At 40.3% G+C, this 72089-nt stretch overlaps 3 protein-coding genes across 3 annotated transcripts; 1 reads left to right on the forward strand and 2 right to left on the reverse strand.

Moving 5' to 3' along the window:
• Positions 1-3939: 3939 nt before the first annotated feature.
• Positions 3940-4347, reverse strand: LOC138873608 (uncharacterized). The gene has a single exon (XM_070152082.1). The coding sequence runs from the start codon at positions 4345-4347 to the stop codon at positions 3940-3942; it is 408 nt and encodes a 135-aa protein (XP_070008183.1).
• Positions 4348-9253: 4906 nt separating this feature from the next.
• LOC138873612 (uncharacterized mitochondrial protein AtMg00810-like) lies at positions 9254-9586 on the reverse strand. The gene has a single exon (XM_070152085.1). It carries the CDS (start codon positions 9584-9586, stop codon positions 9254-9256), a length of 333 nt encoding a protein of 110 aa, XP_070008186.1.
• Positions 9587-21565: 11979 nt separating this feature from the next.
• Positions 21566-47877, forward strand: LOC104234639 (uncharacterized). Its single transcript, XM_009788235.2, has 4 exons — positions 21566-21973; positions 38135-38199; positions 42490-42559; positions 47808-47877. The coding sequence occupies exons 1-3, from the start codon at positions 21659-21661 to the stop codon at positions 42512-42514; spliced, it is 405 nt and encodes a 134-aa protein (XP_009786537.2). The 5' UTR covers positions 21566-21658; the 3' UTR covers positions 42515-42559; positions 47808-47877.
• The last annotated feature ends 24212 nt before the right edge of the window (positions 47878-72089 follow it).

Genomic DNA, 72089 nt, shown 5'->3' on the forward strand with positions numbered 1-72089 from the left:
TTCATAATTGCACATAATGTTAGGCAAGTGTATTATGCTCCTTATCCATTGCGGCGGAATAAGTTCGATTGGTGGGTTGTAATCAAAACTAAGCCTGTAGGTTGGGTGGAAGTGGAGAATGTGTTAGATGTTGCATATCAAAACGATATCTCCAGTGTTCACCAAATAGTGGACGAACTTTTAGAAAATGATTTGGAACATCCTGAACACATATTGGAAGAAGTTGATATAAATGAAGTAAGAATTATAGAAAACGAGGAAGAAGAATCAATTGATGAAGCTCAAACTAGTGAGGAAGAAGAATTCCCGGACGAGGAATAATACGTCGATGAGCTTTAAAAAGTTGGTTTCTTTAATAAATCTCGTTTATAGCTAGTTTCTTTATATGTTTCAATCTAATTATGTATCATATTATGCAGATGACAGGAAAGTGTTGAGGTAACAATGACCCTACTGGTTCCCGGGGTCGAGAAAAGGCTAGGAAACCAAAGAGGAGGGTAGAAGATAATACTCACTCTTTTCCACCCTCTTTAGAGATGCCTATGCCTATGCCTATGTTTTTTCCTCCACCCTAGGGCTATTCTAAGATGTCACAGCATCACGAGCCCTACACCTTCGTGCAGACACCAGGTCTTTCGTCACAAGGCCATAGGACTATACATCTGACATACAGTCCACCTGCCTCACGACCACATGGATCGCAGCCATCTGCATCGCATGGATCAAATCGATCCATGTCACATCCACATGGATTACAGCCATCAGTGTCACAGCCACTCGGGTCACAACAATCAGTATCACAGCCACTTGCGGTCTATCCAGCTATGTCGTAGTCACAGGGGTCGCAGCCATCTTCATCAAGGACTCCATCTATTTTAGGCTTTTGCCTTCGATATACTAGCTCTGACCCCCCCCCTCACCTTCCACACATGCCTCTGATATATATGCTTCGGATGGTGATGTTGATGATGACGGGGAGGTGCATTATGATCAATATGGCAGGATCATCATAGTCACTGAGGGTGATGGGTAAGAGTTATTTGTTATTTTTACGTTTATTGTTTTGTACAGTTTTTGCTAAGATATTAATGTGTTTTTTTTATTTAATTGCAGGTTCATCCCGAGTAATATTACTACGAGGATAATCACCAAAGCAACTAGAAAGCTTTATGATTGCCCTTATGCGACTTGGAGTGAATTCCCATTCTCGCTGAAAGAGTAAATTTTCAATCAATTTAAGGTATAAATGTTCTTTTAAGCAGTATAATTATTTATATTTATGATATTTCCATATAATATTTAACTTTTGAAATACAGAGCAAGTGTGTATGGGAACACTGCTATAGCGCGAAAGTGGCTGCAAATTTTCATCTCAAAGCTTGCAAGCGGTTGTCGCATAGTTTCTCCAAAGCTAGAAAGTTGAACCAGAAGCCTGACTGGTTGCTTCAGAATTTATGGGAGGATTTGCAAAGGCAATGGCTTACCGCAAAGTTCTTAGAGAAGAGCGAAAAAGGAAAGAAAGCTCGTGCATCTGAGAAGGGAGTATCCTTGCACACTGGAGGTGCGATCAGCCTAGGGACAATAAAAAGAAGAATGGTACGTAATTGCTTAATTTATTTTAATTTTCAAAGTATATCTATTCTGTTTATTAACTAAAATTTATGAGTTTTCAGGAAAAGAAGTTGGGGCATCCGATGAACCAAGATGAGCTATTCAAGGAGACTCATATTTTAAAGAAGAAGAAAGAGACGGATCAAGAAAGGTGGGCCAAGGGCCGAGCCTCGACTGTACGTGTAAGTTTTCACTTTTCATTAAGTATTTTGATTTACTTTTATACAAATTTTGAAATACTAATTCAATGTAATTTTTCTTATAGGGTCGCTTCACAGCTGAAGTGGAGGAATTCATACGCAGTCGGTTACCTAATGAGTCGGGCAAGCCAATCTAACCTTCAGGCGAGGATACTGAAAGAATGTGGATGGAGGCTGCAGGCGGTCCAAAAAGGGGGAAGGTATACGGGCTTCCTACTAAGAAATTCCCTCGCTATAAGTGTGGAATGCAAGGAATAGGGACTTCCTCGCAAGGCGAGCAACATAATGGGGAGAGCCTCTCTGCTATGCGGGAGACTGTGACAAAGCTCACATCCGAGCTAGAAGCGGCCAATGAAAGACAAAAGCTTAGAGATGCTCAGTACATTGGCATGTAAGCACAGTGCTAGGGCATGCAAGAGCAGCTCAAATCTCTCCTAGCTTCTGGAGGTTTTCCGATTCCCCGGTCTAGTGAGTCATCGCCAGAGGCTCGACTTCCCCGTGCTCGTTCCTCCCATCCTCCAAGTGCTCGTTCCTCATGTTCTCCCCGTGATCGTTCTTCCCGTCCTCGAAAAGTAGACCCTTCCGTATACCGTCTTGGTGATGAAAGTTCATCAGACGGTGATGATAATGATGTACAAAACACTCCTTGACTTTTATACACTTTGAACTAGACAAATAGAATCAGTTTTCGAATGGGCTTGTCATAAGAATTAACTTAGTTTGGTTAGCTTAATGTGTTAGTTCTATTGAACTTTGTACTTTGTTGGTTTTAATGTTGTTGTTAGTTGTTGTTGTGTTGTTGTTGTTGTTGTTGTGTTGTTGTTTGTTTTGTTGCTGGTATTATTGTTGTTGTTGCTTGTAATAGGGATTTGGTATGCTAGCAGGTGGTGTAGCTGCCAAAACAGGCAGTTTCTGCTAAAATTATACCCAAAAAATGACCAACTTTGGTCGCTTGTTGGTCACTTTTCTATTTAAAAACAATATTTTCAGGGCAATAGCGACCAAGATTGGTCGCTAATTAACCCAAATTTCTTAAAAAGCGACCAACTTTGGTCGCTATTCTATTAAAAAAAATAATATTTGGAAAATAGTGACCAATTTTGGTCTATTATGTTTAAAAAATAATTAAATTCTTGAAATTAGCGACCAATTTTGGTCGCTTATGTTTAAAAAGAATTTAAATTTTTTTTTTAAAAAAAAGCGACCAACTTTGGTCGCTATTTTCTAGATTTTAAAATATAATATTTGGTTTACAGACCAAAGTTGGTCGCTATATTTTGATTAATAATAAATAAATAAATAACGTAATTTAAATATAGAGACCAACTTTGGTCGCTAAATTTATATTATTAAAATATTAAAGCAACCAAAGTTAGTCGGTATATTGATTACCCGGAATATTTGGTCCTTTTACCTTAGAGATCAAAGTTGTTCGCTAATTAGCGACCAACTTTGGTCCCTAATGTAAAGGGACCGGCAAGATAGCGATCAAGCCTGTTTGGATGCTTTTTGGTCGTTTTTTGACCTGTAAGCGACCAACTTTGGTCACTTTTTGTGGTCTCTTTTTTTCGGACTTCTAGTAGTGATATAAAGGCAAAGAAAAACAGCTGCCGATTAATAAGAAAAATTTATCTTCTTAACTATTCCAAAAGTTTTAACGAAGCACTCGACTAATTTTAGACTCAACCAGTAATTTGAAATTTCATCTTTAAGGTTAGTGAAGCACTTCTGTTAAGAATCCTCAACTTCAGCCAATTTGAAGGATAAAAGGACTAGTCACTGTTAAACCCAACTTATTAAAATTCACATTGATTTAGCCTGTATCAGCATAACTCAGGATAGTGGATGGAATTGCTGCAACTATATTTCAATCTCTTCCTCATCATCTTCTACAGTGATTTTAAAAAAAAATTTAAATCCCTACCTTATATTATTATTGAACAAGATTACATAGGAGGGGGACCAAAAACCATACCTCCGAGAATACAAGCAAAAAAAGGAATACAAGGGCGGGGGTGTGAACAAACAGGGGGTTGCCTTTCAAACAAATTAGCTCTCACAGAAAAGGTACCCTGATCAAATAAGGACTCTATTCCCCAAGAATCCTTATATATTCAAAAACCTTAGCCTATACCCTTTTATGGGATCTGATTCTTAAATTTGGTAAACCAGTCTTATCCATAATATAACTTCCTCTAGTAGCTCGAGGAAGTTCATTAGTATTTGTGAAGATTATAGAGGAATCTTCAATAGCACCAAATTTTGACAAGGCATCAGCAGTCATGTTAGCTTTCCTGAAACAGTGAGAAACTTCAGCATTAAGATGCGCCATCTTGTCCCGAATACTAGTGATCCAGTATAGCAACTTCCAGGAAGGTTTACTAGACCCTTTGATCATCTCAACCACTATCTTAGAGTCCAATTCTAATATGATATTGTTGAAATTATTATTCATGCACCATTGCAATCCAAAGTTTGCTGCTTGAATCTCAGCCATATTAGTAGAGCAAAAGATCATGGAGACAGAGAAAGCCATAACCAAAGAACCATCTGATCTCTAAGTACTCCTCCTGCTCCAGCTTATTTAATGGGCAAGTTGAGCTGAATGTCAAAATGAATTGAATTAATAAATGGATGAGTTAATGATCCGCATGAACTAAACTGAAATGAACGGAGTGAAAATAAACGAACCAATGCATGATAACCTAATTTGCCCGACTCTTATTTGATTTCAATTTCGTTATTTGTTTTCTTATAATTTACTTAAATCCAAGCAAAACTAAGAGAGAAAAATTCTTCATTGTTACTTATATGTAATATTCAAACAGAACTTTTTAAACACCAAACAAAATTCTAATATTCATGCAGCTACTCACTTATGGCATTTAAATTGATATGTGGCCTTGCTTTGATAATTTTTTTGGTCATATGACCAGTTTTAGTAACATGTCTTGTTTTGGTAATCTGTTTTGGTGGCCAATGAAACTTGTGAAATTTCCCTATAAAAGGGCAGCACTTCTCACGTCAGAAATGCGCCAGCAAGATTTGAGAATTCATCTCATGTATCTTTTTCTCTTCCTTTATTAATTAAGAGTATTTTGTGAGAGAGTGCGATTGGGGAATACTTGTGTGAATCCTTTTTTAGAGTGTCCTGTAAGGTTATTCTTTCAGGATATTTCTGGTTGATTAGAGTAGTATTTCTAATTTGTACTTTCATTGGCATTCTTGTTGGTATAGTAAAATTATTTCTTTCCGCTTGTGGACACAGGTTACTCGAGGCGGAGATAGATTTAAACTTTATGGGTTTAGAATCTTAGAATGATGATTTCAAGTGCTAATTACTAGTTTTTGAATTTAATATTTGTACGTAACTAATTACTTTCATAACGCAAATATTTTGTTGGAGCAAAAACTACTGAATTTGATGGAACCTCCCGACCGGCATTAAATTTATGCCTCATTTTATTTGCTTTTATTACTGTCATTATCGACTTGCATTGTCGTTACTATTATCACTATATAACGCTACTACTCTGTTTAATTCTATTCTGTTATCCTCTCTTTCTTACTACTATTTTATTCATCGTTAAAAGATCTAACAATAGCTACAACTTCATAGGAAGCCCCCACTTTTGGTAATAAGTAAAAACTTTAAGTTGTAAAAAGAAAGAACAATATTTAGGTGTTGAAGGAAGTATTAAAGTGGTATCTAGTGAACTCTTTCGTTTCATTAGGCTATGCAAGTTTTAGTACTGAAGCTATTAATACATAGAATAAAAATAAAAAGGTAAGGAAACTACTAATTTGATGTCGCATCCGGCCAAATATTGGACTTTTTCTCTTTTTCTTGTGGCTGTTGATTTGTGCTGATAAGCTTTTTAGCCGCAAAAGCAATGTGATCCTCGTTTCTGTTTAGTTAGTTCCCCGTTTGAATACAAATTCTTTGTAATTAAGTCCATATATTAAGAGGAAACAAATCAGTGATTTCCATTAACAATACAAATCAGTGATTTCTAACAACTCCAATTTATTTTTACAGCTGTGGCATGTTAATTTAACAATGTGAATAGCTCTGTCTAGACAGTTTGGAGATTCTTTACCTTTCGTGTTCTTGTTTTTTTATTCTGCATATTCTACTGGCTGTTCTTACAAATACGATGCCCCCTAATGGCAAAAAGCAAAGTTTACCTCCCAATGTACTTGCCAATCTTCCTGAGAATGTAATCGATGACATTCTTTTGCGCTTGCCTTTATGAGATGCTGTAAGGACAAGTATCTTATCGAGGAATTGAAAATATAAATGGTGCAGACATCCACATCTGAAACTTGATCAAACGCTTTGGGAAACAACAAATTACTTAATACTCCCTACTATTAAAATTACTGCCATTATCTATCAACTTTTGACCCTTCATGTAGGACATATTTCTAAGTTTATCCTCTCCATCGTTGATCTTATCAACTGCCCTAAGATTGACAACTTGATATATTTCCTCTCTCGGAATGGTATTCATCATCTTGTTCTTCAATTCCCGATAGATAAACTACACAAATTGCAGTTAAGGCATGTGACTAGGATCGTTCAAAATCGAACTGAAACGTTAAGCGAATCGAGTCGATGGTTTATTGGTTTATTGGTATTAGATTATCGGGGTATTGGATGGTGAATGGATTGAGATTTTATAATTAATGGCTTAACAGTTTGGGGACGTATTACTCGGGTAAACCGTTAACCCGTTAAGAATTTTTATTTTACACTTTTCCCCCTATGTATATAAACTTGTTACTATATTGTTGCATAAGTAGGTGTACATAAAATAATAGAACTGTCTGTAACTAATGGAGTCATCTCTAGCTTCTCATGAATTATGAGTGGACATGAATTGAATTCCTCTCTGGGACATTTTACTTAAGCGGGGGTTTGTTTCATTACTTCACTTACAATTAGAGTTTGAAGTTTGTGTGTAAGTGGGGTTTTCTAATTGTTTTGTGGATAATAATGCTAATGATATTTATTGTTCAAAAACTAACGGAGACAGTTTGAACTGTGCATTTGGCCGTTTGGTATTGATTGTTCCAAATAATTTTATTTGGTTTGGCGATAACCGCCCGATAATCGTTAATCTGATATCAATCCGCCCGTTATCTTATTGGATGGCTAGCAGATTACTATATTTATAATCCGATTACCGATAAGCCAAATCGTTAAGCGTAATTATTCGCCGATAAGCACCCCTACATGTGGCTCTCCATAGATGTTTAGTACGTACCCCACCAATCTTTAAGATATTTGATAGGTTACTTAAGGTGTGTTTGGTACGATGGAAATCATATGTTATCCCATTTTTCACTGTTATAGTTTGGAAAATATTTTCCTAGATATCACATTTTCCTGAAATTGGAGGAAAATAACTTCCCTAGAAAAAGTTAGGAAAATATTTTTCAAAAACTCCACCTACCCTCACATCTAATCCCAACCCCCTCCAACTTTAATTTTCTGTTTTTATCGTTTTTCTGCGCCACTCACCTACTCCAACCACCACCCACCCCCGCAAAAAAATTAAAAAATTATTATTATTATTTTCTATTTTTTTCGTTTTTTTGAACTACCCACCCACCTCCCTCCCCCCCCTGCAATTTTTTTTATACATTTTTTTTTGTATTTTTAAGTTTTTGTTTCTGTTTTTTTGTGCCATCCCAACGCTCAACCCCTCCCTCCCTCCCTCGAAAAAAAATATTTTTTTATATATTATCAGTTCTGGGTTTTTTCATTTTTCACGAGTTCCAAAGATATGAGTTCTGAGGTTTATGTGTTTGGAAGTTTGCGAATTTAAAAATTATAGATTTTACGGGTTCGAAAGTTTAGTGGTTCAAAAGTTTATCAAATTTGTAGGTTCGAAAGGTTATTGTTCGAAAGTTTATAGTTTCATATTTATTGTATCTAAATTATTTATGAATATTCTTAAAAAGTTATTTTCCTTAATTTGCATACCTAACACCGAAAAATGAGTAAGATTACTACTTGTTTTCCAAGAAAACATTTTCTTGAAAAATATTTTCCACGAAAAATATTTTCCGTTTTACCAAACACACCCTTAGTTTAGAGCTAAGTCAAGTCACAATTTATTCTGAATTTCTTGGACATTTTATCTCCCGTTGCCAGTTGCTTGAGCATTTGGTGCTGGAATACGTAGATAATGCAAACCACATTGAGATTAACGCTCCCAAGCTGAGATCATTTGACTTCACAGGCAATATACATTTTTTACATCTAAAACGTGTCCCGCTTCTTGCAAAAGTTTCACATGAGTCTACACCATTTGTAAAAGCAGGAAAAAATGATCTTGTCAATTTTTTTAAGTCCATTCCTGTACTAGAGCATCTCCACTGGAATTACAGTAGTTTCCGGGTAATCACGACTTCATTTTAATGTGTGTTCATAGATGTACCATCTTTTCGGCTTTAACACATCCCTTTTTTGACATTTTTTCGTAGTTTATGATTACAAGACCAGGTGAAGTACCAACAAGGCTTCCCTCTGCACTCAACTGCCTTAAATATCTTTACCTATCTAAAATTTGCCTGGAAGAACGAGTCGAGTTTTTTGATGAAATCAGCTAACCATAGAGCTCGGCCATGGATGTGGAGCTGAAGTTCTCTGTTAGCTTTAGAGAGGAAGAGTGCTAGAGTGAATCTGACGAAATATTCTAGAAGAGGATGAAATGAAATGTAATGCTTCCATTCAATCTAACAAGTGTAGCTGTACATGTATATATAGAAGAAGAGAATAAAACTAACTCTACTCATCAACTGCAGTTAAGGCTAGTGCTAACTCTAGTCACACTAACTCTATTCTAATGTAAGTTAATTATAACTAACTAATGGAACATAACTACCTAACAGTAAGGAAGGAAAGTTAACCACAACTAGCACTATTAATCTCAACACTCCCCCTCAAGCTGACGGGTAAGAACATGTTTTCAACCCCCAGCTTGCTAAGCAAAGAGTAGTGCTGGACCTTTCCTAGTCCTTTCGTGAGTATATCTGCCAATTGAGCCTTCGTGTTAATACACTACTAAAAATTAGGTTTTAGCGACGGACAAATTTTGTATCTAAATAGAAAAATCTGTCGTTAATCTAATTTAGCGACGGATTAGCAACAGATTATCAAGAAATTCTGCTAGCTACGAGCGTTTTAGTGACAGATTAGCGACGACGTTCGTAGCTAATTCCATTTTTTTCGTAGTAATATGGTGAGTTTGAATAAGACCCTGCTGCAGTTTCTCCCTTACGAAATGGTAATCAATGTCAATGTATTTTGTCCGCTCATAAAAAATAGGATTTGCAGCTATTTAAATGGCTGCTTTACTATCACAATGTAAGGCAATGTGTAGTTGAATTTGGACTCCCAACTCTTTGAATAACCCTACTAACCATGAAACCTATGCCACTGTAGAAGCCATACTTCTGAACTCTGCTTCAACTGAGCTTCTGGAGACTGTGGTTTGCTTCTTAGATTTCCATGATGTTAATGAGTTTCCAATCTTAACTAGATAGTCTGTAACAAACTTCCTGGATTGAGGGCAAAAAGCCCAGTCTGAGTCACAGAAGGCTACCAAGTTATCAGATTGATGTGAAGACATTAATAGGCCTAATCCTGGTGTATTTTTGACATACTTAATCACCCTCAGAGCTGCATTCATATAAGTCCTTTTTGGTTTATGCATGAATTGACTTAGAACTTGAACAACATAAGCTATATCAGGCCTAGTCATAGTTAGATATAGTAGCCTGCCCACTAACCTTTGTTAAGATTCAGGATCAAGTAACACAGAGTCATTGACAGTTGCACCTATGGCATCATTAGTGCACAAGATATCCTCTTCAAAATCTGTCGTGGTCAGCCTTTGATTGCACTCTAATGGGGTAAATACTGGCTTAGCTCCCCCTAGCCCAGGGTTAGCAATCAAATCAAGGGCATATTTCCTCTGATTCATTAAAATGCCAGCCTTGCTGCGAACAAATTCTATGCCCAAAAAGAATCTGAGTTTCCCCAAATCTTTCATCTTGAACTTCTTCTGTAGGTTGTCTCTAGCAAACTAAATTAGCTGAAAATCATTATCTGTAAGTAGGAAGTCATCTACATAGACCAAAATTACAACCAAGGCTGAACCTCTCTATTGTGTAAACAAAGAGTAATCAAAATGACTTTGAACAAATCCCAAATCTTTAAGAGCTTCTGTCAATTTCAAGTTCCATTGTTTGCAGGCTTGCTTTAAACCATAAAATGATTTCCTTAGCTTGCACACTTTGGTCTTGGACTCCTCCTTGATGTTGTACCCTTGTGGGAGTTGCATATACACTTTTTCAAATATGTCACCTTGCAAAAAAGCATTGTGCACATCCATTTGGTAAATGTGCCAATGCTTAGAAGCTGCTACTGCTGTGACTGATCTACCAGTGACCATCTTGGCTACTAGGAAAAATGTTTCCTTGCAGTCCAACCCTCCTTTTGACTGAAAACTTTGGCTACCAATCTAGCTTTAAATCTCTACACCTCCCCATTAGCTTTGTATTTCACTTTGTACATCTATTGTCACCCTATGAAAGCCTTAACAACAGGCAAATCAACAATATCCTATGTGTTATTTTCCTTTAATACTGTAACTTCCTATTGCATGGTTAGTTAATTTCATCATGGTATCAGAGTTGAAGTTCTCTATTAGCTTTAGAGAGGAAGAGTGCTAGAGTGAATCTGACGAAATATTCTAGAAGAGGAGGAAATGAAATGTAATGCTTTAATTGAATCTGACAAGTGTAGCTGTTCATGTATATATAGAATAAAAGAATAAAACTAACTCTACTCCTCAACTGTAGTTAAGGCTAATGCTAAACCTAGTCACACTAACTCTACTCTAATGTAAGTTAGTTATAACTAACAAATAGAACTTAACTACCTAACAATAAAGAAAGAAAGTTAACCACCACTACCACTACTAATCTCAACACTTTCATGTGTTCTTTGCTCGATTAGAAGCTCCCGAATTTAGAGGAACCTGAAATTAAGGTTCATAATGATGTTTGTTCTTTATATGTGTGTGTTGTGACTTTATTATTTTCATACTCATTAAATCTTCAGTTTCAAGTTCAGAGTGATGAGTTTCCCATGATCTTTCTTAGAGGCCTTTTGATCTTATGGGAAAATTACTTGCTCTTGTGCTCGGAAGCGCTGTTGATGAAATTCCTGCAAGCTTCTCAGATGTGACATATAATCATCTGAGGGCAGTTAAGATTAATGGTGTAGCAGGAGCATAATGTGAAATGCAACTTATCAAGGTTTTATTGGCCAAGTCTCCCCTGCTGGTGAGAATGGTAATCGACCTCGATGTAGTAGGAGATCAATCTCTCAAATTACTTGTAGAGATAGCCAAATTTCAGAGGGCATCACCTAAAGTTGAAGTGGTATATAACGTTGTTGCTTATCCCGGTTACTATCTTGCTTGATGTTCACGAGTCTTTAATCAGACCATGGTCTTTTCTAAAACGTTTTGGGAGCGAGTGTAAATAGAAAATGAATGTTGATGCAATAGTATAAGCCTATAAGGCTGTGTTTTGCCTTGTCAATTGGTAGTGAGTAGAATATCAGTTAGGGAACATAGTGAATCAAGATGGATGTTTTGGATAATGTATATACTGATACAAAGGAATGAATTAAAGTTAGGGGCTATGCGTAAGATGAGCAGGGGTAGAGCGGCCTGGGCCAGATGAATTTCCGATGGCGTTTTAGAAAAGTGTGGTTAGGGCGGGCTTGTAGTGGCTTACTAGGTTATTTAATATCCTTTTTAGGATGAAAAAGATGTCCGGAGAGTGAAGATGGAGCACAATGGTTCCTGTGTACAAGAATAAGGGTGATATCAAAAATTACAATAACTATCGGGGTATTAAGCTGCTTAGTCATACTGTGAAGGTGTGGGAGAGGGTGGTGGAGCTAAGGGTGAGGAGAAGGGTATCTATATTCGAGAACCTGTTTGGATTTATGCCAGAGCGTTCGACTACGGAAGTCATTGACCTTGTTAGGGGATTGATAGAACAATATAGGGAGAGGAAGAGGGACTTGCATATGATGTTCATCGATTTAGAAAATGCTTACGATAAAGTACCGAGGGAGGTTCTGTGGAGATGCTTAGAGGCTAGAGGGGTACCTGTGGCCTACATTAGGGTGATTAAAGACATGTATGAGGGAGCAAAGACCTGTGTGAGGACAGGGGAGGGGTCTCAGACCATTTTTCGGTCATGATGGGGTTGCATCAGGGGTCGGTCTCAGCCTTTTTTGGTTTGCCCTGGCGATGGACGTACTAACTCGCCACATCCAATGGGAGATGTCGTGGTGCATGTTGTTTGTAGACGGTATTATTTTGATTGACGAGATGTGAGACGGTGTTAACACAAAGTTAAAGGTGTGGAGACAGACCCTAGAGTCTAAAGATTTCAAGCTGAGTAGAACCAAGACAAAATACTTGGAGTGTAAGTTTAGTGGTGCTACTGAGGGAGTGGAAGGGGAGGTGAGGGTGAGTTCACAAGTCATACCTAGGAGGGGGAGTTTTATGTACCTTGGGTCTATTATACAGGGGGGTGGGGAGATTGATAATGTTGTCACACATCATATTGGGGCGGGATAAATGAAATGGACACTTGCTTCCGGTATTTTGTGAGACAAGAAGGTATATATTTTATAGAGCGGTAGTCAGACCGGCTATGTTGTATGGGACTGAGTGTTGTCCAGTTAACAGCTCTCACGTCCAGAAGATGAAGATTGCAGAGATAAGGATAATGAGATGGATGTGGGGGCACACCAGATTAAGATAAGATTCATAATGAAGTTATTCGGGACAAGGTTGGTGTCGCCCTTATTGAGGACAAGATGCATGAAGCACGATTTAGATGGTTTGGACATGTGAGGAGGAAAAGCACAGACACTTCAAAAATGAGGTGTGAGAGGTTGAAATTGGAGGGCCTTATGAGAGGTAGAGGTATGCCAAAAAAGATTTGGGGTGAGGTGATTAGGCATGACATGGTGCAGCTACAACTGACCGAGGACATGAATCGTGATAGAAATGTGTGGAGGTCGAAGATTAGGATGGTAGGTTAGGTAGTCTAGTTTATTCATACCGGTAGTATTAGTACGTACTCCCGTATTTGGTTGGTAGTAGGATTATTTGAATACCTATTTTCTTTTTATTTTTTAATTACTATCTTGTTGTGTATGCTGCTTTTACATGGTTTTTTTGGTGTTGTCCCGTCTTGTTTATTGTTATTACTATAGTACCTATTCTTGCCTGAGCCGAAGGCCTACTGGAAACAGCTTCTCTACCTCCACAAAGGTATGGGTAAGGTATGCATGCACACTACCCTAGCCAGACCCCATTATGTGGATTATACTAGGTATGTTGTTGTTGTTCTGTTATAACTGCCTGCTTCTTCACAGTAAGCATTTGAGAAGCTGGATGCAATACCCAACCCTGTTGCAGCGCATCTGATCAGTGAAAACTCATGAACACATTATGACAAAGATCTTTTTTTGGCGAGTATAATTGAGACTTGCACATAATATCGCAACAATAACAAATTAGGCAAGAGCTTATGAACACCTAAGATGTAAAGATAAATGGATAAGCAGTCGAAAGACTTCATTCGATGTGCTTCTTTAACATTTGATGCCCACTTATGAACCAACATAAACTATTAAGTTCGAAGTTCCGTTTTTCATAGAAAATTCTCCCATCCCCCTTCTTCCCCCCCCCCCAACCATTCATGGACCAGCCTACTCCTAACTAAAAGGAAAAAACGATATTTTGTAGAAGCCTAACTTAGCTTTTGAGGCTCTTAAATTTGTCATGTTCAAGTAAACACTTCTATCTGGCTCCTATGGTTGTGCTTTAGTCACAACGGAATGGGTGAATAGGATATTAGAATTAAAATTTGAATACAGATAAAAACAATTTCTGCATAAGCCTTGATAAAGTATTCGATATTTGTACTAGTGAGAGATATCATATACTCATAAAATAATCGAGTTTTAGGCGAATTGGTCGAGACATGTACATTATCGGAAAAAAAGAACTTAATATTTACACACTAGTATTCATGTAATGTAAAGTCTAAAACCTATAATTAAGTTGGCGCTACTAATCAAAATCCATCTGTTTATAAAGTTATTTTAAGTGATCTATAGACTCATGAGTTGCCTGAATAGAGTTGTGACATTGTTCATTGCTGCACAGTGGGAACTATTTTATTTGTATCCAACCCTATGTTGGTCTTGGATCGTTCAAACTCTTGTATTTGTTCAAATAGCTTATGCTTTAAAAGTAAATGGATTTGGCAGGCAAAAGTGTGACCAGATGATACACATGTATAGGTTAAAATCTATCTTTAGAATATTTAAGCCAAGATATGCTTGTACTTGCCGCTGATATATCAAAAAAAATTCTCTCACTAAATTCTCTCCGTACCAACGGCTATTTCTCTTATATCAGTAACTTCTCACCTCTTTTAGAGGTGAGTGGTGCACACGTACCTCCGCATGGGGATGCCGACAGGCATCACACCGGCACATCCTATGGAGAATCTGACTCCCCCAGTTGGAGCGACCAACCCGTCGTTCGGAATTCCATCCAAACTAGACTATGCCAACGCAATTGTAACCCCTGCTAAACCTAGCTCCAAAGCTCGACTAGGGGACCCCAATGTCAAAGCTAGGGTTACGACCAACAACGGTATGCCGGTGGTCATCTTCAAAGCTAACGAATATTACGGAATAATGGCGGAGAAATGCAAATTCACAATCATAGGGAAGTTTCTGAAAACTCGCCCCAACATTGAAAGAATTCGCTGTTTTTGTTGAAAAGGTTTCCCTAAAAAGAGACGTCAAAATTGGTGCATACGATTTCCGCACTGTCTTTATTGATGTTAAGAATGAAAAGGATTGCAAAACTGTCTGGTTTAAGTGCTCAATTGAAATCGATGGATTAGTTATGTGGTTACAAAATGGTCGCCGAATTTTAAGCCAGAAGAGGACTCTCCAATTGTTCCGGTCTGGGTTCTATTGCTGAGCCTCCCATTTTATTTCCATACTTGGCACTATGTGAAACAAGTTCTGGGTCCGGTGGGCATCCCCCTATCGATGGATATCACAACTGATTACAGAACCAGGCCGAGCATGGCTAAGGTAAGAGTGGAAGTGGACCTAACCAAACCATTTCTGAATTCTGTTTGGGTGAGAATGGAGGAAGAGTCTAATCCTCTCAAGGGATTTACTCACAAGATTGAGTATGAGGGGGTTCCGAAGTAATGGAAACACAGTAAACTGCTAGGTCACTCCATAGTTTAATGCAGGGCTATTGAAAAGGAAAAGGATAAAGGAAAAGAGAAGGAATGCGAGCAACAGAAGTTAGTGAATCATAATCAACAACAGCCTAAACAAAAAGAGGATGATAACAAAACTGTTGGCAAAATCATAAATCGTGAAGACAAGATAGACAAATCTACAGCTCAATTGGGCAACAAGAATCAGACCAAAGAGGGTACTAGTGCACCTACGACACAAGAAAGCAATGCTCACACCTCCAAAAAAAGGCAATTAGGGCATAAGGGTGATCATAGCATAGACACTAAGATGCTGGCAGAGCTTCACAAGAAAGATGATCCTACACGAAAGAATGACAAAGGAAAAAAAGTCAGTCCTCATCAACTTGATATACCTAAATCTTATGCCCAAGTTCAGGAGGACAAGGCCGCTAACAAGGAACCAAAAAAGAAGAAGAAAAAGAAAAAGTCTACTAACAAGCGCCTTCAAGTTAGGAATAGGTTATAGCCCAAGAAAAAGAATAAGAGGATATATAATGACATTGACAAGGTTATTAAAAGAATTGAAGGGACTCCTGAGAAGCCTGCTCAAAATCAAAATTAAAAGGAAGATCACGATCAAATTAACACTCAAAATCAAAATGAAAAGGCAAACAGAGCTAGCTCTAGCAACAACTCCAACCAAGGAGCTGAGAATACTAGAACAGAATTGAAACAGCGGATGAAGTTCAAGAGATACAAGTCAAGAGTGGTGAACTGGTCGTGGACCTTGGACCTATCAAACTGGTACAAATAAACCCCTCAGACACACAGGGAACATTAGTGGATGTCGACAATGTAGAAGATGTATCTTCTGAAGAGGAGGATATTGGTAAGCAAGCTGGAGCAATTACAGCTTTATCAGAACCTCCAGATCCTATTTCAGAGGAGCTAGACAACATAACTGCTAAACAGGGCCTATCCCCAAGGGGAACAAAGCTAAAAAACAAAAACAAAAAAGGAAGACAAGCCGGGCAGATTAGTCAAGTAGGTCTCCTACACACTAAACATCAAGAAAAAAATACACCACCCCTTAAATCCAATGTTTAAAGCCATCATTTGGAATATTAGGGGTATGAGATCCAAAGGAGCTTTTGACAGGCTATTGAAACTTGTCAGACTCCACAAAGTTAACTTCATCGCATTACAAGAACCTTTTCTAGCACCTTCTCAGATTGAGGAATTTAGAGAACGACTTTGTTTCGACAATGCTATGACAAATAACAATAGCAAAATTTGGTATTTTTGGAATCACACTCTCAACTGCACCTTCATATCTCAACACAAACAACAAATGACATTCAAGGCTAACCAAGTTGGTCACTTAGACTACTTTTGGTTTACTGTTGTCTACGCAAAGACCAATGCTAGCAGAAGGAAAAGACTCTGGAGGCAACTTAGGATAATGCATACTCTGATAGACGGTCCTTGGGCAGTAGGAGGGGATTTCATGTAACTGTATCTCCTGATGAAAAGAAGGGAGGTCGTCCTCACATCCTCTCTAAGAGTATTGATTTTATCAAGTGTATGGGTGATTGTGGTTTATTCGACAATAACTTCACTGGCAACACATTCACATTGTGTAATAATAGAAAGAGAAGGAAAAGGATCAGCAAAAGGATTGACAGGGTCATCACTAACCAGGAGTGGTTTGATAAGTTTACTCTAGAGTCGATCATCTCCCAAAAACAGGATCGGATCACAACATGATTATCTTCCATAATACTTCAGACAACACGAATTTTATTAGGTATTTCAGATGCTTAAATTTCTGGTCTGATCATGAGGGGTACCATGATATTGTGAAGAAGTGCTGGGATGAGGATATTCAGGGAAAAACGATGTGGAGACTTCCGAGCAAACTCAAAAACCTTGCTCATACTCTTAACAAGTGGTCTAGGGATACAATTGGGGATGTCTTTGAAACAGTCAAACATATGGAGGAAACTGTTAATATTAAAGAGGAGGAATATGAAACAGATGACTCAAAACTCAATATAATGGCTCTACACAAAGCTCAAACGGACTATATAAGGTGGCTTAAGACTCAGGACTCCATTTTGAAGCAGAAAGCAAGGGTGAAATAGGTAGAGGAAGGCGACACCAATTCAAAATACTTCTACAATATTATTAAGGGTAGGAGTAGAAGAGCTCAAATTTTCAGAATTAAGGACTCTGAGGGCAATTGGATGGTTGATTCTAATAATATTGCTCAGGATGCCATTGATTACTTCAACAACTTATTCCTTCAACCTGAAGTTAGTAGTGATATGAGTATCCTCAGATACTTGGAAGATAGAGTTAGTGACCAGCACAATGAAATGCTTCAGGAATGTCCCTCTGAAGAAGAAATTAAATTGGCTATATTCTCTATGGATCCTAATAGCTCAGCTAGGCCCGATGGCTTCAATGGGCATTTTTTTCAATCTTCTTGGGAGGTGATCAAAGTTGATTTAATAGCTTTTGTGAGGGACTTTTCACTGGAGCTAATCTCACTAGATACTACACACATGCTTGCTTGGTTCTCATTCCTAAGGTGAAGGCCCCGAGTGATTTAGCCAACTAAGGCCTATAAGCCTTTGCAATTTCACCAATAAAATTCTTTCCAAGATCATTGCCACGAGATTAGCCCCTATTCTCACTAGTATTGTTTCTAAAAACCAAACTGGGTTTGTGAAAGATAGCTCATCACTGAAAATATTCTCCTGGCTCAGAAAATTGTCCATGGTATCAAGGGAGGGAAGGAGGGTGGCAATGTGGTCATGAAACTGAACATGTCTAAAGCCTACAACAAAATGTCATGGACCTTCCTCATATTAGTTCCCAGAAAACTTGGTTTCAAGGAATACTTTATTGAGCTCATTCACAGGCTAATTTAAAACAAATGGTATTATATCATAGTCAATGGAACAATGCATGGTTTTTTAGATCCTTTAAAGGTCTAAAGTAAGGTGATCCTCTTTCCCCTGCCCTCTTCATTCTTGCTGCCGAGGCTCTTTCAAAGTCTTTGAATCATCTCCACTTCAACAACAATTTCAAAGGTTTCAACATGAATGTGAACGGTCCACAAATCAATCATCTATGCTATGCTAATGATGTGGTCCTATTCCACTCCATCAGAAGACAGTCCATCAAGTTAATAATGAAGAAGATTGAAAGCTACCAACATGCCTCTGGGCAGGAAGTGAACAAGGAGAAAAGTTGTTTCATCACACACTACGATCTTGATTCAAAGATTAACAAAAGGATTAAGAAATGGACCGGCTATGAGCAATCTAACTTTTCTTTCACCTACCTGGGCTGTCCTATCTACACAGGCAGGAAAAGAATCAATATTTTCACCGATCTAGCTACTATAGGGGTGTCAAAAGCAGGTGCTTGGCAAAGTAAGAGGCTAACGGCCAGAGGCAAAGCTCTAATCATTAAGCACATTCTCCAGTCACAGACTCTACACCTCTTCGCAACCATGGAACCTCCTATATCCATCCTATTACAGATAGAGAAGTACTTCTCCAACTTTTTCTGGGGAATGAATGAGGGGAGGAGTAAATACCATTGGTGCTCATAATGTGCTACCCTATTGAGGAAGGGGGCCTTGATTTCAAAAGACTCAAAGATATATACAATACCTTCATAGGCAAACGATGGTGGAGACTTAGAACCATCGACAACCTATGGTCTAAGTTCACCAAAGCTAAATATTGCCCAAGAACCAACATGATGGCTAAAGTCATTGCTTAAATAACTCCAATATATGGAGAAACTTACTTCAAATCAGACCTCACGTGGAGCAGTACATTAAATGGGAAATAAATGCTAGTAACATTTCCTTTTGGTGGGACAACTGGACTAGTCAAGACCCAGTTGCTCATAGGCTTCAACTCTCCAGAAAACCAGGGAGTATCATGGTTAAAGACTATATTCTCGACAATCAGTGGGATATCCCCAACCTCAGCACTTTTCTTCCTAACATGATTGTTCAAGATATTGCACAAATAGAAATTGGGGACAAAGAAAAGGCGGACAATGGTATTTGGTCTCTGGAGAACACATGCAATTTCTCATACTTTTCAACCTTTGACAAGTTAAGACAAAGACAAACAAAGGACCCTGTGGCTGATCATATTTGGGGGGGGGGAATATTCCTTTCAAGGTTTCCTTCTTAATGTGGAAACTTCTCAGGAAAAAGTTACCTATGGATGATATTATTCTCAAATTCGGCATTCAAAAAACGTCTAGTTGTACATACTGCAGAAACGCATATCCTGAAACTATGGACCATGTCTTCTCTACTGGCTACATGGACTCCAAAGCTTGGAATCATCTTTCGGGCCCTCTGGGCATCACACACACAGGGACTACAGTTAATGAGGTCTTGGATTGTTGGCGGCAAACAAGACCAAAGAATGCACTTCACAAATTATTACTCAATATTACCCTTTGTTACACCATGTGGGAACTCTGGAAAGCGAGATGTAAAAAAGAAATATAATAACAAGTCTACTACTGTATTTAGGATTGCTAATCATGTTTTCTTCAATGTGCAGGTTAACATTCCTAAATGCTATAGCAGAGTAGACTACAACTAGAGCTGGCAAAATATTTATCACTTAGCAGAAACTTATAAACCCAGGATAACTAGTGTTCTGGTGTGCTGGGAAATGCTTCAAGAGAATACATGAAAGATTAACACTGATGGTAGCTTTGTTGCCATTAGCGGGCAGACATGAATAGGGGGGATTGTTAGAAAGGGAAATAGGGACTTGATTATGGCTTTTGCCAAACCAGTACAATTCTCAACTAACATTCTTTGTGAACTGCAGGCCGCTATCTATGGAATTAATTGGTGCTACCAACAACTACCTCCACAACTCACGATAGAGATGGATTCACAGGTGGTCGTGAAGATGATCCAAGGAATGGTTAAACCACCATGGAAGCTTTGAAGAGTTGTGGAGGAGGTGAAAATTAAAAGAAGATGCTTGAAAGACGCTTCAACACAAAACACAGTTATAAGGAAGCTAATACGGTAGCCGACTCTCTTGCAAAACTAGCAATAACATTGGACAATGAGAGAATCTTTCTCACAGAGGAGGAATTACCATAGAATTCAAGAAGGCCCCTACGAATGAATAAATTACATTTGGCCTCCTTCAGATTCAAAAAGGGCAAACACTCAGGATGGCATTATGATCCTCCCTAAACAACTCTCGAGGGGAGGCCAAATCTGTGAAGACAATCCTCTCCTCCCCCGACCTGTTATTAGTTATAGTATTGTCGTATGCAATTCTGCAATTATAATGTATGGGTCCTTTTGGTGTCCTCCGGAAGTTTTGGTTATATGTCCCCCTCCTTATCAATAAACAAGGTAGGGGTCCTGCCAAACCCCCCATTGAATCAGGAACACAACCTGGTTGGGTGGTTTGAAATAAAAAAAAAAACCAAGATAATATTGGGGAAGTGTTCCTAGGTCGACATTCGTCGAAAAGATCTAAGAAACGGCGAAGTCTTGGATCAAAGAGTTTTTAAGGGCTGAAGTCGAGGAATCAACAAGGACTAAGGCCGAGGTCGAGTACTTTTGACAGAGTTGTAACTACTAGTTTCAAGATAGGACATTAAAGAGAATATTTTAGTGGATATTCTCTGCACTTCTACTGTTAGGGTATTTTTTTAGGAATATGTTTCCTATAAATAAAAAGAGACACAATTATAGGGGACATGCGATATTCATTTCGCAAAAATATACTTTGACTCGAAAAAGTGAATCAGATCTCATTGCTAGTAAAAACAAATATCACTTTTTCTTTAAGATTCTTGTCTACATTTTTTTCACTTGATCCGAGAATAACACAAATATTCAAAGGATTGTCCATCATTCATCATTATCAGAAAGAACATGCACTGATTCCATCATTTCTTGGGTGACCCATTTAGTCTATTTACTTAAATGACATTTATTGTTATTCATTAATATTGAATGCTACATTATTGCCTTTGATTCCTGGAATATTTATTGCACATTGCCGCCATTATTCAAATACACCTACATAATATCTGTTGCATTTTTGAGAAATCCATCTTGAAGATATTATTGTTAGCTAAGATTAACCCTTATTTATATAAATTTGATTAGTTTAACCAAGATCTATGTTTTTTTGGTCAAACATCGTATACAAGAAAGAAAAAGAAAAAGAACCAAGAGAATTGCGTAAATTACATCCTTATCCCTAGAAAGATTTCTGAAACTAACGAGTACTTCATTAGTTAAACAAGCCTTTTTAAAAAATAAAATAAAAAGAGAGATTCAAAGATATTTTCGTCATTCCATCTAGATTACCCCCATGAGGTAATCTAGATACCCCCAAATACCCCCCAAAACAAAATAAAATTCTTTCCCGCAAACCAAACTCCGACTGTAACAATATCTCTATCTCCATAAATAAATGAAGAAATCAGCAATATCAACGGTGAAAAATAGAGGAATCCAAACCGAACCGGAGAAGCTGACGGAGCCGGAGATGAACGCGGCCTTGCAGCTTATTCAGCTCAGCGGCGATTCCGATAGCAGCGCCCGTGACATTGATCATACCGCCGGCGACAGTTGGAGAGTAGTGATTGCAGAAAAGGAGCACGGCGAAGAAGAAAGCGTTGGTAACACGGCGGAGGTATCATCAACAGCCGTCAATATGGAAGAGACTTTTGATGAAGCTTTTCCCTCTACGAAAAGGAAGTTTCGATCCATCTCCGCTCTCTATCAGGTTAGAAAACCTTTGATCCTTAAGAATAAGCATCGTAAGTTTAAATCCAGGAACTAAATGCATTTATTTGCCCCCCAAAAAATAATTAAGGAAAACGAGATGTAAAATATTTTGTGTATACTCTAACAATATCAATATATGCTGACAAGTACTTCTCTTGTAGATATTTTGGTGTAGCATATAGGGTTATTATCCTTTAGGCTTTAACTAACTGAATGTTCATCTGTGCTTTTGTTTCTTTAGTTAGATCGGGGTTCGGGGGGAGGGGTGGGGGTTAGTCAATGGGGGAGATTCTCGTGTGTTCCAGTATATTCTTAAGCTTGCAGGTTGAATAATCGTTCTGGCAAATAAAATCAAACTACTTGAAGGTTAATTTGAATTGCATGTGTTATAAATTAGTTTAGTGATGATTATTATAGTACGCTACATGAATTAAAAGCCAATCTAGAAGGCATATTGAAACGGACGACGTAAAGTTGGTTGAAGAAATTGGTCAAACAACAATTGTATCAAGTTAGTTTCTTCTTTTATTCTGCTTTGGCCTTTTTATCTGTAAATTCTTTCTATTAATTTGTGGTTGGAGTTGGAGTTTGAGTTTGATCAACAATATAATGATCCGTTTCATAGCTCACTTTTTTGTCAACTCATGTCTGTCCGCAACGCACCTTCTAGAACTTTTAAAAGCTAAGAGGTTGTTTGCTAGGAGATATTAGAAAAAATAATGCAAGCATTAGCTCTATGCATTACTAATACCTTGTTTGGTACATTTTTTCAACTTGTGTATAGCTAATACTTGTATTAGTTATACATCATACTTGGTATTATCCTATGTAGATAAGAAATAATATTTGCATAACTAATGCATACATTACTAACCCATGCATTACTAATACGTCTTATTCCGCATTATTATTGTACATCCTACCAAACGACCCCTAAGGCTTATATTTGTAGGTATTACGATCGTTTATTATGATTCAAATTCTAGTTTTGCGACTCGGTCATTCTTGGTTTTCATTCGCTACCTAGCTAGCCAAACATGCATAATACATTTTCAAGTTGGGATCTCAATAGGATGCAATATCTTTCATTCATATTCCAACACCTTAAGTTTAAACTATGACACCCTAAAATATTTTAGTTTCTTATATTTTTTGAATAGTTCTCCAATTATCTCGATGTAGAGAAAATAAGGCATTATGTTCTCATCCTACAATTATTCACCTTAATGGAATAAGCTGGCCAGGACACTAATGTTGTTAAAAAAAGAAGAAGTAATATTCACCTTTTGATAGCAAAATTTCAAGCATAAATCCTGCGTCAAGTTATTTAGCACAACGGGAAAGAGAAGGTAGGAAACCCTTATCCGGATCAATTATTCGCTTCCATGATAGACTTTTAATTCGTGTTTTTTATGATTCCTCGTCACTATTTGGAAGGAGTACATACCGATTTAAGAAGTAAAAGTTTTCTTTATTATAATGTCATCGTATCTTGAAAAGTTATGAAAATAGACCGTTTGAATTTATTTTTCATATGATACTTAATATGTGAGTTGTGGTTCCCACTCCTTGCAGAGAAAGATAGAAGGTATGAAATCACCTAAAGAATGATAACCACCAAAACAAATGACACATTTCTAAATTTGGAAGTAATTCAACTTTAAACTCTTTCATTTTACTCATTTACCCTTAATGAGAAGCTTTTATAGCCACACAAATGTCATGGCCCCACAAATTTTTTACCGCTTAAGATTTTAAGACCACAAGTTTCAAAAGTCTATTTCTTTTTTCTTAAACTTCATGCCGAGTCAAACTATCTCATCTAATATGAACAGAGGGAGTAAGTTTTAGATTCCTAGAAATGACGCACAATCGATCGTTTCTACTTTTGGTTGAGAAAGCAAAGGATCATTGGTAACACCAACTTACCAATATCGAATGTTGTTTGAAGTAGAAAGATGGTACTCAAAACGAAGTACATGTAGTTGCAGTACATGTAACACTTTAATGGAGCCTTATTTGTTATATATAGGCAAGGCGGCATTAGACTTTACGCCCCTCTGGATGATGGATTGGACCGAGTAGATTATTTTTAGTGTTTTTCTTCCTTGGTCCGTGTATTGGTCAAAATCTGATCGCTACGGTCGGCCCATCCGAGATCCCGTCCAAGCAGCGAGACAATGGATGACGATATGGTTTGTTCCAAACCCTGTGTTCACAAAACCCGACAAGTCGAAAAACAACACTCAGGGAACGACAAAGGTGGCGTGGTATGAAAGTGTGTTGACCGAGAACGCGATAAGGATTCCATAACTATATATAGGGACGGAACCTTCCTAGAAAGGGCGAAGGGGGAGGGGGAGGGGGGCTTCTTCTCTTTCTCTTTCCTCTCCTCTGCAATCTTCTTAGCACAAAGAAGACAAAACAATCTCCCATGGAATATGTAAAATAGTAATCTCCACCGATTAATGAGAGGAAAAATGAAAAGCATCAATAGGATTGATCGCCCATATTTCTTCTTATGCATTATTTTCTGATTTGCTTATAGATCTGGAGTTCATTACGTTTGACTAAGATTTACATCATTATCTTCTTTAATTGATTTAATAAAAAAGGTTTCAATATCTTTTGGGTCAAATAATTTGGCGTCATCATGGGGATTTCTTAGTGAAAACTTCCTAGTCTCCTCCAAATCAAAAATTTTGGAAACACGATCACTCATCGAAACGAATGGTAAGTAAACATCACACGCCAACCCAGATCAATTTTCTATACTATACACAAGTTGAAGTTGCAACCAACATCCTCCCTTGCACGTCGGGCAGCCCACGAGCCAGCCAAAACGAGCGTATCCCGCATAAGACGAAGGCACAAAAAAAGGGGGAAGGGAAAGAGAGCTGAATATGGCTACTGAGTTCAGAAAATATCACCCCAATCAACCATTGAAATTCCAAACAAAGCAAGCAATGCCACAGATCCACCTTCTGATGTTTGCTCAAACAAGAACGCAAGCATCGCACGGGCAAGCGAGCAAGGAAACATCCCAACTGAAGAATGGGGAATTGCTACAAAAGACCAAAATATCGTCCGCCAGACAAACCCAACTCCTAGGAAATGACACCCCTTGAGCGATACCCCCTCTCCCTCACCAAGAAGGTTTCCTGAGAAAGCCTCTCGGGGACATAAAGACCGGGACAACGAGGGAGAACTCCCCAAGATCAAAAGGCCGACGAGGGTAAACTCCAATAGGTGCGTGAAACGAGTGTGAGCAAAGCAGCAGAGTTTTCTGCTCTCCAACACCACATTCCCTGACACAAATAAAATCAGGCGAACTGGGACTCCGCCAGAAGATACCCAACTCTCCGGAAAATTGGGACGAACAATGGGTTAATATTTCGACGAAAGTTCGAAATAACACCCTTAAGGCCAAGGGCCTTCACCAAAAAGAAGAGTTCAACCTCGATCGAACAACGATGGGTTAATATTTAGACGAAAGTTCAAAATAACACCCTTAAGGCCAATGACCTTCACCAAAAAAAGAGTTCGACCCCGATCGAACAATGATGGGTTAATATTTCGACGAAATTTTAAATAACACCCTTAAGGCCAAGGGCCTTAGCCAAAAAGAAGAGTTCGACCTCAATCGAACAATGATGGGTTAATATTTTGATGAATATTCGAAATAACACCCTTAAGGCCAAGGGCCTTCTCCAAAAAGAAGAGTTCGACCTCGATCGAACAACGACGAGTTAATATTTCGACGAAAGTTTGAAATAACACCCTTAAGGCCAAGGACCTTCGCCAAAAAGATGAGTACGACCTCGATCGAACAACAATGGGTTAATATTTCGACAAAAGTTCAAAATAACACCCTTAAGTCCAAGGGCCTTCGCCAAAAATAAGAGTTCGAACTCAATCGAACAACGATGGGTTAATATTTCGACGAAAGTTCGAAATAATACCCACAAGGCCAAAGACCTTCGCCAAAAAGAAGAGTTCGACCTCGATCGAACAACGATGGGTTAATATTTCGATGAAAGTTCGAAATAACACCCTTAAAGGCCAAGGGCCTTCTCCAAAAAGAAGTGTTCGACCTCGATCAAACAACGATGGGTTAATATTTCGACGAAAGTTCGAAATAACACCCTTAAGGCCAAGGGCCTTTGCCAAAAAGGAAAATTCGACCTCTATCGAACAACGATGGGTTAATATTTCGACAAATGTTCGAAATAACACCCTTAAGGCCAAGGGCCTTCACAAAAAAGAAGAGTTCGACCTCGATCGAACAACGACAGGTTAATATTTTGATTAAAGTTTGAAATAACACCCTTAAGGCCACAGGCCTTCGCCAAAAATAAGAGTTCGACCTCGATCGAACATCAATAGGTTAATATTTCGACGAAAGTTCGAAATAACACCCTCAAGGCCAAAGGCCTTCACCAAAAAGAAGAGTTCAGCCTCGATTGAATAACGACGGGTTAATATTTCGACGAAAGTTCAAAATAACACCCTCAAGGCCAAATGCCTTGGCCAAAAAGAAGAGTTCGACCTCGATCGAACAATGCTGGGTTAATATTTCGACGAAAGTTCGAAATAACACCCTTAAGGCCAAGGGCCTTTGCCAAAAAGAAGAGTTCGACCTCGATCAAACAACGTCGGGTTAATATTTCGACGAAAGTTCAAATAACACCCTTAAGGACAAGGGCCTTCGCCAAAAAGAAGAGTTCGACCTCGATCGAACAACGATAGGTTAATATTTTGACGAGAGTTCGAAATAATACCCTTGAGGACAAAGACCATCGCCAAAAAAACTGGGAGTCACGACGGGATAATACTTCGGTATAGGCTCGAAAGTAACATCCCTGCTGTCGCGCCCTTTTTTCCCTTCGCGGAGAGTGAAAAGTCCAGGTTCCGATGTTCATGGGGGTAATAACTCATTTCCTTTTGGGAATTGGGTGTTTTAAAGAGTCGACACCTAACGGATTATGGTGCGTTAGGGCACCTAGAGTAATTAACTCTTAGACTAGTTTGTATTACCAGAGATTTAGGGCAAGGGCTTGAAATAGCCTCGAGGGAAAGGTGTTAGGCACCCCTTTTGGTCCACAACGGTAAGTTCCGGCCGAACTTATACTTATGAATTAGTCCATTAACAAATAAATAGTTAAACCCATACTTGCAAATAAGGGCATGTTTTGGACACGGTATGACTCAAAGAATTTGAACAAGTTGCATATAAAAGAGTAGGGTTTAAACATTGGGAATTGGAAAAGAGGGGTCCTAGGTTGGTTAGCCTATATGATCATCCCACACAATGCCCGGTAAACACTCCTCAATGAGGGGCTACACGTGACGTTAGCGCATAGTCATCATATCCTTTTCTACCCATGTCCCTCCCCTTGGTCACAACCTAAAGCGTTCTAGCAACCTTGAAAATGTCCTATGCGTGCACTACCCGTCCCTTCCCTGTGGCCTTGGAGGTATTTTAGGACCTCTACTTTGGACAGTTCTAGACCTTCCTAAGGTTTTAAAGGAAAAAAGTCTAGGCGTCAATCAAGAACAAGTAGGACTGCATTTAAAAAGAACAAATTACAGGCTCACAGTAACCTTCACAAATATAACAAGTAAATGCACATCTTCAAACAACAGTCAAGTATTTAAGAGAAAATCCTAGAGCATGATATCTAGGTGAGCAGGGATTATACAGTATTGAATTAGGACAAAGTGTCAAAATCCTATTTAGCTTGCCTACTGATTTAGACCTATTAAATCTGAACAATTTTAAATAACAAAGCACAGTTTTATAGTTGCAGAATTTAAATCACCCTACAGGCCTGCGTAAATGCAAAACAGTGGTCCTAAGAGCATGATATCTACATTCATACAGTAAAATAGTAACAGTTTTTAAACGGACACTTTAGGATCCTATAGACATGCTTTCTAGCGGTATAGATTTAAGGCAGTGTTTGAAAACTAATTTAAAGAAGCGGACTGCTGATTAAGCCAATTCAGAATGAATAACGTGAATTAAGCTGATTTGTTAACTAAACTGATTTTAAGTTCTATAGGCAGGATTTCTGATTTTAATTCCTATAGGCATGACATCTAATTGTTAAGAGTTGATTTTCGAACTTATAGGCATGATTTCTAGTGAGACGAATGTAAACACATGTTGTAGCAGAAACTGAACTCAAACATTTTACACTCTATAGGCATGATATCTAATTATGAAGTTGATTTTAATCCTATAGACATAATTTCTATTATTGCAAGCCATTTAGATCCTATAGGCATGATTTCTACTATTGAAGCCATTTAGACCCTACAGACATGATTTCTAATATTGTGAAAGTAAAGCAAATATAGCAAGTGCATTAACACAATTCTATAGGCATGGTATCTACCCGAGTTACCCAACAGATATTTAACTACCAACCCCTTTTCACTAATCACCCCAATGTTGTTTACAAAAAATTATTACAGACCAGTTGAATAAATTACATAAACAAATAAAGAAAAGAAGAAGTTATCTATAGGGAGCCTGAAGCAGGCCCAAATGACTTCCAAGCCTCCAATATCCTCAAATGCCAAAGTTCCATTGACAATATCATGTCTAGGTGTGTCAGAGTTCCCTAAGGACCTCAAGGATCCCGGGCAATGCTCACACCTAGACTTTCTCAAATAGTAACTGATTTAGGTGCAGTGTGGAAGGGACGACTTTGACATGCTAGAGTTCAGAGAGATCTCAAGGATCTCAAGGCAATACACAGTCAGGGGGACAAAACCTAATATTCTAGGAGTAATGTGAGAGTGCTTCACATAGTTTTGAAATGGTTTTGATATTAAAAACAATGTTGGAAATGGCTCAATTAAGTGAAGAAGTTTTATGAAAATAGGAGTTGACTAGTAATAAAACAGTTTTAAAGATAGTGAACTTGTGAGAAATCAGCAAACAGTTTAAACAACACCATTCAGACACAGATTTTACTCAGGGAGTATGGGAATTGGGGACACATAGAGCATATTAATGTAACAACAAGAGCACATAAGTTTCTTTTTTCAGAGTTCTTTATAGGATTTATGAGTCAATCAAATATACTAGGCAGAGTTGAACATAGGGTCAGAAGTACTTAGGGAGTAGTAATCAACCTAGCAAAGTATATTACTATTAGGAATTGGGTAAATAAACAGACAGACAATCAAACATACATACATGGAGTAGAGTCAATTTGAGATATGCTAGAGAAAGCAATAAAAAAGTCATCAGACATGTTAATCATACATTGAATAGGTAGTACTCATATATGCTAAGTGAAACCAGGATTTAAGCATGCTAGTTACATATAGAAAAGCCAAGTGATAGACAGGAATCAGTAAACTAATGCAGTAAGAGAGCACATAGAGTTTTGAACTTGTAATTAAATCAGAACGTACCAGTTAAGGAGAGCAAACACAAAGTATATAGCAGTGTAGTGCAATAACTAGCCTTGGCTTACAGCCGACTAGTTTAATGGGAGTAGCAAGTAACAGAAAAGAGCAGAAAGCTTTAAGTATAAGAGAGAGTTTTTTTAACTAGTCTCGTTGTCGTTTAGAATTTAGAATAAGAGGGGGGGGGGATTTATATAGTAGTTAAAAACTAAACAAACAAGGTAAGAGATCAATCAAGTAGCAAAATCAAGGAAATCACATGTAAATCAGCAAGATATTCCCTCAATCAAGGGACAATTAAATCAACGGTAAAACTTGCTAAGTATTTAAGGAAAAGAATCAAGTAAAGTTTAGGTATATAATAGGTAATTAGGGGTGAATGAACATCAGTTTAATTAAAGAAATAATCAGTAATAGTCAACGGAATACAAACAAGGCAGGGAAAACAATTAAGGCAAGCAAATTCAATCAAATTGAGTAAAGAGGTAAGAATCAGACGTTTAAAAGAAAGTGTTCAAATTAAACCAGGAAATAAGGGATTTAGAGAAATCAAGGGTTCAGGAAGTCATGAAAGAGTCAGCATATAAAATAAGGTAGAACATGGATAATCAGTATTTCACATAGCTTTAACAAAACACATAATTAAACGATATTGTTCAAGGAGAAATATACAAGTCTTAACATGAATGGTCAGAACGAGCACAAGCACATAAAATCAATGACAGGTCGAACTAAGAAATTTAGTAGAAGCATATTAGGACAAGAAAATCACGGGAAACCAGAAGAACCCAAAGCAAGAACATAGTCAGATGCACCAGTACTCAGAAACCAAACGAAAAATCCTAGAAAATTAGGGCTTTCGGTATAAACGGGCTAATTAGTCAAAAACATATATGAGAAGCAGGAGTTTAAACACAAAAAATCATCAAACAAATTTTAAGAGAAATTCCGGAAACCCTAGTTTTAGGAAAAGATGAAAATCGCTTGAAAATTACCCGATTCTTGTAAAGAATCCCAAGGTTGTTGTAAGACTAACATGAAAAAAACCTAAATCATCTTAGATTTGTACATATCTAAGAGGTTTAGAAAAGAAATTAGGGTTTCGAAAAGAACCATAGAGAGGTGAAAGAACCTGTTTAGAAAACCATAAATCGAAGTCAATATAGGACGATCTCACTGGTGGGTTGGATAAACGGGTCAGGGGTCGGGTAATTTAAAATTGCAATTTGGTTTAATTGGGGGGTTGATTTGGGCTACAATTGAAATGAAATAGGGCTAGTATTTAAATATTCGCTTTCCCTTTTTCATTTTATAAAAATAGTAAATGATTTCTGAAAATAAATTAAAGGTACCAAGCTAATTTATAATGTATAAATATTAAATAAAAATATTGGAATCAATTTTTTAATAATAAACGCAATTAAATCTTACAATACGCTGAAATTGTAATTATATACAATTTAGCTTTAAAAATACTAAATAAATTTGTAAAAATGTGTAAAAATTACCTTAACTATATTTTGGTATAAATATGAGAATAAAATAAGTTAATCACAATAATGATAATTTGAGGAATATTATTGGTTTTTGTACTGCTAAAATAGGGCAATAAATTGATTTAATAATCTTTAAATAATCAGGAAAAATACTAAAACATTTGGACACACTTATATATACATACATATGCTATTTTGAAAGTATTTTGCATTTATAAAAAAAATATATACAGGGAAAAATTGGGTGTCAACAGTACACCCGAACATGTTATTTAGGGGCTACAGACACCGGAGGCACCACCAGCCCAGCCAGTTGCACCTGCTCAGGATTTTGTGGTTCTAGTTATGACTGATGATGAGCATCGTCGATTGGAGATGTTTGGTAGAATTTGGCCTCCAACTTTCAGTGGCGCAGAGTGCGAAGATGCCTAAGGTTGCTTGGATAAGTATCAAAGGATATTGCATACAACGGGTATTCTGGAGACTAGTGGGGTCTCATTTACTACTTTTCAGTTTTTTGGAGTTGCCTTTACTGGGTGGGAAGCTTATGAGAGGCATAGGCCTGTTGGTGTACCACCCCCTTACCTGGCATCAGTTCTCCATTCTCTTCCTAGAGAAGTATGTACCGCATTCCCGAAGAGAGGAGCTGCACATGCAGTTCGAGCAGCTGCGTTAGGGGGATATGACCGTGTCGCAGTATGAGATAAGATTCTCCGATTTGGCCCCTCATGCTATCTGGCTAGTTCCCAAGGATAAGGAGAGGATCAGGAGGTTTGTTGATGGCCTCAACTATCAACTACGAATTTTTCTGACCAGAGAGAGTGTATCTGGCGCTCCTTTTGAGGAGGTGGTTGACATTGCTAGAGAGATAGAGTTAGTTCGCCACTAGGAGATATATGAGAGGGAGGCCAAGAGGTTTCGGGGATCTAGTAGTTTAGTGGTGTTCCTTTGGGAGGTCAGTCTCAGCACGACAAAGATCATCCATTCAGACATACTCAGCCATCCCGTTCAGGTCACCGTGGTGGGTCATCTGGCCATAGTTCTCACAATTCACATCACGGTCACTCATCTCTCAGTGCCCTTCCAGCTCAAAGTTCGACTCAGGCACCATTAGTTCAGGGCTTATCTATGTCTGTTTCTTCTAGTGGGCATCTTGGTGCGTGAGGCTCCCTTCAGTCTTCGCTGCCATTTGTCAGGAGAGGTTGCTTCGAGTGTGGAGATTTGGGTCATATCAAGAGGTTCTGTCCCCGTCTTATAGGAGGTTCATCCCAGTAGAGGAGTCAGCCTTCGGCTTCAGCACCAGTTACTTTTTCACTCGCTCAATCAGCTCGGGGTGGAGGTTTGTCAGTTAGTGGTCGCACTAGAGGGGGAGGTCGATCAAATGGTGGTCAGGCCCGTTTCTATGCCCTCCTAGCCAAACCAGATGTTATTGTTTCATATGCTATGATTACAGTTATTATATAGTCTGCCACAGAGATGCCTCTTTATTATTTGATCCTGGTTCCACTTTTTCATATGTGTCATCATATTTTGCCCATTATTTGGATATGCCCCACGAGTCTCTTATTTCATCTCTTCATATATCTACTCCGGTGTGCGATACTATTAGTATAGATCGTGTATATCGGTCGTGTGTAGTGACTATTAGGGGTTTGGATACCCGAGTGGATCTCTTGTTTCTATGTATGGTTGACTTTGATGTGATATTAGGCATGGATTGATTATCTCTGTGTTGTGCTATTTTGGATTGTCATGCTAAGACAATGACCTTGGCTATGCCGGGGTTGCCACGGATTGAGTGGTGAGGTTCGACGAATTATGTACCCAGTAGAGTGATTTCATTTTTGAAGGCCCAGTAGATGGTTGAGAAGGGTTGTCTTTCTTATCTAGCCTTCGTGAAGGATGTTAGTGTAGAGGCTCCTACCATTGATTTAGTCCTAGTAGTGAGGGACTTTCTGGATGTCTTTCCAGCAGGCCTGCCGGGCATGCCACCGGAAAAGGATATTGATTTTGGTATTGACTTGGTGTCGGGCACTCAACCCATTTCCATTCCACCATATCGTATGGCACCATTAGAGTTGAAAGAATTGAAGGAGCAGCTTCAGAAACTCCTTGATAAGGGGTTTATTCGGCCTAGTGTGTCGCTGTGGGGTGAGCCTGTCCTATTTGTGAAGAATAAGGATGGCACTATGAGGATGTGCATTGATTACAGGCAATTGAACAAGGTCACAATCAAGAACAAGTATACTTTGCCTCGTATTGATGATTTATTTGACCAGCTTCAGGGAGCGATAGTGTTCTCCAAGATTGATCTCCATTCAGGGTATCACCAGTTGAAGATTAGGGACTCGGACATTCTTAAGATAGTTTTTAGGACCCGATATGGTCATTATGAGTTCCTTGTGATATCTTTTGGGTTGACCAATGCCCTAACAACATTCATGCATTTGATGAACAGCATGTTCCGGCCTTATCTCGACTTGTTTTTCATTGTGTTCATTGATGATATTCTGGTGTACTCATGTAGTTAGGAGGAGCACGCGGAGCATTTGAAAGTTGTGTTGCAGAGATTGAAGGATGAGAAGATTAATGCAAAGTTCTCCAAGTGTGAGTTTTGGCTTAGTTCAGTGGCTTTCTTAGGGCACGTGGTGTCCAGTGAGGGTATTCAGGTTGATCCGAAGAAGATATAGGTGGTTCAGAGTTTGCGCAGACCGTCTTCATCCACAGAAATTTGCAGCTTTCTTGGTTTGGCAGGTTATTAATGTCTGTTCATTCAGGGATTTTCATCTACAACATCACCCTTGACCAAATTGACTTAGAGGGGGGCTCCATTTATGTGGTCGGATGAGTGTGAGGCGAGCTTTTAGAAGCTCAAGACTGCCTTGACCAGAGCTTCAATGTTAGTATTGCCATCAGCTTTAGGTTTTTATTCAGTGTATTATGATGCTTCGAGAGTTGGTATTGGGTATGTTTTGATGCAGGAGGGTAGAGTGATTGTATACGCTTCTTATCAGTTGAAGCCCCATGAGAAGAACTACCCTGTTCATGATTTGGAGTTGGCTGCCATTGTTCATGCGTTGAAGATTTGGAGATATTATCTGTATGGTGTGTCATGTGAGGTGTTTAACATCGTAGTCTCCAGCACTTGTTCAAGTAGAAGGATCTCAATTTGAGGCAGCGGAGATGGTTGGAGCTGCTAAAGGATTATGATATCACTATCTTGTACCATCTTGGAAAGGCCAATATGGTGGCCGATGCCTTGAGTAGGAAGGCAGTGAGTATGGGGCGTTTGCCGTATATTCTTGTTTGATAGAGACCTCTTGCAGTCGATGTTCAGGCCTTGACCAATTAGTTCATGAGGTTGGATATTTCGGAGCCTAGTCGGATATTAGCTTGTGTGATTTCTTGGTCATCCTTATTTGATCGCATTAGAGAGCGCCGGTATGATGATCCCCATTTGCTTGTCCTTAAGGACAAGGTTCAACACGATGATGCTAGAGATGTGACTATTGGTGGTGATTGGGTTTTGAGGATATAGGGACGGATATGTGTGCCCAATGTAGATAGGCTTTGGGAGTTGATTCTAGAGGAGGCCCATAACTCGCAGTATTCCATCCATCCAGGTGCCGCGAAGATGTACCGGGATTTGAGATAGCATTACTGGTGGAAAAGAATGAAGAAGGATATTGTGGGATTTGTAGCTCGGTGTCTAAATTGTCAGTAGGTGAAATACGAGCATCAGAGACCGGGTGGCTTGCTTCAGCATATAGATATTCCAGAGCGGAAGTGGGAGCAAATCACCATGGACTTTGTAGTTGGACTCCCATGGACTTTGAAGAAGTTCGATGCTATTTGGGTGATTGTGGATCAGCTGATCAAGTCCGCGCACTTCATTCCTATGAGTACTACCTATTCCTCAGAATGATTGGCAGAGATCTATATCCGAGAGATTGTTCGCTTGCATAGTGTCCCAGTTTCTATCATTTCAGATAGAGGTACTCAGTTTACTTCACAATTTTGGAGGCCGTGCAGTGAGAGTTGGGTACTCAGGTTGGAGTTTAGCATATATTTTCACCCTTAAATGCACCGGCAGTCTGACCGCACTATTCAGATATTGGAGGGCATGTTGTGCGCTTGTGTCATTGATTTTGGTGGGTCATGGGATCAATTTCTACCGCTCACGGAGTTTATTTATAATAATAGTTATCAGTCGAGTATTCAGATGGCTCCATATGAGGCTTTATATGGGAGACAATATAGATCTCCAGTTGGTTGGTTTGAGCCGGGTGAGGCTAGGCTTTTGGGTACAGACTTGGTACAGGATGCTTTGGACAAGGTGAAGGTGATTCAAGAGCGGCTTCGTATAGCATAGTCCAGACAAAAAAGTTATGCTGACAGGAAGGTCCGTGATGTGTCTTACATGGTTGGGGAGAAGGTTCTACTGAAGGTTTCACCTATGAAGGGTGTTATGAGATTTGGGAAAAGGGTAAATTGAGTCCTAGGTTCATTGGGCCTTTTGAGGTACTTTGGAGGATTGGGGAGGTGGCTTATAAGCTTGCTTTTCCACCCGGTTTATCGAGTGTGCATCTGGTATTTCATGTTTCTATGCTCTGGAAGTATAGTGGCGATCCGTCTCATGTTTTGGATTTCAGCACGGTTCAGTTGGACGGTGATTTGACTTATGATGTGGAGCTAGTGGCTATTTTGGAGCGTCAGTATTGAAAATTAAGATCAAAGGATATAGCTTCAGTGAAAGTGCAGTGGAGAGGTCGGCCCATGGAGGAGGCTAACTGGGAGACCGAGCGGGAGATACGGAGCAGATATCCTCACTTATTTGAGGCTTTAAGTATGTTTCTTGACTCGTTTGAGGATGAACGTTTGTTTAAGAGGGGGAGGATGTAACGACCTGACAGATTGTTTCATGAGTTACCGCTCCATTTCTACCATTTCTGCTTCTTTATGTCTTGTTCAGTTGTAATATGTGGTATTGGGTTGGTCGGTTCGGGTTAGGAGTGGTTTTGTAGAGGAATGTGACACTTAGTCTCTTAAGTTGGCTATTTAGTTGTAAAAGTCAATCGGAAGTTGACCTATGAGTAAACGATCTAGGAATTTGGTTTTTATAAATCGGATAGCTTTGTGAGGTGATTTGGGACTTAGGAGCCTGTTCAGAATGTAATTTGGAGGTCCATGGTAGATTTAGGCTTGAATTGGCGAAATTGGAATTTTGGCACTTTCCGGTTGGTAGTGGAAAATTTGATATCAGGGTCTGAATAGAATTCCGGAAATTGGAGTAGGTCTGTTGTGTCATTTGCGACGTGTGTGCAAATTTTAGGTCATTCGGAGGAGGTTTGATAGAATTTTTGATCGTTTGCGGAATTCGAAAGTTTTTGGAATTCTTAGGCTTGAATCCAAGGGTGATTTGGTATTTCGGCATTGTTTTGAGTATTACGAGGATTGGTACAAGTTTGGATAGTGTTATATGACTTGCTAAAGTGAGAATGAGACGCAGATGCGGCCACAAGTGAAAAGAGCGGAAGTCGCAGATGCGGAGGAAGGAACGCACCTGTGTGACCGCAGGTGTAGATATTTAGTCGCAAGTGCGGTTGGATGGAGTGCAGAAGCGGCCCCGCAGGTGCGGGAAATGGACCGCAGGTGCATAATCGCTAGGTAGAAGGTATAAAAAGGCCCTCTTCGCGAATTTTGCTAAGTTTCTCCATTTTTGAAGACGGGAAGCAAGCTAGGGCAGTGATTTTTCAAGGGAATCGAAGGTTTTCAGTTGTGTAAGATACTTAAGCTTTATTACTTGTGTTTATGACCATTTTTACATTGTTTAGTCATGGTATTAGTGGAAAATTAGGGAGGAAAGTTTGGAGATTAGGGCTTGGAATTGGAGATTTTGATTTAGGGATTTGAGGGGTCGTTTGTAGTCGGATTTTGGTGTATTTGGTATGTATGAACTCGTGAGAGAGTAAGGATTCTAGTTTTGTGAATTTTCTTAGAATCCAAGACATGGTCCCGGGGGTCAGGTTTGGCTAATTTCGGGAATTTTGAGTTAAATTGATAATTTTCGTATGGGTTTCACTCCTTTAGCGTATATTGATGGTTATATACTGATTTTGGTTACATTCAAGGCATTTGGAGGCAAAATTGAGAGGCAACAATGTCGCGGGCTAGAGTTTGGCTTGGTTTGAGGTAAGTAACGCTTCCAAACTTGATTCTGAGGGTTCGAAACCCTGAACTACGTGTTCTATGATTACTATTGAGGTGATGGAAATGCCAAGTGACGGACGTGTGGGCGTACACCGTGAGAAATGCATCCTTGATCATTCCTTGGCACCGTTTAGAGACTCTTTCTAGATGTTATTTGTGTTGTAATTATGTGATTAAGTTAATGAGTTGCAAATCATGCTAATTATCATGTTAAGGCTTCACGCCAATACTGTTGAGACCTAAAAGGTCGTTTCTTGTTGTCATGTCATTAGCTTCATTTATATTCTGTACTCAGTCTTGTTCATGCATATTATATCATGCCTCAGTCTCGATTATTGCTATTTGACATATCATATCATTGTTCGGGCTAGTATCATGACATTTTGAGCCTGTGTGTGTGAGAATGGAGAGTAATGACTGAGTGAGGCCGAGAGCCTAATATTGAGTGACAGTATGGGATCGGGCTGCATGCCGTTGCGAGATATTGATCATGCCTTCGTTGCCTTAATATAGCTCTTGGGCTAAGAGAAGCCCCTCCGGAGTCTTTACACCCCGAGTGAGTGCAGTTGATGATATTGAGGGATGGATCTTCCCTGGACATGGATCTTGTCCAAAGTATTGACATCTGGAGATGGATCTTCTCCATAGGGCTAGAATGGCCTTCCTCAGTACTGGATGACTACGATCAGTGATGTACATATATTCCGGGATGGATATTCCCTGGGCTAGATGGCCATATACAGTACCGAGTGGTTGAGCACTTGTGAGTGGAGGTTTAAGGATCATTGGTCATGTTATTTATGCATTGGTACTTAGGAGTTTCCTTAGCTTTATACTCAGTACTGTTCATACTGTGTTTAGTTACTGTTGAGAATTTACTTGAACTGCAAGCATGTCTACTTTCTGTACAATTAAATGTTGCTACCTGTTGAGGTTTGGTTTGTCACTACCGTCGGTCCATAATTTGGACTTGTTACTTACTGAATTGGTATACTCACGTTACCCTTGCACCATGTGTGCGGATCTAGGTGTTTTGGGCCACGGTAGCGGTTGCTGATCATATTGGTTGGAGACTTTCCTTGGAGATTGCGAGGTAGTTGCCTGGCGACCGCAGTTCCACCTTCTCCTTCCTTATCTTACTTGTAGTACTTTTGTTGGATATTCTCAAATTATGTAGTCTTGTTTATTTCGAACTATTGTAGTATTTTGCTCATGGCTTAGTGACACCTGAGGTCGAGCTTGTATTTCTTTCCGCTGGTTTTGATTTCTAGTTTTATCTTATTGGATTTTTGTTAAAAATATGATTTTCTTAAGTTTTTAATTGAAAATTGTAGTATTTGGAAATAGGTTGGCTGGCCTTGTTTCACGATAGGCGTCATCACAATCATGTCGATTTTTGGGTCGTGACAGATGTATACGGTTAGGAGTGGCAAAACTAATCCAAACTCATTTGACCCGCCTAACTCGTCCAAGTTTTAAAGGTTTGGGCTATAAAGATTTTGAATTTTGGTTGTTTCGGGCTAGCACAAGTTAACCCATAAAACGTTATCAGCCCAATTGGACCTATGATGATGCACAATCTTGACCCATGAAAATGCTCAATCATAGAGTTATACCTTGACCCATGTGCTAGAAAATAGTAAAAATTGCACGGGGCTCCCTATTTGGTCACCCCCATTTAACTTATATCCATTTTTTTAAAAGTTTTAACTTGTACCCACTTTTTAAACAACTTCAACCCACTTCCTCCTCCTCCTCCTCCTCCTCCTCCTCCTTCTTCTTCTTCTTCTTTCTTCTGCTACTGTTGTGATGCTATGAAACATCAGTTCATGGGGTTGGTTTCCATAAGTATGTTTTTCAGATTATTTAAAACAAATTATAAATAACTTTCTAAAGTAAGTACGTACATGTATGTAAATGTAAGTCCATTTCCTTTAATTCACATTCTATTATTTTTTTTGGATTTAGCTTTGTACATTACCAATGCACTTTAACTTGTTGTGCTAAATCATTATCTAGTTTTGTAAGTTACTAATTCTACTTATGATAAACTTATTATCTATAGAAAAAATCAATTACATGATAGTATAAAACATGCTGAAATTTAGCAAATATAGAATAAAATTTCAGCTAAAACATGATGAAGTTCAGTAAATAGAGAACAAAATATCAGCTACTAGAATGCTTAAGTTCAGCAATTACAAATAAAAATTTCAACAAATTAAGAATAAAACTTCAGCTACTATGCTTAAGTTAATCAATTACAAACAAAAACTTCAGCAAATAGAGAATAAAACTTCAGCTACTATGCTTAAGTTCAGCAATTACAAACAAAAACTTTAGCACACTTGGTTCAGCAATTTTTGCTACTTCGGGCCCGTCTACTAGAATGCTGAAGTTTTGCGTGTCCTTTCTACTTCAGGTCCGTATGCTGAAGTTACGCAAAAAAGTGGGTACGCTTGCAAATTTTTTTTGCAAAGCGGGTACAAGTTAAAACATGACCCAAAAAACGGGTGTAGATGCAAATGCCCTTAGAAAATATTTTCTAATTTTTTCATGTTTGGTTGGTTTATTGAAAAATATTTTCTTTATGAATTTGTTTGTCTCCAATTAGAGATTGAAATGTTTTCCCTGTCAAGAGAATAGAAAATAATTTCCAAAAGTTTTTTTCAACCTTCCAAAACTAATTGTTGTTAGTATTGTAAGATGAAGAACTGTCAAATAAAATTTTAAATCTACATTGAGGAAAGAAATCATTTCACATGAATTGACATTTATTCCAAAACATAAGACATTTTTTATATATGCTTGTTTAAAAGTTGAGAATATTTTAATGATTGTGGTCAATATGGGCGAGTTGGGTTACAACCCATTATTTAGTCCATCTTGACCCAGCCCATTTTAATCAAAATGAACTTTGGGCAGGCTATGCATTAACTGTAACGATCCGACCGGTCTTTTCATGAGTTACCACTCTATTTCCCTCATTTATGCTTCTTATTGCCTTGTTCAACTGTATTTTGTGTTACCAGGTTGGTTGGTTTGGGTTCGAAGAGGTTTGTTAAGGTTTGGACACTTAGTCTCTTTTGAGGAAGCTTAAGATGGAAAAGTCAACCAGATGTTGACTTATGTGTTAAAGGGATCGGATGTGAAGATAGCTTTGGGAGGTAATTTGAGACTTAGGAGCATGATCGGAATGTGTTTTGGAGGTACGTAGTAGATTTAGGCTTGAATTGGCGAAATTGGAATTTTGGTGTTTTCGGTTAATAGGTGAGATTTTGATATAGGGTTCGGAATGGAATTCTGGAAGTTGCAGTAGGTTTGTTGTGTTATTTGGGATGTGTGTGCAAACTTTTAGGTCATTCGGACATAGTTTGATAGACATTTTGATCGAAAGAGGAATTTGGAAGATTTTGGAATTCTTAAGCTTGAATCTAATGCAAATTTGGTGTTTTGATGTTGTTTTGAGCATTCCGAACATTGGAATAAGTTTGAATTATGTTATGGGATATATTGGCATGTTTGGTTAAGGTCTCGATTTCCTCGGGTGAGTTTCGGGTGGTTAAACGGACCATTTTATGTTGTGAAAGATAGCAAAAAAACTATTGTGTATGTTGCAGACAATTGGCCTTCGCGTTCGCGAAGGGTTAGTAGGTGAGGCTGAAGATTTGGCCTTCGCCTTCGCGAGGGAGGTCCCACGTTCATGAAGGGCTGGGCTATTGAGCTACGCATTCACGAGATGGGGAGCCGCGTTCGCGAAGGTTGGAGTCAGGAAGCATCGCGTTTGCAAGAGGTCAGATGCATTCACGAAGGAGGAAAATGTGGTCAACGTCAGTTTGTGCTTCGCGAACGCGGGGATTTGACTGCATTCGCGAAGAAGGTTTTTAATGCCTGGGTAGAATGTTTAAATAGCCATTGTCCGCAATTTTGGGGCTAACTTTCACCATTTTTGGGTGATTTTGAAGCTTTTTGAAGAGGATTGAAGAGGGATTCAAGGGGGAACACGTGGAGGTAAGATTTATGGACTTAATACTCAATACTAATGTGTTTTCTACCTAATTAATCATGGAATTTAAGCCTAATATTGAAGAACTAGGGCTTATAATTGAAGACCTGGAATTTGGCATTTGAGGGGTCGTTTGTGGTTGGATTTTGATGCTTTTGATACGAATGAACTCGGGGAGTGATAAGGAGTCTATTGATATAATTTTTATCGGAATCCATGACATGGACCTAAGGTCAGATTTGGCCAATTTCGGGGTTTGTGTTGTAATTTGATTTCTTTCGAGTGGGCTTTGTTCCCTTAGCATATTTTGATGGTTTTGCACTAATTTTGGTTAGATTTGGAGTATCCGGAGGTCGATTCGAGAGGCAAAGGCATCGCGGGCTCGAGATTTGGACCAGATAAAGGTGAGTAATAATTGTAAATGTTGTCCTGAGGGTAAGAAACCCCGGATTTCACATCGTTGTGCTATATTAAGGTGACGCACATGCTATATGACGAGCATGGGGTCGTGCACCATTGGGGATTATGACTTAGTCCATCCCGAATGACTGTTTTACCGTGTATTTGACTGAAAACTGTTTGCTATCATCATGTTTTGGGGTGAATGCCATATTTGGGACTTGGGCCAACTATTTGGACCCTTAGGGGGATTTTTACTGATATTTTCTCACTATTTTGACTGTATACTTGTACTAAGTCATGCTATATTCTACTGATTTCATAACTCAGCCATGTTTACTCTGTTTTAATACATTAAATGATATTCTAAATGATAATTTGAGTTGGGCATCATGTTTACTATTGGCCGAGTGGCTTATGATATTCTGATTGAGTAAGGTTGGGGGCCTGTGTTGTGAGGATACACAGATTTATGATTATGAGGCCGAGGGCTTGAAATTGTACGCCACGAGATGGCTTGTTGATATGAGGCCGAGAGCCTACTGACTATGCCATGAGATGGCTTGATATTGCCCTTGGGCCGTAAGGGACCTCTCCCGGAGTCTGTACACCCCCAGTGAGAGCGGGTACCTATTGTGATATGATATATAGCCTGAGGGGCTGGTGTTGTTCCATGATATTGCCCGAGGGGCGGATTCTGTTGACATTGTGCCCAAGGGGCGGATTTTATGTATTTATCTATTCTAGCTGCTTTTTGTTTAATTGTTTAACTATTAAAAAGGTGTTTTTAAAGAAGCTTCTTCTAAACTAAGGTGTTTTTATATGTTTTCATTGTTTCATTATTTTTTACTGGTTTTATACTGCTTCTTTATAGCATGTTGATGTGCTTTTACATGATTTCTTATCATTCAGTCTTCATTTATTATTATTACTCACTGAGTTGGAGTACTAAATTTACTTCATGCATCTTGTGTGCAGATTCAAGCTCTTCGGGTTCCACTAGCGAGTGTTGATTCTTCCAGCTCAGGCGGATTCGGAGATTCACTAGGTAGCTGCTCGGCATTCGCAGCCCAGTGCTTTTCCCCCATCTTATTTTCTCTTGTTTTCGTTCTGTAATAAACTATGTAGACTCTTCCCCCAAGGCGACACACTAGGCCGAATGCGCCGGTTCTTTTTGTGAAGAAGAAAGATGGCACTATGAGGATGTGCATTGATTATAGGTAGTTGAACAAAGTAACAGTTAAGAACAAGTATTCTTTGCCTCGTATTGATGATTTGCTCGACCAGCTTCAGGGAGCGAGAGTGTTCTCCAAGATTGATCTCCATTCGAGTTATCACCACTTGAAGATTAGGGACTCGGATATTCTTAAGACGGCTTTCAGGACCCGATATGGTCATTATGAGTTCTTGGTGATGTCTTTTAGACTGACCAATGCCCCAGCAGTGTTCATGCATTTGATGAACAACGTGTTCCAACCTTATCTCGACTCGTTTGTCATAGTTTTCGTTGATGATATTCTGGTATATTCGCGTAGTCAGGAGGAGCACGCGAAGCATTTGAGAGTTGTGTTGTAGAGATTGAGGGAGGAGAAACTTTATGCTAAGTTCTCCAAGTGTGAGTTTTGGCTCAGTTTAGTGGCTTTCTTGGGTCACGTGGTATCCAACGAGGATATTCAGGTTGATCCGAAGAAGATAGAGGCGGTTTAGAGTTGGCCTAGACCATCCTCAGCCACAGAGATTCGCAACTTTCTTGGTTTGGCGGGTTATTACCGCCGGTTTGTTCAGGGATTCTCATCTATCGCATCACCCTTGACCAAGTTCACTCAGAAGGGTGCTTCATTTGCATAGTTGGATAAGGGTGAGGAGAGCTTTCAGAAGCTGAAGAATGCCTTGACCACATCTCTAGTGTTAGTTTTGCCATCAACTTTAGGTTCATATACAATGTATTGTGATGATTTGAGAATTGGTATTGGGTGTATGTTGATGTAGGAGGGTAGAGTTATTTCTTGTGCTTCTCGTCAATTAAAGCCCCATGAGAAGAACTACTCCGTTCATGATTTTGAGTTGGCTGCCATTGTTCACGCGTTGAATATTTGGAGGCATTACTTGTATGGCGTGTCTTGTGAGGTGTTTACGGATAATCATAGCCTCCAGCACTTATTCAAGCAGAAGGATCTCAATTTAAGGCAGCGGAGATGGTTGGAGATGCTAAAGGATTATGATATCACTATGTTGTACCATTCGGGAAAGGCCAATGTGATGGTTGATGCTTTGAGCCAAAAGGCAGTGTGTATGGGAGTTTGGCATATATTCCAGTTAGGGAGAGACCTCTTGCAGTTGATGTTCAAGCCTTGGCCAATCGGTTCGTGAGATTAGATATTTCGGAGCCCAGCCGGGTATTGGCTTGTGTGATTTCTCGATCTTCCTTATATGATCGCATCAGAGAGCGCTAGTAAAATGATACTCATTTTCTTGTCCTTAAGGACAAAATTCAGCATGATGATGCAAGAGATGTGACTATTGGTGATGATGGGGTGTTGAGGATGCAGGGCCGGATATGTGTGCCTAATGTAGATGGGCTTCGGGAGTTGATTCTGGAGGAGGCCCATAGCTCGCGGTATTTCATTCATCCGGTGCCACGAAGATGTATCAGGATTTGAGACAGTATTATTGGTGGAGGATAATGAAGAAGGACATTGTGGGATTTGTAGCTTGGCGTCTCAATTGTCAACAGGTGAAATACGAGCATCAGAGACCGGGTGGCTTGCTTCAGCAGATGGATATTCCAAAGTGGAAGTGGGAGCGGATCACCATAGACTTTGTAGTTGGGCTCCCACGGACTTTGAAGAAGTTCGATGCTATTTGGGTGATTGTGGATTGGCTGACCAAGTCCGTGCACTTTATTCCTATATGTACTACCTATTTTTCAGAGCGGTTGGCAGAGATCTATATCTGGGAGATTGTTCGTTTGCATGGTGTCCCAGTTTCCATCATTTTAGATAGGGGCACTTGGTATACTTCACAGTTTTGGAGGACCGTGCAGCGAGAGTTGGGTACTCAGGTCGAGTTGAGCATAACTTTTCACCCTCAGATGGACGGGTAGTCCGAGCGCACTATTAAGATATTGGAGGACATGTTGCATGCTTGTGTCATTGATTTTAGAGGGTCATGGGATCAGTTTCTACTGCTTGTAGAGTTTATTTATAACAACAATTACCAGCCGAGTATTCAGATGGCTCCATATGAGGCTTTGTATGGGAGGCGGTGTAGATCTCCAGTTGGTTGGTTTGAGCCTGGGGAGGCTAGGCTATTGGGGACAGACTTGGTGCAGGATGCTTTAGAAAAGGTGAAGGTAATTCAGGAGAGGCTTCACACAGCGCAGTTGAGAAAAAAGAGTTATGCTGATAGGAAGGTTCGGGATGTGTCCTACATGGTTGGTGAGAAGTTTATGTTGAAGGTTTCGCCCATGAACAGTGTTATAAGATTTGGGAAGAAGTGTAAATTGAGTCCTCGGTTCATTGGGCCTTTTGAAGTGCTTCGGAAGATTGGGGAGGTGGCTTATGAGCTTACTTTGCCACCCAGCTTGTCGAGTATGCATCCAGTATTTCAGGTTTCTATGCTCCGAAAGTATATTAGGGATCCATCTCATGTTTTGGATTTCAGAGCGGTGCAGTTAGATGGTGATTTGACTTATGATGTGGAGCCAGTAACTATTTTGGGGCGTCAGGTTCGAAAGTTGAGATCAAAGGATATAGCTTCAGTGAAAGTGTAGTGAAGAGGTCGGCCCTTGGAGGAAACTACCTAGGAGACCGAAAGGGAGATGCGTAGCAGATATCCTCACCTATTTGAGGCTTCAGGTATGCTTCTTGACTCGTTCGAGGACAAACGGTTGTTTAGGAGGGGGAGTATGTAACGACCCGGCCGGTCGTTTCATGAGTTATTGCTCCGTTTCACCCATTTTTGCTTCTTATTGCCTTGCTCAGATATATTTTGTGTTACTGGGTTGGTTGGTTCGGGTTCAGAGGGGTTTCGGTAAGGTTTGAGACACTTAGTCTCTTTTGAGGAAGTTTAAGTTGGAAAAGTCAACCAGATGTTGAGTTATGTGTTAAAGGGCTCGGATGTGCGTTTCGATGGTTCAAATAGCTTTGGGAGCTGGTTTGAGACTTAGGAGCATCATCATAATGTGTTTTGGAGGTCCGGAGTAGATTTAGGTTTGAATTGGCGAAATTGGAATTTTGGTGTTTTCCGGTTGATAGGTGAGACTTTGATATAGGGTTCGGAATGGAATTCTGGAAGTTGCAGTAGGTTTGTTGTGTTATTTGGGATGTGTGTTCAAATTTTCAGGTCATTCGGACGTGGTTTGACAGACTTTTTGATCGAAAGAGGAATTTGAAAGATTTTGGAATTCTTAAGCTTGAATCCGATGCAAATTTGGTGTTTTGATGTTGTTTTGAGCATTCCGAAGGTTGGAACAAGTTTGAATGATGTTATGGGATATATTGGCATGTTTGGTTGACGTCCCGGTGGCCTCGGGTGAGTTTTGGGTGGTTAAACAGACCATTTCATGTTATGAAAGATTGCAGAAAAATGATTGTGTATGTTGCAGACAATTGGCCTTCGCGTTCGCGAAAGGTTAGCAGGTGAGGCTGAAGATTTGGCCTTCGCGCTCGCGAGGGAGGTCCCATGTTCGTGAAGGGCTGGGATATTGAGCTACGCGTTCGCGAGAAGGGGAGCCGCATTCGCGAAGGTTGGAGTCAGGAAGCATCACGTTCGGGAGAGGTCAGATGCGTTCGCGAAGGAAGAAAATGTGGTCAACGTCAGTTTGTGCTTCGCGAACGTGGGGCTTTGACCTCATTCGCTAAGAAGGTTTTTAATGCATGGGCAGAATGTTTAAATAGCCATTGTCCGCGATTTTGGGGCTAACTTTCACCATTTTTGGGTGATTTAGAAGCTTTTTGAAGAGGGATTCAAGGGGGAACACTTGGAGGTAAGATTTATGGACTTAATACTCGATCCTAATGTGTTTTATACCTAATTAATCATGGAATTTAAGCCTAATATTGAAGAACTAGGGCTTGTAATTGGAGACCTAGAATTTGGGATTCGAGGGGTCGTTTGTGGTTGGATTTTGATGCTTTTGATATGAATGAACTCGGGGAGTGATAAGTAGTCTATTGATGTAATTTTTATCGGAATCCAAGACGTGGGCCCGGGGGTCGGGTTTGGCCAATTTCGGGATTTGTGTTGTAATTTGATTTCTTTCGAGTGGGCTTTGTCCCTTAGCATATTTTGATGGTTTTGCACTGATTTTTGTTAGATTTGGAGCATCCAAAGGTCGATTCGAGAGGCAAAGGCATCGCAGGCTAGAGATTTGGACCGGATAGAGGTGAGTAATGATTGTAAATGTTATCCTGAGGGTAAGAAACCCCGGATTTCACATCGTTGTGCTATATTGAGGTGATGCACATGCTAGATGATGAACGTAGGGTCGTGCACCATTGGTGATTGTGACTTAGTCCATCCCGAATGACTATTTTACCGCATATTTGACTGAAAACCGTTTGCTATCATCATGTTTTGGGTTGAATGCCATAATTGGGTCTCGTGCCAACTATTTGGACCCTTAGGGGATTTTTACTGATATTTCCTCAGTGTTTTGACTTTATACTTGTACTCTGTCATGCTATATTCTACTGTTTTCATAACTCAGCCATGTTTACTCTGTTTTAATACATTAAATGATATTCTAAATGATAATTTGAGCTGAGCATCATATTTACTGTTGCTCGAGTGACTTATGAGATTTTGACTGAGTAAGGCCGAGGGCATGTGTTGTGACGATACACTGGTTTATGATTATAAGGCCGAGGGCCTGAGATTATACGCCATGCTGTGGCTTGTTTATATGAGTCCGAGAGTTTGTACACCCCCAGTGAGCGCGGGTACCTATTGTGATATGAGATATAGCCCGAGGTGCTGGTGTTGTTCCATGATATTGCTCGAGGGGCGGATTCTGTTGACATTGTGCCCGAGGGGCGGGTTTTATGTAATCATCTGTTCTAGCTACTTTTTGTTTAATTGTTTAACTGTTAAAAATGTGTTTTTAAAGAAGCTTCTTCTGAATTAAGGTGTTTTCATATGTTTTCGCTATTTTATTATTTTTTTTACTGATTTTATACTGCTTCTTTATAACATGTTGATGTGATTTTACGTGATTTCTTATCATTCAGTCTTGATTTATTATTATTACTCACTGAGTTGGAGTACTCACTTTACTTCGTACACCCTGTATGCAGATTCAGGCGCTTCGGGTCCCGCTAGCGAGTGTTGATTCTTCCAGCTCAGGCGGATTCGGAGATTTACTAGGTAGCTGCTCGGTGTTCGCAGCCCTGTGCTTCTCCCCCTTCTTATTTTCTCTTGTTTTAGTTCTGTAATAGATTATGTAGACTCTTCCTATTTTTTATCAGTTAGTAGATGCTCATGACTGGTGACACCTCGATGTCGGGCTATGTCTATTCCGCAATTGTACTGTTTCACCTCATTTTGGGATTATTATTATGCTAAAGACTTAATTTGTATTATTTTAATTGCTAAGAAATGAATTTGGAGTATGTCAGTTGGCCTTGTCTTTACGAGAGGCGCCATCACGACCGGGTCTGGGTTTATGGTTGTGACATTGACCCATTTAATGAGTCAGCCCATCTTGATCAGCCCAAATATCCCAGTTGCCACCCCTATTACGGCCATCATATACAAACATATTTGGCTTCTAAACATCAAAATACCAAATATAAGCTACTTTTTTTTAAAAAAAAATATGGTATGAGATTATACTTCAAAATGAAATCAAAAAATAAAAGCTTCATATAGCTTTGACGAAGAATTTAAAATAGAAAGGAAAGCACTTCACTGTTGAGAAGAATTTCAAAAACTATAAAGCTGTCTTTGTCAAAACAATTTGGTGCCGCATATATTATCAGAAAGCGATACGCCAACTCCATCCATGTTCATAAACCATAATTAATCTCATAATTAATCACATGAACACACAAGGCAGAGAAACAAAATACCCAAACACACCATTTCAAGAGCGCGAAGAATCCTTATTATACGACCATGATCATCTGGAGTTTTTGTAGGAGGATACCCATGTTGTTCCTTAAAAGGAGCAATATTATTGCTTCCTCCTGTTCGGCTATTATCATCAATATTGGAAATTGAAGGAGTTAATATTAATAATAATAATGTGGGTGCTGATGATGTGCTAATAATATATGGTCTATTTGTATACGGTCGAGATCGAATGCCTTCGATCTATATACTTGAGAGGTCATCTGAAGTCCAAGTCCGGGTAAGACCAAGTTCGGGCTCAAGGGACCAGACCCGAGTTCGAAGGAGGAGCATGATTCATACCGAGATCGAGTGTGCTCGACCTCGAAATAGTACCATTATGGATTTGTACCAGAACAAGTTAGATTCCTGCCACGTCCCCAATGTCATGGCACAAATCCCGGAATATGATTGTACGATTCCGTACTAGGCAGTTAGATAGTTGTACCAAGAATATTCCTTGTTGTAAATAGAAATGTTCCTTATTTAGGGCTCCCCTATTATACAAAGGGGACCTCAATCATTTGTAAGACATCTTATCTTCACTGAGCAAAGAATATACTCTCTACCTTTTCCCTATTGTACATCAGCATTGTCCTTTAGCTCTATTGTTCTTATTTTATTTATATTACTTAATTGTTCTTATTGCCCTAAGCCACCTCGAGGTCTCTAAGCTCGTGGTTACTATTGTTGAGTAATGTTGGTTTGATTCACTTCTACCTTTCATTTCTACTTCATATTTCTTGATTATTAGTTGGTATTGAACTAAATCATGTATCTTTAAAACCACAAATCAAATTTAATTATTACTCGTATTTTCGAGATAAATAGTTTGGCGTCCACCATGAGGCTAAAGATTATAGTGATTATTTCTTTGCTAATTTATATTAAAAATGTTGGTTTACACTTTTTCTTGTCAAGATTTTTTGATTCTCAGGCTGAAACATGTCTAGCTCACAAAATGCACCCATTCAAGACAGCGAACGTCTTGGAAAAAACAGCAATGCAGGAGTCGGTGTAACACCAATAAAATCAAGGGAAGTGACAAATGTGGAACTTGTTGATGTTAGTTCACACATTGCTTTAAATGCAGATCTAGGCGCGGACCCCGAATGAGATATACGCAGGGAAGCCCGGGCTGGTGGCCAAAGAACACAAGGAATGAAATAAGGAGGAGGCAGCCTCCAAGTGATATTCGAGATGCTGCAAGCTTAGCAAGTCGCCATCGCCCAACTTTAGAGTCAGAATATAACTCCAAACACATCCAAACTAGTGAACACTTGGCTTGCTGAACCAGCGCTTGAAAGGCCAGATGAAAGCGGCTCGGAGACTGACCCCGCGATTATGAGAATGCTCGAGGAACTAACTAAGAGGATCGAGTCCAGAGAAAAGAAAATTGAAGACAATGATAAAAAAGTGGAAACTTATATGTCACGATCCAAAATCCACTAAGGGTCGTGATGGTGCTAGACAAACTATTAGGCAAGCCAACCATATATACTTAATTTATATCCTATTTTAAATAACTGTGAAAACTATGATTTTTCGTTCAATTTGGCTAGAAAAAGATAATCTTTACAAAATAAATAAAAGAATGTTTAGAAGTTAATATAAAATACCCCATAATCATCCCAAAACCCGATGTCACAAGTGCCTGTGCAATTTCTAAGAAATACTGTCATACAGCAACTGTCCGGAATACAATTGAACAGAAAAGAAAATATAGTACAATGCTTTGGAAGGGACTCTGCGAGCAGTGGATTGTCTCGAGATGTGCATCTTGCCTAAGTCCCCGTATCAGCCATGCCGCTGCACCAAACTAAGCCACTAGTCTTACATGCGTCTGTGCAACAAAAATGCACAACAAGTGTAGTATGAGTAGAAAAACAACATGTACCCAATGAGTGTAACGACCCGGCCGGTCATTTTAAGAATTAATGCCCCGATTTATTATTAACTGCTTTCCTCGTATTTGTTTATGCTATTTTGAATTGCCAGGATGTTTGATTTTGAGTTTCGCAGAGTTTTGGGACACTTCGTCCCTAAATGAGAGTTTAAGTTTTAGAATTGGACTGTAGTTGGATCAGTATGAAGACGACCTCGGAATGGAATTCAGTTGGTTCTGTTAGCTCCGTTGGGTGATTTCAGGCTTAGTGGAGTGTTCAGATTGTGTTTTGGAGGTCCGTAGCTAATTTAGGCTCGAAATACTGAAAGTTGAATTTTTGAAGTTTTCGGTTCGGTTGTAAGATTTTGATATCGGGGTCGGAATGGAATTCTGGAAGTTGCAATAGCTCTATAATGTTGAATGTGACATGTGTGCAAAATTTCAAGTTATTCGGACGTGGTTTGATAGACTTTGATCGAAAGCGTAATTTGAGAGCTTTTGGAATACTTAGGCTTGAATCCTATGTAAAATTGGTGCTTTAATGTTGTTTTGAGCGTTCCAAAGATTGGAACAAGTTTGAATGATGTTTTAGGATTGTTTGGAATGTTTGGTTGAGGTCCTTGGGGCCTCGGGTGTGCTTCGGATGCTCAACGGGACATATTGGAAATTTGAGAAATTGCACAACAATTGCAGCAGCCCTATTTCGGTTTCCTTATTCGCACTCACGAGTGGTGTCTCGCGTTCGCGAAGAGGAGCTGGGGCTAGGGGGAGGTTAATGCTTTGCGTTTGCGAAGGAGGGGGAGATCGTGCATCGCATTCGCGATGAAGGAAGATGGACCCAAGTGAAGTTGTGCTTTGCGAACGCGAGGGTCCTTCCGCATTCGCGAAGAAGGATATACCTGGGCAGTATTAAACATTTCAAAAACGAGGGTTTCGCCATTTTTATCAAAACATAAGTTTGGGAGCTCGGATTTGAGCGAGGTTTTGAGGGATTTTCAGAGATATCGATTGCGTAACGATTCTTAACTCCTTTTTGCTTGTAACCCATTAATCTAAACATGAATTTATCATTTAATTTCGGAAATTGTATGAAAATTGGGGGAAAGTTCTTAGACCAAAAATAAGAGTTTTGATTGGGGATTTGACATTGGATTTGGATAATTTTGGTATGGTTAGACTCGTGAGAGTATGAGGATTCTGAAAATGTAAATTTTACCCGATTCTGAGACTGGGCCCGAGGGGTGTTTTGGTCATTTTACCTAATTTCACCTATTAGCTTAGAATTTGTTTATAGAATCAGTTACTTGAAGTGTTATTTACATTATGCAATTGAATTGTATAGATTTGGTCCATTTGGAGTCGAGTACTCGTGGCAAGAACGTGGTTTCGGGTTGATTTAGAGCCGGTTCGAGGTAAGTGGCTTGCCTAACCTTGTGGGGGGAAACTCCCCTTAGGATTTGGTATTATTGATAATTGAAATGCCTGGTACGTGAGGTGATGAGTGCGTACTTGTGCTAATTGTTGAAAAATCTAGTTTTCATTAAATAATTACTAGTATGTTTCTTTTCCTATTTATACTTCTTGCAATTTAAGTCTTTTGTTAGCTTAGGAAGCATGTCTAATTGACTTAATTGCCTTACTTGCTGAAACTACCTTATTTGGATTACGTGCAGCATGCTAGGTTAGAAATACCTATTTTACCTTGGCATGGAATTTGAATTGAACTGTGTACTCTTCTTGTTATTGTTGTGTGTTTACTTTGGGACTACGGGATAGTATCCCGGGATATCCCCCTGTATGTTTACTTTGGGACTACATAACGGTATTTTAGGAGATCTCCATACACATTTACATTGGAACTACGGGACTACACCTGGTAGATTCCCCCTGTACTGAGTATTTACATTTGGGACTACGAATCGGTATTCCGGGAAATCCCCTCGCATTATGAGTAGGACTACGGGATGGTATCCCGGGAGATCCACTGGATATTTATATTTGGGACTACAGGATGGTATCCTGGGAGATCCTCGATTGTTATCTTTGTGCTAAGCTGTATTTCTTTCTGTGTTTACTTTGCCTCCGTAGTAGTTGTTGATGTCCTTTATATCCTGTGTTACTTTTACTGTTGAACTTATTTATACTGTTTTGTTCTACACTGTTAAACCTTATATTTTATTTAACCTCAGTAGGTCCCTGACCTTCCTCGTCACTATCCGACCGAGGTTAGGCTTGGCACTTACTGAGTACCGCTGTGGTGTACTCATGCCCTTTCTGCACATGTGTTTCATGTGCAGATCTAGGTACTTCCACTCAGTCTTATCATCCTTGAGGTGAGGTGCTTTTGTAGAGACTTCAAGGTTTATCTTCCACGTCCGCAAACCGAGGAGTCCCGTTCTATATTTCTGTAATAGTATAGCCCTTCAATATTTTCCTTTTTGTTAGACATTTCTGGAGTTAGAGCTTTTTATGTATCCCTTAGCTTGTGATTCATGGGGTTCCAGATTTTGGGAAGTGTTAGGTTGAGATTCTTGTACTTTTATGTGCCAGGAGGCATCTTAAACACTATTTCATTTTATTATTTCGGTTTTATATTATTTTCTTTACGCAAATTGTTTCTTTTTCCGCATTTGTTAGGCTTACCTAGTCGTAGAAACTAGGTGCTGACACGATAGTTTACGGAGGGCGAACTGGAGTCGTGACAAGTTGGTATCAGATCTCTAGGTTCGTAGGAGTCATGAATCACAAGCCAGTTTAGTCTCGCAGATCGGTATGGAGACGTCTGTACTTATCTGCGAGAGGCTATGTAACTGTTAGGAAAATTCCACTTCATTTGATTTCCTTTTCGTGTGAGATTTTGATGTCACAATTCTAAACTTTTTTCTTCTATTCTCTCATAGATGGTGAGGACACGCTGCCCGAGATGATTAGGCACTTGCACCCCCTACTACAGTCGCCAGTGGCCAGGGTCGGGGTAGAGGCCAAGGACGCGCACGTGGTGTAGCTAGAGAAACCGTGTGAGCTCCCACCGATGTGCCACCAGTAGTTCCAGCCAGAGTCTAGGCACCTGATACGCCTACTGCTACTACTACTCCAGCTCTTCAGGAGACTCTTGTGTAGTTCATGAACATGTGCACCACTTTGGCTCAGGCAGGGTTGCTTCCCTTTGTTGCAACCACATCTCAGGCCGGGGAAGGAGCATAGACTCCCGCCGCTCGCACTCCTGAGCAGCGAGTGCATATTGATCAGGTCTTAGAGATTATTCCTGTACAACCTATAGTCCCAGGTCAGGCTGAGGATAGGGCAGTGGCTTCAGAGGATGAGAAACAGAGACTTGAGAGGTTCAAGAAGTATGATCCTCCTGTATTCAGTGGGTTAGCATCAGATGATGCCTTGGGATTTCTGGAGGAGTGGCACCGTATCCTCCGCACTATGGGTATATCAGGATCGAGTAGGGTTTCTTTCACTACCTTATAGCTTCAAGGAGCCGCCTATGAGTGGTGGTGCACCTATGAGTTAGACAGTCTGGATGAGGCAACTTCACTGACTTGGACCTAATTTTCAGATATGTTTCTGAGAGAGTTTGTTCCTTATCCTTAGGGATGCATGGCGCATAGAGTTTGAGCATTTGCGCCAAGGTACTATGACTGTCTTAAAGTATGTTGTCATTTATACCAGCTTGGCTACACATGCCCCAGTCTTGGTTTATACTGTTCGCGAGAGGGTTCGCCGGTTTATTGAGGGGCTTATTCGCAGCATCAGGTCTAGCATGGCTCGTCAATTGGAGATGGATATTTCTTATCAGCAGGTTCTGAGCATTGCTAGGAGGATAGAGGGTATGCATGATAGGGAGAGAGAAGAGAGAGAGGCCAAGAGGTCTCGAGAGTCAGGCCATTATTCTGGTGCCCGTGCCCCAGCTACAGGTCGTCATGGAAGGGGTTATATGAGTCGCCCTATTCATTCAGCTCTTCCAGTAGCCAGTTGTAATTCAACTCCCCTCTAGGCCTCAGGAGCCTTATTATGCACCGCCAGTATCTAGTGCGCCTACTGTGCGGGGTAATTTCAATGGTCAGTCTAGAAAACCTGGCCCGAGCCAGTAACAACCACCACGTCCTCCCCGAGTTTGTTTTGAGTATGGTAACACACGCCATATGGTGAGGGATTACCCCAGACTTAGGAGAGGTGCACCTCCACAGACCTCTCAGCCACAATATGCCCCGTAGAGTTCTCAGGCTATGGTTACAGCTCTAATTGCTACCCTACCCGCTCAGCCAGCTAGAGGTGGAGGTCGGGGACATAGGGTCGCCCTAGAGGGGGAGGCATGCCCGTACCGAGGTTGTTGCCTCCGATTCTGTCATCATAGGTATTATACTGGTTTGTCACAGAGATGCATCGGTTCTATTTGATCCATGCTCCACTTACTCCTATGTGTCTTCTTATTTTGCTCCGCATTTGGGTGTACCTCGGGATTCTTTGAGTTCGTCTATTTATGTTTCTAATTCTATGGGAGATTCACTTGTTGTGGACCACGTTTATCGATCGTGTTTGGTTTCTCCTAGTGGTTTTGAGAGCAGAGCTGATTTATTATTGCTCAGCATCGTAGATTTTTATATTATCTTGGGCATGGACTGGTTGTTGCCCCATTATCCTATTCTTGATTGTCACGCCAAAACCGTGACGCTGGCTATGCCAGGTGTACCGCGTATTCAGTGGAGGGGTGCTTTAGATCACACTCCCAGTAGAGTTATTTCTTTCCTTAAGGCTCAATGAATGGTTGAGAAGGGGTGTGATGCATATCTAGCTTATGTGAGAGATGTCAGTATTGATACCCCTACAGTTGATTCAGTCCTAGTAGTACGGGATTTTCCTGATGTGCTTCCAGCTGACCTTTCGGGCATGCCGTCCGATAGAGATATTGATTTTGGGATTGATTTGTTTCCGGGCACTCAACCCATTTCTATTCCTCCGTATCGTATGGCCCCTCCTAAGTTGAAGGAGTTGAAGGATCAGTTACAAGAATTGCTTGATAAGGGTTTTATTAGGCCCAGTGTATCACCTTGGGGTGCTCCTATCTTATTTGTGAAGAAGAAGGGTGGTTCTATGCATATGTGCATTGATTATCGCCAGTTGAACAAAGTTACAGTAAAGAACCTGTATCCTTTGCCGCGTATTATTGATTTGTTTGACCATATTCAAGGTGCACGGGTGTTTTCTAAGATTGACTTGCACTCAGGTTACCATCAGTTGAATATTCGGGAGTGATATATCCCGAAGACTACTTTCAGGACTCTGTATGGTCATTACGAGATCCTTGTTATGTCATTTGGGTTGACCAATGCCCCAGCTGCCTTCTTGCATTTGATGCACAGTGTGTTCTGGCCATATCTTGACTCATTCATCATTGTCTTTATTAATGATATTCTGGTGTATTCCCGAAGTCGGGAAGATCATGAGCAGCACCTAAGGACAGTGCTCCAGACTCTGAGGGAAAAGAAGTTATATGCTAAGTTCTCAAAATGTGAGTTTTGGTTGGATTCCGTGGAGTTCCTAGGCCACGTGGTATCGAGTGAGGATATTCAGGTGGATCCGAAGAAAGTGGAAGCAGTGCAGAGTTGGCCTAGACCATCTTCATCTACAGAGATCCGTAGTTTTCTTGGTTTGGCAGGTTATTACCTTCGTTTTGTTGAGGGGTTGTCATCGATTGAAACCCCTATGATTAGGCTGACCCGGAAGGGTGCTCCGTTCCAATAGGCGGAAGACTGTGCGACGAGCTTTTAGAAGCTCAAGACAACTTTGACTACAGTCCCAGTTTTGATATTACCTACAGGTTCGGGGTCTTATAACGTCTATTGCGATGCCTCGAGGATTGGCCTTGGAGTCGTTTTAATGCAGGGCGGTAGGGTGATTACCTATGCGTCCAGACAGTTAAAGGTACATAAAAAGAATTACCCTATCCATGATCTCGAGCTAGCTACTATTGTTCATGCCCTTAAGATCTGGCTTCTTATTTTTACGGTGTTCCATGTGAGATTTATTCTGATCATCCGAGCTCGCAGCACCTGTTCAAGAAAAAGGATCTAAATTTGTGCCAGAGGAGGTGGTTAAAGTTGGTGAAGGACTATGATATTACTATTTTGTATCACACGGGCAAGGCCAATGTGGTGGTCGATGCTTTGAGTCATCGGGCAGAGAGTTTGAGAGTTTGGCTTATTTACCTGTAGCGAAGAGGCCCATGGCAATGGATGTTCAGGCCTTAGCCAACCAGTTTGTGAGATTGGATCTTTTGGAGCCTAGTCGGGTTCTAGCTTGCGTGGTTTCTCGGTATTCCTTATTTGATCGTATCAGAGAGCGTCAGTTTGATGATCCTCATTTGCTTGTCCTCAAGGACAAGGTTCAGCATGGTGATGCCAGAGATGTGACTATTGGTGACGATGGGGTATTGAGGATGTAGGGTCAGATTGGTGTACCTAATGTTGATGGGCTTCGGGAGTTGATTCTAGAGGAGGCCCATAGTTCGCGGTATTCCATTCATCCGGGTGCAACGAAGATTTACCAGGATTTGAGGTAGCACTATTGGTGGAGGCGGATGAAGAAAGATATAATTGGGTTTGTAGCTTGGTGCCTCAATTGTCAACAGGTGAAGTATGAGCACCAGAGACCGGGTGGGTTACTTCAGCAGATAGAGATTCCAAAGTGGAAGTGGGAGCGGATCACCATGGACTTTGTAGTTGGGCTCCCATGGACTTTGAGGATGTTTGATGCCATTTGGGTGATTGTGGATCGGCTGACCAAGTTCACACATTTTATTCTTGTGTGTACTACCTATTCTTCGGAGCGTCTAGCGGAGATTTATATCCGGGAGATTGTTCGTCTGCATGGTATTCTAGTTTCCATTATTTCAGATAAAGGTACTTTGTTCACATTATTTTGGAGGGCCGTATAGCATGAGTTGGGTACTCGGGTGGGCAGTACATCACGGTTCCGAGCGTACTATTCAGATTCTTGAGAATATGCTCCGTGCGTGTGTGATTGAATTTGGAGGGTCTTGGGATCAATTCTTGCCATTGGCGGAGTTTGCCTACAACAATAGCTATAGTCCAGCATTAAGATGGCACCGTATGAGTCTTTATATGGTAGGCAGTATAGATTCTTGGTAGGTTGGTTTGAGCTGGGTGAGGCTAAATTATTGGGCACAGACTTGGTTTAGGATACTTTGGAGATGGTTAAGGTGATTCAGGATAGACTGCGTGCAGCCCAGTCCATACAGAAGAGCTACGTGGACCAGAAGGTTCGTGATGTTTCTTATATGGATGGAGAATATGTACTGCTTCGAATTTCGCCTATGAAGAGCGTTATGAGATTTGGAAAGAAAGGGAAGTTGAGTCTGAGGTTTATTGGCCCTTTTAAGATATTGAGGCGTGTTGGGGAGGTTGTTTATGAGCTTGCCTTACCTCCTAGCTTGGTAGGGGTTCATCCGGTATTTCATGTTTCGATGCTCCGGAGGTAATACGGTGATCCGTCGCACGTGCTGAATTTCAGTTCAGTCAAGTTGGACAAGAATCTATCTTATGTTGAGGAGCCAGTGACAATATTGGACAAGTAGGTTAGAAAGCTAAGGTCAAAGAACATTGTATCAGTGAAGGTTCTGTAGCGGGGTCAACCGGTCGAGGAGGCAACCTAGGAGACCGAGCAGGATATGCGCAGCCGTTACCCTCATCTTTTCACTACTTCAAGTATGTCTCTATGCTCGTTCGAGGACGAATGAATGTTTAAGTGTGTGAGGATGTAACGACCCGACCGGTCGTTTTAAGAATTAACGCCCCGATCCCCTATTAACTGCTTTCCTCGTGTTTGTTTCTGCTATTTTGAATTGCCGGTATGTTTGGTGTTGAGTTTTAATGAGTTTTGGGACACTTAGTCCCTAAATAAGAGTTTAAGTTATAGAATTGGACCGTAGTTGGAGCAGTGTGAAGACGGCCTCAAAATGGAATTTTGTTGGTTCCCTTAGCTCCGTTGGGTGATTTCTTGCTAAGGGGCATGTTCGGATTGTGTTTTGGTGGTCTGTAGCTAATTTAGGCTTGAAATACCGAAAGTTGAATTTTTGAAGTTTCCGGTTCGGTAGTGAGATTTTGATATCGGGGTCGGAATGAAATTTTGGAAGTTGGAGTAGCTCTGTAGTGTTGAATGTGATGTGTGTGCATAATTTTAGGTCATTCGGACAAGGTTTGATAGATTTTTTGATTAAAAGCGTAGTTTGAGAGTTTTTGGAATACTTAGGCTTGAATCCGATGTAAATTGGTGTTTTGATATAGTTTTGAGCGTTCTGAAGATTGGAACAAATTTGAATAATGTTTTAGGATTGGTAGGCATGTTTGGTTGAGGTCCCATGGGCCTCAGGTGTGTTTCGGATGCTCAACGGGGCATTTTGGAACTTAGAGAAATTGAAGAAAAATTGCAACAGCCTAGTTCTGGTTACCTTCTTCGCGTTCGCGAGTGGTGTCTCGCGTTTGCGAAGAGGAGCTGGGGATGGAGGGAGGTTAATGCTTTGCATTCGTGAAGGAGTGGAAGATCGTACATCGCGTTCGCGACCAGGACATCCTGTTCACGATGAAGGAAGCTAGACCCAAACGAAGTTGTACGTCGCGAACGAGAGAGTCCTTCCGCATTTGCGAAGAAGGATATACCTGGGTAGTATTAAACATTTCAAAAACGAGGGTCTGGCCATTTTTATCAAAACTTAAGCTTGGGAGCTCGGATTTGAGCGAGGTTTTGAGGGATTTTTAGAGATATCGATTGGGTAACGATTCTTAACTCCTTTTTGCTTGTAACCCATTAATCTAAACATGAAATCATCATTTAATTTTGGAAATTATATGAAAATTGGGGGAAAGTTCTTAGACCAAAATTTAAGTTTTGACTAAGGATTTTACATTGGATTTGGATTACTTGATTCTGAGATGTGGGCTCAAGGGGCGTTTTGGTCATTTTACCTAATTTCGCGTATTAGCTTCGAATTTGTTTGTTGAATCAGTTACTTGAAGTGTTATTTACATTATGTAATTGAATTGAATAGATTTGGGCCATTTGGAGTTGAGTACTCGTGGGAAGAATGTGATTTCAGGTTGATTTAGAGCCGGTTCGAGGTAAGTGTCTTGCCTAACCTTGTGTGGGGGAAACTCCCCTTAGGATTTGGTATTATTGATAATTGAAATGACTGGTACGTGAGGTGATGAGTGCATACTTGTGCTAATTGTTGAAAATCCGGTTTTCATTAAGTAATTACTAGTAGGTTTCTTTTCCTATTTATACTACTTGCAATTTAAGCATGTTGTTAGCTTAGGAAAGCATGTCTAATTGACTTAATTGTCTTACTTGCTCAAACTGCCTTATTTGGATTACGTGCAGCATGCTAGGTTAGAAATACTTGTTTTACCTTGGTATGGAACTTGAATTGAACTGTGTAATCTTCTTGTTGTTGCTATGTGTTTACTACAGGACGGTATCCCGAGAGATCCCCCTATATATTTACTTTGGGACTACGGAACGGTATTCTGGGAGATCCCCTTGCACATTTACATTGGAACTACGGGACTGCATCCGGTAGATTTCCCCGGTACTTAGTATTTACATTTGGGACTATGGATCGGTATTCCAGGGTATCCCCTAGCATTATGAGTTGGACTATGGGACGGTATCCCGGGAGATCCACTAAATATTTATATTTGGGACTACAATACGGTATCTTGGGAGATCCCCGGTTGTTATCTTTGTGTTGAGCTATATTTCTTTCTTTGTTTACTTTGCCTCTATAGTAGTTGTTGATGTCCTTTATATCCTGTGTTACTTTTACTGTTGAACTTATTTATATTGTTTTGTTCTACATTGTTAAACCTTATATTTTATTTAACCTTAGTAGGGCCCTGACCTTCCTCGTCACTACCTACCGAGGTTAGGCTTGGCACTTACTGAGTACCGTTGTGGTGTACCCATGCCCTTTCTGCGCATGTTTTTCAGGTGCAGATCCATGTACTTCCACTCAGTCGTATCATCCTTGAGGTGAGGCGCTTCTATAGAGACTTCAAGGTATATCTGCCACATCCGCAGATCGAGGAGTCCCTTTCTATCTTTCTGTAATAGTATAGCCCTTCAGTATTTTCCTTTTTGTTTGACATTTCTAGAGTTAGAGCTTCTTATGTATCCCTTAGCTTGTGATTCATGGGGTTCCAGATTTTGGGAAGTGTTAGGTTGAGATTCTTGTACTGTTATGTGCTAGGAGGCATCTTAAACACTATTTTATTTTGTTATTTTGGTTTTACATTATTTTCTTTCCACAAATTGTTTCTTTTTCCGCATTTGTTAGGCTAACCTAGTCGTAGGACTAGGTACCATCACGATAGTGCACGGAGGGAGAATTGGGGTCATGACAAGTTGGTATCAGAGCTCTAGGTTCTTAATAGTCATGAATTACAAGCCGGTTTATTAGATTCTCGTGGATCGGTACGGAGACATCTGTACTTATCTGCGAGAGGCTATGTAACTTTTAGGAAAATTCCACTTCATTTGATTTCCTTTCCGTGCGAGATTTTGATGTCACAATTCTAAACTTCTGTCTTTTATTCTCTCACAGATGGTGAGGACACAAAGTGTCAGAGGCTGTGGCGGGGTACAGGCCAAGGACGCGCATGTGGTGTAGCTAGAGCACCCACGCGAGCTGCCACCGAGGTACCACCAACAATTCCAACCAGAGTCCAGGCACCTGATACGCCTACTGCTACTACTACTCCATCTCTTCAGGAGACTCTTGCGCAGTTCATGAGCATGTACACCACTTTGGCTCAGGCAGGGTTTCTTACCCTTGCTACAGCCACATCTTAGGTCGGGGGAGGAGCAAAGACTCCCGCCACCCGCACTCGTGAGAAGCGAGTGCATGTTGATCAGGTCTCAAAGATTATTCCGGTATAGCTTGTAGTCCCAGGTCAGCCCAAGGATAGGGCAGCGACTTCAGAGGATGAGCAGCGAAGACTTGGAAGGTTCAAGAAGTATGATCCTTCTGTATTCAGTGGGTTAGCACCAGATGATGCCTTGGGATTTCTAGAGAGTGACACTGTATCCTCCTCACTATGGGTATATCAGGATCGAGTAGGGTTTCTTTCACTGCCTTCCAGCTTCGAGGAGCCACCTATGAGTGGTGGTGCACCTATGAGTTAGGCAGTCCGGATAAGGCAGCTTCACTGACTTGGACCCAGTTTTCACATATGTTCTTGAGAGAGTTTGTTCTTTAGAGCCTCAGAGATGCATGGCGCATAGTGTTTGAGCATTTGCGCTAGGGTACTATGACTGTCTTAGAGTATGCAATCTGTTATACCAGCTTGGCTAAACATGCCCCAGCCTTGGTTTCTACTATTCAAGAGAGGGTTCGCTAGTTTATTGAGGGGCTTATTCCCAGCATCAGGTCTAGCATGGCTCGTGAGTTGGAGATGGATATTTCTTATCAGTAGGTGCTGAGCATTGCTAGGAGGATAGAGGGTATGCATGATATGAAGAGAGAGGCCAAGAGGTCTTGAGAGTCAGGCCAATATTCAGGTGCCTGTGACCCAGCTGCAGGTCGTCATGGTAGGGTTATATGAGTCACCCCATTCTTTCAGCTTTTCCAACAGCCAGTGGTATTCCGGATCCCCCTTAGGCCTCAGGAGCCTTATTATGCACCGCAGTATCTAGTGTGCCTCCTGCACGGGGTGGTTTTAGTGGTCAGTCCAGCAGACCTGGCCCGAGTGAGTCACAGCCACCACGTCCTCCCAGAGCTTGTTTTGAGTCTGGTGACACATGCCATATGGTGAGGGATTGCCCAAACTTAGGAGGGGTGCACCTCCACAGACCTCTCAGCTATAGCGTGCCATGCAGAGTTCTCAGGCTATGGTTACAGCTCCAGTTGCTACCCCATCCGCTCCGCAAACTAGAGGTAGAGGTCGGGGAGGTAGGGATTGCCCTAGAGGGGAGGCCAGGCCCGATACTATGCCCTTCCTGCCTGTACCGAGGTTGTTGCCTCTAATTCTGTTATCACAGGTATTGCACTGGTTTGTCACAGAGATGCATCAGTTCTATTTGATCCAGGATCTACTTACTCTTATGTGTTATCTTATTTTGCTCTACATTTGTGTGTAACTCGGGATTCTTTTGATCCGGGGTGCTCTGTCTTGTTTGTGAAGAAGAAGGATGGTTCTATGCATATGTGCATTGATTATCGCCAGTTGAACAAAGTTACAGTGAAGAACTAGTATCTTTTTCCTCGTATTGATGATTTGTTTGACCAGCTTCAAGGCGCACAGGTGTTTTCTAAGATTGACTTGCGCTCAGGTTACCATCAGTTGAAGAATCGGGAGCCAGATATCCCGAAGACTACTTTCAAGACTCGGTACGGTCATTACGAGTTCCTTGTTATGTCATTTTGGTTGACCAATGCCCCAGCAGCCTTTATGCATTTGATGCACAGTGTGTTTTGTCCGTTTCTTGACTTTTTCGTCATTGTCTTTATTGATGATATTCTGGTGTATTCCCGGAGTCGGAAAGATCATGAGCATCACTTGAGGGCAATGCTCCAGACTCTGAGGGAAAAGAAGTTATATGCTAAGTTCTCGAAATGTGAGTTTTGGTTGGATTCTGTGGAATTCCTAGGCCACATGTTATCGAGTGAGGGTATTCAGGTGGATTTGAAGAAAGTGGAAGCAATGCAAAGTTGGCCCAGACCATCTTCAGCTATAGAGATCCTCATTTTCTTTGGTTGGCAAGTTGTTACCGTCGTTTTGATGAGGGGTTGCCATCGATTGCAGCCCCTATGACCAGGCTGACCCAAAAGGGTGCTCCGTTCCAGTGGGCGGAAGAGTCTTATACCGTCTATTGCGATGCCTCGAGGATTGGACTTGGAGAGGCATTGATGTAGGGCGGTAGGGTGATTGCCTACGCATCTAGACAGTTGAAGGTACATGAGAAGAATTACCATGTCCATGATCTCGAGCTAGCTGCTATTGTTCATGCCCTGAAGATTTGGCGTCATTATTTGTATGGTGTTCCTTGTGAGATTTATACTGATCATCCGAGCTTGCAGCACCTGTTCAAGCAAAAGAATCTAAATTTGCGCCAGAGGAGGTGGTTAGATTTGCTCAAGGACTATGATATCACTATTTTGTATCACCTAGGCAAGGACAATGGTGGCCGATGCTTTGAGTCGCCGGGCAGAGAGTTTGGGGAGTTTGGTTTATTTACCAGCAGCGGAGAGGCCCATGGCGTTGGATGTTCAAGCCTTAGCCAGCCAGTTTGTGAGATTGGATCTTTCGGAGCCCAGTTAGGTTCTAGCTTGCGTGGTTTCTCAGTCTTCCTTATTTGATCGTATCAGGGAGCATCAGTTTGATGACCCTCATTTGCTTGTCCTCAAGGACAAGGTTTAGCATGGTGATTCCAGAGATGTTACTATTGGTAATGATGGGGTATTGAGGATGTAGGGTTGGATTTGTGTACCCAATGTTGATGGGCTTCGAGAGTTGATTCTAGAGGAGGCCCATAGTTCGCGGTATTCCATTCATCCGAGTGCCGCGAAGATGTACCAGGATTTGAGGCAGCACTATTGGTGGAGGGGGATGAAGAAAGATATAGTTGGGTTTGTAGCTCGGTGCCTCAATTGTCAGCAGGTGAAGTATGAGCTCCAAAGACCAGGTGGGTTGCTTCAACAGATAGAGATTCCAGAGTGGAAGTGGGAGCGGATCACCATGGACTTTGTTGTTCGGCTCCCACAGACTTTGAGGAAGTTCGATTCCATTTGGGTGATTGTGGATCGGCTCACCAAGTCCGCACATTTTATTCATGTATGTACTACCTATTCTTCGGAGCGTCTAGTGGAGATTTATATCCAGGAGATTGTTCGTCTACATGGTATTCTAGTTTTCATCATTTCAGATAGAGGTACTCAGTTCACATCACGGTTCTGGAGGGCCATACAGCATGAGTTGGGTACTGGGTGGAGTTAAGTACAACATTTCACCCTCAGACAGACGGACAGTCTGAGTGCACTATTCAGATTCTTGAGGATATGCTCCGTGCGTGTGTGATTTAGTTTGGAGGGCCTTAGGATCAGTTCTTTCCATTGATGGAGTTTGCCTACAATAACAGCAATCAGTCCAGCATTCAGATGGCACCATATGAGGCTTTATATGCTAGGCGGTAGTGATCCCCGGTAGGTTGGTTTGAGCTGGGTGAGGCTAGATTATTGGGCACAGACTTGGTTTAGGATGCTTTGGAGAAGGTTAAGGTGATTTAGTATAGACTCCTACATCATAGTCCATACATAAGAGCTATGCAGACCGTAAGGTTCGTGATGTTTCCTATATGGTTGGAGAACGAGTTCTGCTTCGGCTTTCGCCTATGAAGGGCGTTATGAGATTTGGGAAGAAAGGGAAGTTGAGTCTGAGGTTTATTGGCCCTTTTGAGATATTGAGGCGCGTTGGGGATTTGCTTATGAGCTTGCCTTACCTCCCAACTTGGCAGGGGTTCATCCAGTATTTCATGTTTCGATGCTCCGGAGGTATCACGGTGATCCGTCGCACATGTTGGATTTCAGTTCAGTCCAGTTGGACAAGGATCTATCTTATGTTGAGGAGTTAGTGACAATATCTGATAGGCAAGTTAGAAAGCTGAGGTCAAAGAACATTGCATCAGTGAAGGTTTAGTGGCGGGGTCAGCCGGTTGAGGAGGCAACCTTGGAGACCGAGTAGGATATGTGCAGTCGTTACCCTCATCTTTTCACTACTTCAGGTATGTCTCTATGCTCGTTCGACGACGAATGAATGTTTAAGTGTGGGAGGATGTAACGACCCGGCTGGTCGTTTTAAGAATTAATGCAATGATCCCCTATTAACTGCTTTCCCTGTGTTTGTTTCTGCTTTTTTGAATTGCCAGGATGTTTAGGTGTTGAGTTTTGGAGAGTTTTGGGACACTTAGTCCCTAAATGAGAGTTTAAATTTTAGAATTGGACCGTAATCGGAGTAGTATAAATACGACCTCGTAATGGAATTATGTTGGTTCCGGTAGCTCCGTTGGGTGATTTCAGGCTTAGGGGCATGTTCGGATTGTGTTTTGGAGGTCCGTAGCTAATTTAGACTTGAAATGCTAAAAGTTGAATTTTTGAAGTTTACGGTTCCGTAGTGAGATTTTGATATCAGGGTCGGAATGGAATTCCGGAAGTTGGAGTTGCTCTGTAGTGTTGAATATGACGTGTGTGCAAAATTTCAGGTCATTCATACGAGGTTTGATAGACTTTTTGATCGAAAGCGTAATTTGAGAGTTTTTGGAATACTTAGGTTTGAATGCGATGTAAAATTGGTGTTTTGATGTTGTTTTGAGCGTTCTGAAGACTGGAACATGTTTGAATGATGTTTTAGGATTAGTTGGCATGTCTGGTTGAGGTCCCGAGGGCCTCGGGTGTGTTTCAGATGCTCAACGGGACATTTTGGAACATAGAGAAATTGCAGAAATATTGCAGCAGCCCAGTTCTGGTTTCCTTCTTCGAGTTCACGAGTGGTGTCTCACGTTTGTGAAGAGGAGTTGGGGCTGGGGGGAGGTTAATGCTTCACGTTCCTGATGTTTTTTCCGCTTTCGCGAAGGAGGGGAGATCGTGCATAGCGTTCGCGACCAGGACATCGTGTTTGCGATGAAAGAAGATGGACCCAAGCGAAGCTGTGCTTCGTGAATGTGAGGGTCCTTCCGCGTTCGCGAAAAAGGAAATACCTAGGCAGTATTAAATATTTCAAAAATGAGGGTTTAGCCATTTTTATCAAAACTTAAGCTTGAAGGCTCGGATTTGAGCAAGGTTTTGAGGGATTTTCAGAGATATCGATTGGGTAACAATTCCTAACTCCTTTTTTCTTGTAACCCATTAATCTAAACATGAATTCATCATTTAATTTCGGAAATTCTATGAAAATTGGGGGAAAGTTCTTAGACTAAAAATTCTAGTTTTGATTGGGGATTTGACATTGGATTTGGATAATTTTGGTATGGTTAGACTCGTAAGAGTATGATGATTCTAAAAATGTAAATTTTACCCGATTTCGAGATGTGGGCCCGAAGGGCATTTTGGTCATTTTACCTAATTTCACGTATTAGCTTAGAATTTATTTGTAGAATCAGTTACTTGAAGTGTTATTTACATTATGTAATTGAATCGAATAGATTTGGGCCATTTGGAGTCGAGTACTCGTGGCAAGAACGTGGTTTTAGGTTGATTTAGAGCCGGTTCGATGTAAGTGGCTTGCCTAACCTTGTGCAGGGAAACTCCCCTAGGATTTGGTATTATTGATAATTGAAACGTCTGGTACGTGAAGTGACGAGTGCGTACTTGTGCTAATTGTTGAAAAATCTGATTGTCATTAAGTAATTACTAGTATGTTTCTTTTCCTGTTTATACTACTTGCAATTTAAGCTTGTTGTTTGCTTAGGAAAGCATGTCTAATTGACTTAATTGCCTTACTAGCTCAAACTGCCTTATTTGGATTACGTACAGCATGCTAGGTTAGAAATACCTGTTTTACCTTGGTATAGAACTTGAATTGTACTGTGTGCTCTTCTTGTTGTTGCTGTGTGTTTGCTTTGGGACTACGAGACGGTATCCCGGGAGATCCCCTGTATGTTTACTTTGGGACTACGGAACGGTATTTCAGGAGATCCCCTTGCAGATTTACATTAGAACTACGGGACTGCACCCGGTAGATTCCCTTTGTACTGAGTATTTACATTTGGGACTACAGATCGGTATTCCGGGAGATCCCTTCGCATTATGAGTTGGACTACGGGACGGTATCCCGGGAGATCCACTGAATAGTTATATTTGGGACTACATGACGGTATCCTGGGAGATTCCCAGTTGTTATCTTTGTGCTGAGTTGTATTTCTTTTTGTGTTTACTTTGCCTATGTAGTAGTTATTGATGTCCTTTATATCCTGTGTTACTTTTACTGTTGAACTTATTTATATTGTTTTGTTCTACACTGTTAAACCTTATATTTTATTTAACCTCAGTAGGGCCCTGACCATCCTCGTCACTACCCGACAGAGGTTAGGCTTGGCACTTACTGAGTACCGCTATGGTGTACTCATGCCCTTTCTGCGCATGTTTTTCATGTGCAGATCCAGGTACTTCTACTTAGTCTTATCATCTTTGAGGCGAGGCGCTTTTGTAGAAACTTTGAGGTATATCTGCCACATCTGCAGACCAAGGAGTCCTTTTCTATCTTTCTGTAATAGTATAGCCCTTCAGTATTTTCCATTTTCTTAGACATTTCTGGAGTTAGAGCTTCTTATGTGTCCCTTAGCTTGTGATTCATGGGGTTCCGGATTTTGGGAAGTGTTAGGTTGAGATTCTTGTACTGTTATGTGCAAGGCGACATCTTAAACACTATCTCATTTTGTTATTTCGATTTTACATTATTTTCTTTCCGCAAATTATATCTTTTTCCGCATTTGTTAGGCTTACCTAGTTGTAGAGACTAGGTGTCGTCACGATAGTTCACGGAGGACGAACTGGAGTCGTGACAATGAGTATCCCGTCTTGAAGAAGTAGAGACGAGAGGTCAACTTCGACACTTACTAGTGGTCCAATAATAATATATAAATAAAGCAAATGATCATGGATTTATTACAACGGCAGTAAACTCAAGTAAGTCAAGAAACAAATAAACATTCCTTTTTATATTTAGAAACCTCCAAATTCATAATCTATTATTTATCAATTTGTCTCAAACCAGGGAGTCAATATAAATTTATAAATCTCAAGCAAGCATTACAAGCATGCGCAAATCACACTGAGGTCTTACGGCCCGATCCAACAATATTTAAATTATGCACTGCCAGAGGGTCGAATGGCGCGAACCATAGATGCGTCTATTACCCCGCTCGCGAATCATACATGCGATGCGGTCAAATATAAATAAACAATCACCCCGCTCACGAATCATACATACGACGCAGGTACACATAGAAACACGCATTCAAACAGTCAATCAAGACTTCATCAGGGAAAAACAATTACCTAAAGAAATAGCAATTCTCTTTAACGGTCAAGAAAATGATGTTTAATTCCTTTAGAAATTCATTTAGCAATTCATTGTGATTTAAGCATTTTAAATTGACAACAAGATTCCAAATATCACAAGTAGAGCATGCTTTTAGGTCCTACACTACCCGAACTTATGCATAATAGCAGCTACGAACGGAGTCTCGTCACCTTGTGTGTACGTAGCCCCACACAAATAGGAGCACATATCCAATTAATTCACCTATGGGGACAATTCCCTCTTACAAGGTTAGAAAGGAGACTCAACTCACTCTGAAGTTCCATCACCAGCATTCCACGCCCTTCCGAAGACTCAAATTGATGCACAACGCTCCAAAACTAGCCATAATTATGTAAACCCATTAATATATGTTCAATTACTCATTATAATCCAATTCATAACGATTCCTAACCCCGATCGAAAAGTTGACAAAATTGCCCTCGGGCCCACGTGCCCGAATTCCGAATTTTTTCTATGATAAAGTTTACCCATAATCTCACGAACTCAAATATGTAATTTACTCTTAATTTCATACCCAAAATCGTGGTCAAAATCCAAGAATACTAATTTTCCAGGTTTTCCCTCAAACCCCAAGTTTTCCACAAGTTTTTATGCTCAAATCCATATACAATCATGTATTTAACTCAAAACTAGCATAAACCACTTACCTCATGCTTGGTGGTGAAAATGGTACTTCAAAGTTGCTCCAAAATCAGCTCCAATGGAAGAAATGGGGTTGAAATGAACCCAACCCCTGATTTAAAAGAACTTCACTTCCTCCAGCATTTCCGCACTTGCGTTCACTTGACCGCTTCTTCAGTTCCGCAGGTGCGACCCACAATCCGCTTCTGCGATCCTCTTCCAGGCCCTCAACTCCCGCATCTGCGCCCTTCCTCCCGCAGATGTTGTCTGCTTCTGCGGCAAGATGACCGCATCTGAGGTCCCAGCCTAGCCCAGCCACTCTCGCTTTTGCAGCACCCAAGTCGCTTCTGCAGCTCCGTACCTGCGGCCAAGACCTCGCAGGTGCAGTTATACTAGATAACAGCAGGCTTCAACTCTTCCTCCCAGCTCAAATTTGATTCGTTAATTGCCCGAAATTCACCTGAGGCCCCCGGGACCCCGACCAATCATACCAACCAATCCCAAACCATAATGCGGACCAGCTCGAGGCCTCAAATCACATCAAACAATGTCGAAATCATGAATCACACCCCAATTCAAGTTTTATGAAGTTACATTCAATGTTGAAACCTATCAAATCACCTCCGATTGACCTCAAATTTTGCACACAAGTCATATTCAACATTAAGGACCTACTCCAACTTCCAGAATCAGAATCCGACCCCGATATCAAAAAGTCTACTTTCGGTCAAACTTCTCAAAAACCTTCAAATTTCTATTTTAGCCAAATGCCTCCAAAATGACCTACTGACCTAATTCACTTCCGATCGCTCTCCCAATACCAGAATTACCGTATAGAGCTATTCATAGTCTCAAAATCCCAAACAGACATCAATAACATTGAAATGCACTTCAACCCAAACTTATGAAATTCTCCCAAAATGCTAACTTCCACAATAGGTGCTGAACCATTTTCGGGTCTTCCAAAACCCGATCCGGACATATTTCCAAGTCCAAAATCATCATACGAACCTGTTGGAACCTTCAAATCCTAATTCCAATGTCTATTACTCAAAAATCCAATCTTAATCAATTCTTTCAATTTAAAGCTTCCGAAATAAGAATTCTCTTTCCAAATCAACTTCGAACTTCCCGACATTCAATTCCGACCATGCGTACAAGTCATAATACCTGAAGTGAAGCTGATCCTGGCCACAAACTTTTGATCGACGTGCTAGAGCTCAAAACAATCGATCAGGTCGTTACATTCTCTCCCACTTAAACATACGTTCGCCATCGAACGTGCTAAGAACTGCACTGGAATTGTCCGAAATCACTGTTTAACACCTCGAGCACCTACTCATGCTTTCACAACTCAGTTAAGCACATTAGCTCAAGAAAATTTGAAGATATTCTCTTCATTCATGTAAATAAGCTTAGAGTTCAATACCAACATCCGGAATTCCCTATCAGGCCTGTTTCCAATATATGAATGTCGTATCAATACCCACACGATGTACCCAAACATGATTACCTTTGGTGAATTCACACCATGCACCGCATAATTCATAGGACCATAATAACATTCTCTGATCATAATAACCAACATTCCCCGAATCTGATGCTCACAACGCACCTCAGGATATATATAAGTCTTGTTCCAACTCTCGCAATACTGCCACGACAGAAGAGATGTGTAGAAATTTATAACCAACTGCCAAGTTAACAAATCAGTGAGTCTATACTTCTGACAAGAACCATTACCTCATTCTGAACCAAATAATGATCCTTGCTCTTTAATGTACTTCATATAATCTGACTGCATTGATCCTAGATCCAATAATCTCGTCTCACCCCGTACGAACTGCTCAGGCAATAAGTCACCCCGGTCATGATCAAAAGTCTTATATGATGTAGTAGCGTGCCAATTAGCTGCAAGCTCGAACGTGATACATAAGGAAAACGAACTTAGGAAGGGACTACTCAACTCACGCGACTAATATGAACTTTCCTAAGAAAATGGGAAATAAAACACACAAAAACAGGTATAGGGAATTGTACTCAACATCACACTAGCAACCCGATCCAAACAATATATCCATGGCATCGTGCCACTCGATCCACACATAAAATTCACATAAGGAGATATACATTGAGCTAAATTGCTCATTACAACAAAATACTAAATATCGGTCACAAGTAAGTGCATAATACCATCCTTGGGGAGACATATAGTGCCATAAACTAACAAACTCAAGTACAACTGAGGTGCGATATATGTTCTGAAACTAAAGAGACATCCTGCTCACATAACACCATCGCTACGCAGAACCTCAACACATAAGAAAATTATCGAGCCATTCACAACTCACACGGTACAATATAGCATTACATGAAATAGCCAACGATGAAATAACATCCAACGTCTGAATACTCCTCCATAAGGAGCGCTATGCTAAAATGAACATATCCGGCCTGATATAGAGCCCATATTCATACTTAAATCCATTCACAAACCTCAAGCTGATTCTGATCGTACCGAACTAGGTCCATAATCTTTCCTTGGTCCATAATAACCCCATTTTTCCCATAAAACACAAGAACAACCATCATAGTCGGAGTAATCCTCCATAGTCCACAACCCAATAAATTGAGTGCCCTCCAGGAATCAATTCTCAAATTAACGATATCACCATAATCTTCATACTTGGTTTAATTCTTTAATCAATCAAGTGACTACATGCCACACTTATACAACCTTCCCATGGGGCACGTTCCCACGACCTTCTATAACAGATAACAGGTCCATACATCCATACCACCGGCCACACTAAAGCTGAAAAGCGATCAAGAATCCTTAACTA

Source organism: Nicotiana sylvestris, chromosome 1, assembly GCF_000393655.2.
Source record: "Nicotiana sylvestris chromosome 1, ASM39365v2, whole genome shotgun sequence".
Lineage (NCBI taxonomy): Eukaryota > Viridiplantae > Streptophyta > Magnoliopsida > Solanales > Solanaceae > Nicotiana > Nicotiana sylvestris.

Excerpts from the sequence above, each read along its gene's own strand:
- LOC138873608 (XM_070152082.1), bottom strand. The coding sequence starts at position 4,347 with ATGGCTTTCTCTGTCTCCATGATCTTTTGCTCTACTAATATGGCTGAG.
- LOC138873612 (XM_070152085.1), bottom strand. The coding sequence starts at position 9,586 with ATGACTAGGCCTGATATAGCTTATGTTGTTCAAGTTCTAAGTCAATTC.
- LOC104234639 (XM_009788235.2), top strand. The coding sequence starts at position 21,659 with ATGAAGAAATCAGCAATATCAACGGTGAAAAATAGAGGAATCCAAACC. Across the intron at positions 21,974-38,134 it reads CCATCTCCGCTCTCTATCAG|GTGTTTTGGGCCACGGTAGC; the intron begins GTTAGAAAACCT and ends GTGCGGATCTAG. Across the intron at positions 38,200-42,489 it reads CTTTCCTTGGAGATTGCGAG|ATTCAAGCTCTTCGGGTTCC; the intron begins GTAGTTGCCTGG and ends TCTTGTGTGCAG.